A 63,888-nucleotide genomic window follows, 5' to 3' on the forward strand; every position below is an offset into this window, starting at 1 on the left:
CGGCAGTAACTATTTTTAACTCTAACATGTAATTTTAATTTTCATTTTTTATATTTCAATGGCGCTACTACAGGGCAAAAGATTCCCGATTTTATACATTTGTATTTTATTGGCTTAATGAATTATTATTATTATCATTATTATTATTATTATTATTAAGGAGGTTATGTTTTTGGTTCCGTTAGTTTGTCTGTCTGTCTATCTGCCTGTCTGTCTGTCTGCCTGCTAGCAACATTTCAGAAAAAGTTATGGACCGATTTTGATGAAATTTTCAGGAACTGTCAGAAGTGGGCCAAGGAACAGATTGTTAGTTTTTGGTGGTGATCAGGATCGATAATCAATCAATAATCAAAAATAAAAGAACTAAGTTTTTGACCGATTTTAGATGAAATTTATTGGAACTGTCAGAATTTTGCCAAGCAACAAATGATTGGTTTTTGGTGGTGATCCGGATCATTAATCGATCAATTATCAATAATCAAAAAACTAAATCATTATAGAATGAAATTTTAGAGGCGAAACGGCATTGAGTGGAGACTTTGCTGCCTTGGCGGAGGTCTGCGCTCTCGTAGTGCTTTTCTAGTTCATTAATAAAGTCAGGTTATAATACGCTTGGGACTTGGTACATTCCCTCGGTACAAAGCTAGAGATATAAGCCTACGGTGAGAGCGCCACGTTTAATTGCCCCGTACCATGCAGCCGATATTGAGCTATACATTGCATGGAATTTTCAAGAAATCCGAACTAACGACAAAAATAGAGATACGGAATTTTAAAACATTATTTCGACTACGTCTCGTCCAGTCGATTTAAAGGTACCAGTGTATTTTTAATAGACGTTCTTCGTAATATATCATTTTACCAATTCAACAGTTTGTGTCCAGTTTTATTCATTTTTCAATATATAAAAGCATTTTATTTGTGAGGGTGTGCCGTAGGACCTTACGGTTCGGGTAATCGTCAAAATGGATACCAGCTCTTTACACAGAATTCCCTCGAAAAATGCACAAATTGTCGCGTAAATGCTGTCATTACTTCAACTCAATGTAGTGTGTCTCCTTTGAAGGTTACATACCCTTTTGATCCATGTCAGGCTAGATGGACATTGTATATAACTATTTGTTTATTTTTTATTATATGATGTCCATTCACATTTGCTTTTAAAATGTACGATATTTTCAATGATGACAACACGAAAGTGCTCTGCATGTGCATTAAAGTCATGATATGAAATTTGAGTACAAAAAAGCAAATATCAAGTAAGTATATATACATGTACTAAGCTGTAAGTGGATTTCTACTTTAAATCTTTATCTAAACACTAACGTGTACCGTTCAGAATTTTTTCATTAGTAAAGACCATTATTCTGTTATAGCTAAAATTTAAATAAATTTAATATATTCTGCATCAATACTACATGTATGTGCGTTTAAAATTAGTCACGAATACGGATTTGCAGTAACTGTAACCCTATGTTTACTATATATATAGTCATATATACGGATTTTTAGTAACTGTAACCATTGGTTACTATATCCAGACACAATAAATGACTTTCAGCGTTGACGCTGAATATAAAATACACCTGCAGGGTGTATATGTCCACGTACATCTTATGGAGAGTATTCAGACAGGCCTTGGTGTTAAAAACATCTGGCTTGATACATGTAATATATATAGAACAGTATTTATGGTAAAAAACGTTTCGATCAAATCTAACATAAGATTTGAAAATATGCTCTTCTGAAGACCTTATTTGCCCTGGTAGAAAAAGTTAAGTTCACTTAGTACATTTTTTGTACACATGCACTCAAAGCTAGAAAGCCTCCCCCACCCCCCTCGCAAAAACTCTCCACCGGTCACGATTGTGATCATTCTGTCTGCTTAAAGCATGGACCCACAGACCTCCGTCAGACCGCCTCTGTATGTTGTTCCCATAATAAGACCACGCCAATAGCACCATAATTCAAAATGTCTTATTTCTTCATGTCTGAGTTTTTCACAAACCAACATTCCGCGCCATGTGAAGCAATAGAAAAATCTGAAAGCTGAGCATTCTCTTCTTTGTGTTAAGAGATATGTTTTCCAGAGTGTCATCGTAATGGTCAGTGAATATTGCACCAAGATAGATTAATTGTTTCACATTTTCTGCTTTTTCAGTATTGATCAGGATATGGCTGCTCCCATCGTTTTCCTCAGTCTCTCTGTATTTTCATCACTTTTTGATTTTTTTCTAAAGCGTTTAGAAAAAGATCAACTTTCTCGCTTTCTGTTCTCATCCTGTCGACCGATTCTTGTGGTTTAAACACAAAGCGTGCAAAAAGGACTACATTATTGGCGTATCTCAGGTTCGACACATTTTTCCCTCAACATTGACATTTCCTTCATAATCTTCAAAATTAAGGTACCATTTCCATTAATAAGACGGCGATTGTACGAACGTAGACAGAACGTACTCTGCAGGGTGCTCTTGGGTGTCAACACCATATTTCCTGCATACAGCCAACAGCTGCTTTTTTGCCTCACTTACGGATTTCTCCTTTACAGATATCGCACAAAAGCCGCACTCATTGTCCGTGTTCTCTTCCTTCAGGGGTTCCATTTCATAGTAAATTATCTCGCCTCGCTCGTGTGCCTCTGCGAGGATCTCCGGTGTGGCAATTCCCGGTCGCGACAACGCCTTAGAGTGGGCTGCAGGAGAGCATAAAATCGCCATGAACTGACAAGTTGGTTCAAATGGCTGGATGTTTGGTTGGATCCCACAAACGATCAGAAAATTAAGGAAAAGGATGTCCGTTTCGTACACGGTGCGCACCCAGTTCCTGTAAAACCAGGCACACATTCGTCCGTTGATCTCGATCAGTTTGGGACCCGTGGGTGTCATTTTAAACTCGACGTTGAATACTCCGTCCGTGTGACCCACGCCGCTAATACATTGTAAGGCTGCTGTTATCAGGTGCCTCTGCCTCTCAGGGTTTAAACACGACGGCATACAAGTTGAGGTCTCAAAAAACTGCGGGATGCGGGTTGGACCACAATCTGAGACGAACGCGGCTAAAAGTTTCCCTCTGTACACGACGATCTCAACTCCGTGTTTTGTTCCCTGTGCATATTCGGTTAAGTGCATTGCGCTCCCGTGGTTCTTCCCAAAAGGTGGGTCGTTTGTCATTTTTTCGCTGTTCTTGGTGTTAACTAAATATTTCATGCATTCTGCCTCATCTTTGACTAAGTTGACTCCATAGGAACATGCCCCGAACTCGGGCTTCAATAGGGCTGGATACTGGATATGGTTTGACGATCCAGTCACATCTTCTGGTTGACTAATTCCGTGCGTCTTGACAGCAAACAGAGACGGATTGGGCAAAAAAGGCACATTAACTCTTGATTGTTCTAAAGATTTTTGACTGAGACTTTTCTTCTTGGACTTTCTTGCAGCTTCGGGTGTACTTCCGATCATGCGCAGTGCCTTGCACACCAATGACGTCAAAGGAACGTAATCGTCCACCACGGTCATGCAGCCGTCTATGGCTAGATCATGTGTGCGTACTAACTGGACAATTTTCTCTGCATTGATATCCTCGTTGTTGCGATCTCCTATTACGCACTGAATGAACTTGTGGACGCATTTATCTGCCTTATTGTTGGGATCCCCATCAACCAAGGTTATCTGAAATATGATATCATAGCTTTTTATGATGTTAATGATGTACAAGCGCCGTTGTACATGTAAGCGCTATGGCTAAAAATGCTTAAAATCTGATTCAATATCTGGTCATGTATACATTGCTAATATTAATTTTTTTAAAAATGACACCAAAACATTGACCATGATAGTTTTTATCAAAATAGAGACAATAATATTCTTGACAGATCAACAAAATGAGGGGTACCCGTTAAACAATAAAAAAAAAAAACAAAAAAACAGTCGTACAAAGAATGAAAGAAATTAATGAAAAATTAAAACAATGTTGGTATTTTAGTGGTACATATATATTTTTAATTTGCGCGTGTGTAAACTTTGATTTTTTCCTGTTTCGTTCAACACTTACTTTGACATTGTATTCCCTCACAGCTTCCCAAACAAATTCTTCTCCCGCGCCTATAAGTAGAATATGCTTTCCTTGAAGAAGGAACCGCTGACTGCAGTTGACCATGGTTGCCACCAGGGGTCGCACGCTGCTTCCAAGCTTTGAGAGGTTTTGAAACTCGTGGATCTGCGAGTTCGCGATGGTTTTCCTGCTGTTACTGATACTTACAGCCACGGCGTCATAACTGCCGTCTTCTTGATGGGTCAGGACAAAATTGACACCTGTAAATATCATGCGTCAGCAAACTAACTGGCGTAAGTAGACTACATTGTACGTTATGATAGTAATAGTGGCCCATTCTGTGTTCACAATTAAAGATGATGCGAAACATGTAAGGTGTTTTGTTCAACCCGAATTTATACAAAATATGGAATCATTATGTTTGATTGATATTTATAAGAACTTTTGGATACGTTCCATACCTGGGAGCAATCAACGGTTACTTTGGATGGGGATTTTTACCGAAGACCATTTTGTTCACCTTCACTCAGACTATCGAAAGTGTACCGTTGAATTATGGTATAGAACCCAACTTTTTCACTGCTTACCTAGTACGTTTGTTCTCATCAACGATCCCCCGATTTCTTCCTTCTTCAATTTGCTTTCGTACCTCATCCAGTTTTCTAATATTACTTCCGCCTTTGCCTTGATCATGGAGCGTATCTGTTGAATAACGTAAAAAGTAATATGCCAAATAGTGGGTTAACTCCACTGACTAATAATAAATACCTTCTACAGTAAAACAGTGTTGGGCAAATACTTTCGGTTGATTAATTAATATCTGCAATAACAATAAAAATAAATAAAATATGAAGGAAATAAACCCAAATATTTAAAGGTGGGATTGATCTAAGTGTGCTTTCTAGACGGATAAAATACTTAAAAACGCTATATCTTACAAGCATAATCACCAGACGATGAACTGTATTTCACTTTCACAAATTTAATTGGCCTATTTTTACTTTACGTGGCAAATGAAATGCACCAGAAGTTGCGAGTTTTGCAACGTTTTAAAAGTTGAGTGCTGTCGGGCGGATGTATTAGGCAGATATACATACGCGTGGCACTGGGGTAGGCACGGCATTGGGTCGGGTGCTTGTACAGGGTGTATACTTAATGTGAGACTTAATACATGATGATGATCAGGCAGTACCGTGACAAAATTTTTCTACAAAAAAAAACCGTGAAGGGAAGTTTCCCATTTTTGAATAAAACAATGAAATAATCCTCACCTGCACGCACCAATCGCACCGCTAAATTTTCAAAGGTATAATTTGGGGGGACAGAAACCCGTTTCACAATCAGAGCGAAAGAGAGGAAGGGAGCGAGCGAACTTTAAACTGCTAAACTGGTAAAGTCAGCTATGCAAAGATTCAGTCCCTAGGTTATTTCCCACTCCAAACCGATAGAATGAGTTACACTGTAAGCGGCCAGTTATACCTCTAGCAAATGGCAACTTGGCCGGTTCTCTGATTCATAGCATTCTCGGCTAAGAACGAGAAGTATTTAGTGAATCTGGGCTCTGGCGTACACTTTACGATGTGCTTACACTCACCTTTTCAATTTCGGATCTTTCTTGAAACCCCCATTGGCTGAGAAAGCCCTCTAGTGACAGTGGTAGCGTATTGCCTCCGTCTAGCGGTTTGTCCGCGTGACCAACGCCGCAGACGATGTCCGAAACCAGTTGATTCCCGTTGGGAGTGCAGCAGACGACAGCTCGGATTGTGCAAGACAATGCTTGGGTCTTCATGCCAACTAAAATATAATATGTATACAAGCGAAATTGAAAAACGCAATAAAATAAAATGACTTGGCAAACGTTCAGAAATGAAACAAAATTATTGTAAGCTGAATCCAAGTAGTAAGAGTATTGTAAACCTAAAAACCCGAAACACGTACCTGCCTGTTCCTCGTAGTCAAGATGAGGGACAGGTAGTAGTTTAAGGGTCTCACAAAATGCCTCCACAATGATGCTCTCCCCCTCTTCTAGGACATCTAGACCTTGACACATGGCGCTGTAGACGCCAGCTTGGTCATGGGCAGAATGGTAGGACACACCTGGTGATGCAGAGCCAGGCACCTTGACGACTACCTTCAACGATATTATAAAACTCCGCTGCAAAACGATATTTTAAAGATTGCAACGTTTAACAGTTTTATATGACATGTCAATTTACACGAAACTGAAACGATATGTATCTCTCTCTCAATCACGCACGCACGCACGCACACACACACACACACACACACACACACACAAACGACGACCAAAATTACATATACCTTCTCAATGCCCTTCTTCAACAGACGCTTAAGAAACACGCCCAGCTGACTCCTGATATTCTCTTTTCCGTCCTCCTTATTTCTTACAGGGACCACCGAAATATCATGGTCTCCCAAGTTGTAGGAAATCTTTGGTCTGAACGGGAATGCGAGCGTGTCGGGATAGGCAACGCCAGCGTCCGCCACCAGAATACGCGTGAGAATTCGATCATCCAAACGTTTCACCATCTCTTCTGTGACTCCAACTGGACATTCTAAATCCCTCTCGAAGTTTAAAAAGTTATTACTGGGCGAGCGTGCATCCGCTTTCTCGTTCCCTGTTAAAGTACGTTTAACTGTTATCATCATCATCATGTCCATTTTATAAAAAAAATGAATTATAAGTTAATAAATAATGGATTTAAATTGTTTGCAAACAATGAACCCTACATGCGTGTACTGATGTAAATCATAACGCTAAAAGCATGAATCAAAAGCAATAACAATTTGAATGATATATGAAAATATATAAATATAGGTGTGTAAATATATATAAGAGTTATTTGACATCTTATCACTGTTAATTGACAGGCATTACCTGTGACAAGGTTCATAAAGTAATTGACACGACGAGGCGGGGTGAAGATGTCCAAAAATGTTCGACCACAAGAGTCAAATGTGACAGCCTTGCGTACTCGTAAGGTTTGCAGATCTCTTTCATTGGTTGGTTCTTTCTGAAGCCATGTTAAAGAGGGTACCAGTAACATACCACCAGGACACTGCTTCCCACCCTCTAAACACAGGTTCAGACAGGTGAGAGGTTCCCCCAGTACCACCATCGTGATCTCTTCAACTGTGGGATTAGGTCGCGGATTCTGTAAATTAAATTGGACAGTTTTCCTGGAAGCATCATCGTTCCACGGTTTCACTAGAGGATTACACATACAGATTAATTACGCAAATCGCTCGTCCTGCAGCTTGTTCATTTAACACACGGCATGGAACAAGAGGCTTGTTAGGGTTTCATGTAATATTTATTCGCAACAGCTCATTTGCTGCTAAATCGCTTGCATACAAGTTACATTTGAAGTATACCAGTATGTATTTTCGAAATACTGCCTTACCTGAGTTCTATCTTCAGTTTCCGGCAAATTGCAAAAACTCAGTCCCTGCTGCAAATCATGCCAGAACCGGCTTGTCTCGATTTCTTGGTCCACACAAAAGGATTCCATTCTTATTTCCTGACGGTTGAGATTTGTCTGTATCAGTAATGAATATTAGTAAATTATATTCAGATATATGGTGCATGAAATAATACAGATTTTGTTATGTGTATGATGTCAATTATACTTATATATTAATTTGCCGATTTAAATATTTTATCCATTTTCATTGAGCTAAAGACAAGGCGGGTTCTTAAGCAACGCTCACACTGCAAAAGAGGATCAGATCTATTCTGCTGTCCAATTTGAAATGGTATTTCGTCTTAATTATAATAATAATAAAATAATAAACAGTCTTTGCACTTTGAAAGACATGCACTTAACAGGCTAGACATGTCATGAGAAAGTGTCACAACAACAGTATAGTACAACAAATATATTCATTGTAGGTACAAAGATACGAGTTACTTGATTTTAGGTGAACTGTTCAGTATGGACAGAGTACTAGTGTGTTTTCCCCACGTGATCGGTCAGAGCAGTTGTTACAAATAGAAGGTGATACAGCATGTTTTAGTGTGGGTCGTTCGAAGGCTCTTTCGTGAACTCGTAACATGCTAACAGGAGATGTACATGTAGATCCCTTCCAGCCTCCCTATTTCTAAGAATTGTAGGTGATTATCGGAAGACACCTTTGGTAAAAGTTATGCAAGTTTGCCTGATGAAAAGATAAGTTTTTTATATTAAATGCGTTCTATGTACACGTGTGAAATAAATTTGTAGGCTTGGGAGAAACCACCAAAATATTTCCCATTGACGACCATACTAAGAAATGCCTGCAAAACTGCATAAATAAAATAATAAATCTGGGAAACATTTCCCATCTCCATGGACAGCAGACACACTGACATAACTCCAAATGGCAAAAAAATATACTGTCATGAACTCCGCTGTCTTACCGGCATCACTTGAACATGTGCACCCCTCTGTTTGTAAACAAACCACTGCACCACTCACAGTCAGTAGACCCTTCCGCCAGAGGTCTCACGACTGCACTGCACCTGTGCCTGGTCCTGAAAAAAAAACTGGCAGTAGTTAACACCCTACTCTGCTAGTTGATACCAAAATTAACCCTAGCAACACACAAGAAATGCCAGGAAAAAAATGGAAAAAAGCACTCATTTTTTCTCACTGAACTATATTCGTCTATAACAGGTGCTGATTGGTTGATTTGGAGGTTTCTGCCCTGAAAATGGCAATAACATGAAACAGCCCTAACGTAATAGCTTAATAGGCAGGCCATAAGTTGTCAGTCTCCTGAGTTCCCACTTACGGGTGAGAATGCAGATCGCTGTGCGTAACAGTTATGTAAATTGTCTTCTCTGTTGCCGTGCACGTCTGCACGGTAATTGATTGATGATAACTCACCTGGATCAGGCGGGGAAATTGGTCTCTCCACCTGATATGCGCAGTACTTACCGTAATTGCGCGCTCTCCGCGCAGGGAGAGCACACCGGGTGAAGGTACCTGTAGGAAAGTGCACGATCACAGCCTATACAGATGTATCGTTTATACAAGCCCGCTGGACGTGAAAAGGCCTGTAGAGATTATCCACTTCTCTCCCTACCGTGCGATCGCGTCCAACCCCTTTTTCGAGCACTCCTCTCGATTATTGTAAAACCTGCTAACCAAGCTAATTAGCCTGGAAAGTAGCACATCGCAACCGTAAGTGGGGCACCTGCGTTGAATATGATATATAGCACATACAGGAATCACATGGTGGCGCCTCTGAACGAAATTCAATGCACATGTGTCCTGTGTGCATGCTCGGCATACCGAAGGCTGGTCACAGAAAGGCCAAGCAGTGGTCAGTATGGTCAGTTTGGGCCGTCAGCACCGCACGACTGACTGAATATCAGGGGCAGCCGATGTTGTAATCATAAATTTCGTTAATGGGACGAATGTCACCTGTGAAAAGTAATGGGGAACTGACTGCGGTTCTTAGGCGACTAACATTTCTGTTACACCGGCTATGTGAAGCGTGTCTTTGTTACACTCTATTTACAATTTGCTCTAAACAATGGCCCATCTTGTTGTTCGCTTTTGACCCAGATGAGAGATTCAGAGTACCTTTTTCTGTTTTAACTGCACTTGTGACTTATGGCATTTATTATTTTAGTCTACTACTTTGTGAAAGTCGGTATTCGAATCGCTGGAAACTGCTCAATGTACAGTTTCCCTTAAAGGCTGAAAATATTGTTATTTATAGTTATATGCCATGAAGTCCAGCTTGAGAAATATCGTCCTATTCTCAGGCTATACATGGCTGTAGCCATGCACATAAACTCTTTGTAAATACTACCTATTCACTATCTTGCATCTCTCCTTCAACCCATCCCAGCAACCCCTTTCATCCGTTTGTACCAACTATAACAGCCAACTAACACATTCTTGGGTTGTAACATACCCTGTATTTATGTGGGTATTTGCAAATGTTTTTTCTTATTGGAAACCAAGAAATATGAATAAAAGATATATTACCGTTAAAATGATATTTGACAGAAAGGCTCGAAATATTAGATTCAGAGGGTAGAGAAATGCAGATACGATACTTCCTATACCTTTATTTCATTAATTTTTGGAAGATTACCGATTAATCTTGCTTAGAAAGTACCCATAAGTGGTGCCGTGGCCTAGAGACAATTGACTGTGTAGCTGAAAAATTCGATTTTTTTTTCGAATCTAAAACTCGCTGTCGGGTTATGCTTACTTTACCGCAACGACAAACACTCTCCGCAAGTTTTGAGTGATATTCTTTAAACGACGACTTGCTTAAACACTGTATAAATTATTTTACAAGAAATGAGATTCTTTTAAAAACGCCGCATTAAAACACTACATAAATTACTTTAATGTATGTCCATTCAAAATGGATAACATTCACATAAACTCAAGTCATTTTCTTGAGGGCTCTTATAAAATGAGATCTGTTCCTTCTCACACGATAGCATGCAAGTTTAATTCATAGATGATATGGGATGATGTATTTCTATATGCAGTTTTTTTTTCAAAGCATCACCACTCACACCGCCCCATGTCGACTGCACTGCAATGCGCTAGTCTGAAAGATGTTTTGACTCTTTACAATGTGATTCTAGTAGAGCTATTCCTTCCTCTTCGTTTTTACGGAATTTTTTCAACCATTCATGAACAAGAAGGTTGTGATATCTGAAAAACAACAAATTCTTCAGTGAGAAATATAACCAGAAAAACTTTACTGAAGGATTTAAAATCAAATGCTGATAATCATCAAACATACTGATGTTCCTTTATCGGTCTGTTTGAATGAGGCATGCTGCGTTAGTTATGTGTGACGTCATACTTGACAAAAGACATTTCCATTGCTGCAAACCACTTGAGAAATTAACATATACAGTATAAATGATAAATTCACTACACACGAAATAATCGTATTCTAATCCTCGATGACCTTAAGCCCCTACGTTACCTCGGCCTCTCAAAGAACTGGAAATATTTGTCTGTGTCTAATCTTGGATAGATCCTGTCGAATCCTCCCCGCCTGCTGTTCTCGTCTATTGTGTCAACGAGGACCCGGATGTCATCCGGTGTCAGATTGTCCAGGATAGTAGATACGATATTCTGAGGGATAAAACAAGTTTGAATAATTATATAAATTGAAGTATATAATCAAAGACTACCTTTCAACAGAAGGGGTCGACAGTGGGGTGCCGGTGTTACGAAACTAAGGGTGGTTATAATAGTAAGGGTTAGCCTGACTGCAACCTAAGTGGTTCAACATGTAGGGCGAGGCTCACCTGTACAAATGAATGGGAAGCGGACTCCCTCTCTATCGGACTCTCTGTCACGTAACAGTAAGTAAATCTCGGTTTTTAGTTTAAGATTTTTAATCAAGACTTTGTCTTTGAAGCGTTGTTATTGCCATCCCTATCTAGACTGCCAGAGCAATAATTTGGTTTCGTACCGTTGGATGGCGCTAGTGGTGTAAAATACAAACCTCGTCCTTGTGGTTATCACAATAATATTTCTGTTTTGCTTGTTCTACGGTAGAGAGCGTATTTGACCACCACCGTTCGCCCAGCAGTAAGTGGTCAGGAACGTCAGACCCACTGGAATAGAAACATTTGAATATCTTTACTATGTCCGATTTACGTTCGCCGGTGTAAAAAGGGAAAACTGTTGGAAAAGTAACAAACAAGGGCATAGGAATATTGTAACATATAGATTTCAGAAGTCAATGCACAAAACCATAGAAAACCACATTTTATCAAATCTGCCGTCGGTACACGTCAGTGAAGACATGCCGTACCTTTCTTCGTCGCTTTCATTGACTGCACCACCAGGAATTCTGAATCCGGCTATATTCAACAGGTCCCTGGCCATGGGGTCATTGACCGGGTGAAAGTGACCAGGATGTGCCAAAATACTGAAAGAGAAATATTTAGAATGTACTGTGTAGAGACGATATGTATTTAAACAATGGTAAACACAATCGACCAGGCAAAGGTACTCGCACGCACACATACACAGAGAGAGAGAGAGAGAGAGAGAAAAATCGTGTTGTCTAAAAATATATCAATCACTTACCCAGGTGCTATGTTGACCTCCAGAATCCAAGGATCCATATTCTCGTCCAGAAGTATATCAAAGCCAAGCAGTTCATGTCCGCTGTATTTGCTTTTTAAGTATTTCCGTACTCCGTCATACATCTCAGGCTCTCCACTATAAGAGGAGTTTTAAAAAAGATTTAATTTGGATAAGACATTCGGCCTTTTGCAGAGCGCTGAAAAGTCGAATTACTACTGTTACATCTACAAATCCTAATTCCATTATTTATTTCCTGATTCAGTTTTGAGCTTAAATAAACTTCTTGCTTTGTACAATTTTACTTTATTATTATTATTATAATTATTATTTTTTTTTTTTTGCTAAGTATTTGAAAAGGCGATGAGACAAAGAGAAAAGACAGGAATAAGTTGGAAGAAAGAGAAAGGGCAATAATAACAACGAGGAAGAGGAAGGCGCATTACGTGATAATTGTCTTAATTACGATGTCTTTGATTTTCTCCCATATTGGCTCGTGGTCGATTCCGTCCGTCTTCTTCAGATACTCCCAGAGAGTAGAGATCGACCTGGTAATAAGATGAAAACTGGGGTTTAATAGTCATGGAGCGGGGCTAATAGCTTGGGCTTAGTTTAGTCGACCTGGGTCTATGAGACGGTAAAGAATGATTGGTCCACAATAAATGTATTTGACTATTGTCTACACTGAGAGTAAAATAAATCAGTCAAGGCAATCGCAATATGCTCTAAAAATTAAGAAACCAAGAAACGAGAAAAATTGCCTTTTAGATTCTATGCAAAATGTAACTAAGTCGTCTAAGGCTTACATTAGTAGACTAAGATTTTAGTAAAAAAACTTTCTTTATAGACCTTTTGTGAATCAAGTCCCTGATTCAACTTACAAGATGCACGTTTTTATACATTCTGACCACATGGTCCACTATTAGTCTGTTACAAATTATTATATAGCGTGTATTCTGAGAATATAAAGCAAATACTGAAGAAGCACAAAAAGTAGACTTCATAACTACCATTTATGTCCCGTTTTCAGAGAGTGATCCAGTGTGTATTCCGGGTTCTTTGTGTTGATTTCATTATTGGTCAGATGGATCATACCGTCCAGGTCCCCTGTGGTAAATCTGGGTTTTATATAAAGTTATAATTAAGTCATACTGTGCGCGCTAGACCTTTATTTAGTTTAGCAATAAGATAAAATAATTTTTGGACATCCAGTTTTTTTCCACAATAGCAAGGGTATATGCCAATCCAAAACTGTCGAAAAATTGCGTTTTAAACCCATTTCTAGTTCTGTACTTCTATTTTCTATTACCTTCAGGACAATAATTCACCAGTCTTCATTTACATTATAAAAGTGACTCAAAAAGTCAGGGTTTGGTGTACCTGTATAGCACACATTGGTGATTAAGACCAATTGTTATGATAAACAGTTAAATAATTGGTTTGCTTTTCAAAGGTAAAACGCACACTGTTTGTCAGTCAACACAACATTACCCTCCAGCAATATCAGGCTGCTTTATAAATACTGTAGCGTGAACGTTCAACGTCCATAAATGTCAAGTCTCAACATATTATCAATTTATAAATGATTTATTCATGATAAAAATCCTGTTTTTTTTTTTTTTTTTTTTTTGTTTTGTTTTTTTTATGAGTAACGTACTTTTTGGTAGCAAACTTGACTATTCCATCGGGGTAAATGTACACTCTTAGCGGGTCTATACTGGCAATATGGACATAGATCCTCAAGTCAAATTTATACCCGTCTATGAGATATGGGTTGGTGATATATCTGAAAGAGAAGCAGAAAAGGGGTATGCTGTTGTTACCTTTTAATTATTAAAATACTGTGCGGCTATAATGCGTTTTCATCAATTTACTAAATGCACTGTTTAAAGATGATTTTTGAAATATTTATCTATATGGAAATACACATGCAAAGTATGTATTATCAACCTAAAAAGAATTCTTAATATGAGATAATTGTATCATTCATTCCTATGGGGTTGTCTGAATTACTCTGCATGATAAAATTATTGACCCTTTGAATAATTAACATTAGAGTCATTAGTGTGGCATACCTTTGTATGACATTTCTTTGATCCCTCGGAATCTGTTCATATCGCTGTATCACTTCAATGCCTCTGCCTCCATGGAAACATGGCTAGCAATAAGAAAGATTATACACCATGTAAATATATCATTACGAAGAAACACATGAACGTTTTTGGGACAACAGTAAGGGACCATTCCCAGACCCTACCGTACTAACTGTCGATCGATCTACCTCCAAGGGGATTCTCGCTAAATTGCAATAAACTTAAGCTGCTTAGATGGCTGTCAGTAGAACTGTCAGACAACTAAGCCGCTTAAGTTAGAAGACATTTAGCGAGATAACCCTCGGAGATGGATCGATCATGTTAGGTATGGGAACCAAATCTAAAAGTCAATGGTAAAAGCAACCAGACGACTGAGAGAGACGATACAGGACAGCCGCGGAGAATGGTCACGCCTAGAACAACCAACGGTTTCCTGATTTTGACTGAGGATAACCTATAAATTTAGGATCAAAACTGTTTATACACCACGTATAATGGCGCTTGTCGTTGGAGATTATTACATGATACCTGGGCTTACTCTATTGCTTTATACAAAATTATTTTAAAATGTACTTAGAAAAGTTTATTTTAATGCTTTCAATACTTCACTACGATAAAAAGCTGTTTGGACAATTCTGGAAATAGTGACTGTTAAAAAACATTTCCTCTCAAAGGATGAAACAAGTGAATTGTTCTCTTGATTGCCATTGGTGTTGATTTTGTATTAAATAGCACTGCGATGTCTTGTTTCTTCACCAATAATAGTCTTAAGGCTGCTTTCAAAAGCTCTTACAGGGTTAACAGATAAAACCCTACACATTTTTGCACTGTTTTTCACATATATGTTCAGTACCGGCTTTAAAATCCACAGTTGCCCCTTTGTGGCGAGATCCAATTCCACCCTCAGTGCGTCCATCTCATCAGGGATGATGTAGGTCGATGGATGGAAATTAAAGTTCTTCTTGCCGTGCTTTAGTTTCATTTTCCGCATCCTGTGTGCAAGACGGTCCTTGCAGCCTATGGCCCAGTTGTTGGGAAGGTGGTTATACTGGAAAGAAAATGCTGTTAATTCAAATTCATTCCATTATTGACGGATATATTAATTAATTGTTATAACCTTGAATATTATAATATGCAATGTGCAAAAATATATTTTCCTATAACTATGGTAGCTATTGGATGGATAACAAGTTAAAGAAGTGTAAAAATCAATAATAATAATAATAATAATAAGTACCTTTTGACTGGGTTGAATGGATGCATACATGTGTGTTTGGTGGGGTTGATAACACCCAGTGTAACAACCTGACCACAGCCCGCCATCTGCAAAGTACAATCACATTCATGGTAAATATATTAACGTTATTTAATGTTAATTATTTCTCTTCCTTAAACTTATTTTAAAGACAACGGGGGAAAACTTCAATCTGTTGGTGTATACATACAGCTCGTTAATTAAATGATTGACTAATTCAGTAATGATGACTTCACAAAATTAAAGTAAACATATTTATGAGTGTAGTTATCTTTAAAGTACGCATAGTCACTGCATCTGAAATACAGATTCACAGGTTGTTCAGAAGATAGAAATGGCCAATATAAATGTCGCGACTTGTTGGAATATGTATGGTATGGTTATCTTCACAGTCTGACAGACATAGATGGTGTTCCAGATGTGAACAGACATAGTTCAGATCAATACCTTTGGTCAGTGCGTACCCAGACCGGTTTGCCGTGGCCGAGATGATTGGGGAACCCGGCTCGTACCAGAACAGACGGCGCCGGATGTTCTCCGGAAGTGGCTCTTCTGCAATGAAACCCATAAAAATGTCTCTTTGCAAAAAATGGTCACAGAAACAAATGTTAATATGAACATGGAGGAGGCAATTTGGAGCATGTTTTCAAAAGAACACAACTTTTGTGCAAGATAACTGAAACCTTGGGAATTGTTCATACACACACGAAAGTTTACTTTCAGCAAATTTCTCGAGATTTAATGATATTTCATGGGTTCTGCTTACTGCATAATAAAAGAAAGAATGCTTGAGAGTAAGCTCTTCAATGAACAAAAGAATTCAATATCTAGCCATCTAGCTGCTCTAGTGATGTAGGCCCTGTAATATTAATAATGTACTTCATCGTGATATGTGTATCAAACAGGCCCTACAGCACGAAGTTGATTAAGTTTTACAGTCAATACTGAAGGTGTGGCATATGTGTGTGTGCGTGTGTGTGTGTGTGTGTGCGTGCGTGCGTGCGTGCGTGCGTGCGTGTGTGTGTGTAAGCCTTACTCTGTTGTCCAGGCATTATAAAGTTGATGTAGGGTGGGACATTGGAGAACAGGCTGGGTGTGAGTGCCGGCAGTAACGGCTCCGATACCTTGTCTGGAATCACAATATATTTATGTATAAACAACTGATCAGATTATTAATTGAATCATCCTCAACAGAATTAAAATTATATCATTTACCTTTTATAAATTTATAAATTTTACCTATTCAATAAAACGTAAATGATATGATAATATTCGAAACTAATTATTAAGTCTTAAAATATTGATGAATCAAATAACTTAAGACAAACCTGTGTGTATATAATAAATGTGTGAGTAATGACTTTACCGGTTGACGATGTCCATGTGATATCTTCCTTAGATGTATGAAGACAGTCCTCCAGATCTCCGTTAGCTGACGTCGGTTTTGAGCAGTGTTCATTGTCTGTGCAGCGTACTATAGGGAATAGATACAGAGTAGATTCTGAATTCAATTTTAAGACTGAATTCAATTTCAGTGTCAAAAAAGCATGAAGGAAATATATGTCCTGTTTTCAGAAAAATAAGAATATAAAACCGGCACCGTTTCTGTAGACCATTATATCATAAGTACATGTATTGACAGCACATCAATTACGGATTAAATATTTAACCGCACGCAATGGTAACCATAAACCATGGTACTTTTGTATATAGGAACGTAAAGTGAACTGCACACAAATCACAACATAGGCGGGGAATCTTTTCAGTGTCTATTAGCGGATTAGATGGCAAGCTTTTTAGTGGGTCGCCATGTTTGACTCGCGGACTAGTTAGTCCCCTGCTCTGAATGCGGCCTAAGAAGTCATTAGTCAACGAGCCATGCAATTTTGTCGGGACCTCCTTTTATTTCCCACATGGTTGTACATGGATGTTATTTAATGAGACCTGGACGCAAACTCGCAGGCCTGGTATCCTCTACCGCCGGGGCGGCAGATTAATAATGGGCATTTTTCTATAACACAGTTGAGAAAAGTGACACGTACATAATAATGTAGATACAGTATAGTGTAAACCTTTGGCCAATTTACATTTTGATTTTTTCACACTGACCAATCAATAGATTCGATTTTAAGATCTTGAAGTTCGTCTTGTGGCAGACGCAGTATCCAGAAGTCACAGAGCAACGGTGGGTGAGGTAGAGGCATGTGTGAGATGTCTTTCGCTCTTGTAAGATTAGATCCACTGTCCGATTCAAAACCCCGGTCTCGTAACATGACGTTAAGGTGTGCTGTCTTCTTACAAGCATGCAGTACCATGTTCTGATTGAAATTTTCCCATTTTTTTCTGTGATGATGAAATTCAAATTAAATATAATATTTATTTAGAATAATTACAGAGAATAAACACACGGTATTCATGTATACAAATGATTATATCGGAGAAGTAATAAGCCGTGTAGGGGTCTGGTATCCCCTGAAACGGTAAGGCTTTTTTTTATGAATTCAAGTCACTTGTAAAATCACGTAATTACCAATCAAATATTGGCAGCAAGACTAAAATGTCCATTTTTCGCACATTTCGCTGACTTAAGCGCCCCCTATCAATATCACGGCCCATAGGTTTTATAGGACGACCCCCCTAAAATAAATTGTCATATATACATTTGTCTATCATAACCCGGTGTCAAACCGAGTATAGATTGCCGAGGAAATAAAAGTTACTTTAGAAGCCTCTTTTTAGGATAGGCGTCTAGTCTAATTGAAAATCAATCTATGACCCTGTTAGAGTGTATTATACAGGCCAGGGCCCGTAACTCGAAAGCATCGCGGATTGCGACCGAGTGCATTGCGTAGGCTACTAGCAGCTCAATAATTGTCCAAACGTCTTTCCTCCATTTTCATGTCACAGATTTACGTACTCAGATCAAGTCGGCGACCTACATTTTATATAACCTGGTATACATTATAATAAGGACACAAGTTTTTACTCTCTCTTGTGTCTCATAGGTGGGGAATTAAAACACAATTAGACTGTATGAAAACTGTTAACTTTTTACTCTCAGATTATGTTCACTAGTTATGTACAGATACATTGCAGCTCTCTGAATATTTATCATCTGTGTACTGAAGTACATTTCCGTGCTGCCTAGCGAACAAACAAAAATTATGTCATCACTCAGCCTGAATCTGGTAGAAAGTACATGAAAGTGAGGATGCAGTATATTTAGTAGGACCCAATTAAGGGTTATCCATTTTTATTGTCACTTTTACCAGCCTTCAACACGTACACTTTATCCAGCCGCCCCCCCCCCCCCCCGCCATCAGAGCGCACAAGAAGAAAAGCTAAATATGATGACCTTTGACAGCAATTTGAACCATAATTTTATTATTATTTTTATCAAGGGCATTATCCCCCTCCCAAGCGTACGGTTTGTAGACCTGTGAAAATGATGATAAAATTCATACATGTACAGAAAGCTACATGTATCAACATCATGCATCTACGTAAAAATGTTATCTTCACTCTTGATATAGACGGGGCCCACATTATATTCTTGATTTCTAAGCTAAGTGTAGGTACTAGTATGCATATATATATATACTGGCGGTGAATGTTCAAGATGGCTTGGGTGATTGTTCCCTGTGATGCGGAAAAGTCTTGAATAAAGATGTACGTTTAGATATGATGATACGCTTGGTACGATTGAATTGCGTAATCTATTATGTTACCGGTGTGACGTGGGAGAGCGTCCCCGTTGATAGAGTCCTGTTCCCATTAATTTGCATAGGTAAGATTTTGACCCAATTACGACAGGCAAACCTTAACATTATGTTGAGTGTGGACTCTCTCTATTATACAGACCCTTTGTTTCGTCACACTGGTCGTTTCCGTGCACGTTAGATAGAGATCTTGCCCATCGTTATCTATCCCTCACTCATGGTTTGCATATACTGGAAGGCATTACATTGCACTGTACAAGAATCATGCCCTCTACCAGGACGACAGTTTGATTTTTCACAGATATTCACATATCGATATGTCGCCAGGTATCTAGACAGCCATTTGGCTCTCTGCCTTTTTTTCCAATTTTTCCCAAAATAATCTGCCACCTTGGTAGAGGGTACAAGAATAACACGTACCATATATGTTGACTGGCTACTCTTTAATTAGTTAGTGGACCAGATAAAATGTGGAAGTATGATCACAAAAGGATACTAGGCAACAACTATGCATCTTGATAACAGAAGGCGTCCTTTTAAACCTACACCACAAATTACTTAACTAAGTTAATTAAGACATGAATGAATTCCCCGTCTGTCAACATTTTAGTCATGGATGGCTGACCCCGTAAAGGTGAGTTATCGCATTGGACCACAGGTCCGCTGCCTGTGCTACTAGCGTGAAGACATAGGGGAAGCTGTTTAAGCTGAACTACACAGCAGTAATGTATTATGATCCGTTTGTCTATCCTACTATACAGCGACCTGCATCTGTTCAATCATATTTTTTCTCTAACTTAGACAATGATTTAGATCTACCGTAGGGCAAAACTTACAGGTTTTGTCACAGGATTGAAGTAAATTATAGGCCTACAATGCAAAATGTATTTCTATCTCACACAGATAGTAGTTTTGATCACCGACTAAAAATCGCAAGACCGATTTGATAGCTGCTCCCGAAGGCAGTCCTAACATGCACAGGGTCCATTAAATCATACATACACATGTATATTTCGTGCTGCATAAATGATGGGCCTAAGGTACCGGAATACAGTGTATCATTTCAACTCGCCTTATATGCTCTGAAATGTTTAGCTTGGTCATCTTCCCTCGCCTTTTTCCAGTTTCACGTTTTCAATTAACTTATGGCTGTTAGGTCTTACGCTTAAACCATATGTTGCACTGAATACAATTCTATAATTAAAATATTTTATGCGTCTGTTCCGCGTAATAAAATCTTCCTCACATCCAACCTGCGTGTACTACGATTTCCCCATCACCATCAAGCCTACACGGACCAGGGAGTTGGACAATAACTGCGTTTAAACGGGACTCGTCAAGAAGCCTACGTACCTGTAGAATAAGTGGAAGCACCTAGCAATAAAACTGCCCACGTAGTCCAGTTATTTGCCAGGGTCATGTTGGGGGTATTTACTCCAGGGCGCACTGACAGGTACCTTGTGCTTCTTCGTCGTCACTTTATTAACTAGTGGTAAATCTACTCCTGCATGTTTAAACCTCTAGGCACAAGTGGAGCGTGACCAGACGCGATGGTATTAGACCTATCAGGTTCGCGTATGTAGCCTTTATAGATCTACATCTCTCATTATCGAAGATAGGTCTCTTTTGAAATAATGTTTTATCAATAATTTTGCTTAATTCATTTCTGATATTTTTGTCTTTATAAAAAAAGATGAAGGCATTTCCTTAAAATCAATTAAGTGGCTGATATTCAAAGTAAGCTTCATTTTTTAAAATCGTTTTTGGACGTCGATGAGGGCATTAGGGAACCTTTATGACCTTGATCATGAGGGCCAGGTAAATAGATAAATTCAAGGCCAAAAATTTGAATAAGGCGCAGTTTTAAAGCTACATGTATTTTTGACTGAATGAGAGATTAATTTGGTTGATGACTTGGCATGTCGACTTAATTTTAGTTGTATGAGAAATAACCAGAAGTGATATATACCGGTGCGTGACTGGAAATCCAACGTTTATATATGTTATTTGTAGGTAGGAGCAACCCTTCTGTTGACGTTGTATACATTTACGTTGAGGACTAATTACCTCTGGTAACTGCCTGTTATTACAAAATTGTATCTCTCTGTATGGAGTATTTATTTATTTACGGGGTACGTGAAAGGTATATCAATCACACGGCCTCATGGGTCTGCAAGTCCCCGTATTTTGCACATTTATCAAAACCATGTGATTGAGCTAGATAGGTTACAAGTTATAACAAGAGGAAACACAATAAGATATGTACGAAAACAGCAGTTGCAGAAGTGCAGTAGTGATTTATGGTACAATTTATGAGTGCATTCGGAACAGATGATCCGCCGGCTAAATAAGGCCGATCTCACTAAAGAGCAAGCCGCCCTAGTCCCCTGACGCTATCCCCGCCGCCATTAAACGGATTAAATCTCGGCTCCGATATTTAATTGCTAGGCCCCTGAAGTAACGGCGCGTGTGGAGGCGAGGAGCTTTTAGGTAGATCGGCAATATTTAGTCAGCGAATCTGTTAGTCTGCGGATCAACTTGTGCTGAATGCGCTCTATGTCTGTATTCCCAGAGCTTTTAGATCGATCTATCCCCGCGGGGAGTCTCACTAGATTACCGTCAGATAATCCGGCTTAAATGTCCGTCCCGCCTACTACAAGCTGTAAGGGGGTAATTAACTTTCATGTCCGCCCGGCTGACAGCTTTTGAGCGTGAACCCCCAGGGAGTTAGGTCGATCTAAAGTAGATCGATCTAATCTCTGGAAATGGGGTCTATGTGTATGAATAAAACCGATTGTTTCAAACTAAAACTACTCTCTGTATTTGGTTGGGGGTCAAGCATACTTTCTTACCCTGTCTCTTATTTGCTTCAGGTGTGGAAAATGTTTTTCGTTTTCAATGTCCTTTTGACTCACATTTTTTTTCTTCCGCGGTTGAGAGTGCAAGGGGGAAAGGGTGGCGATCTCCTCTTCTAATTCACCACATCATAGTCACTTAGTTACTTTTCAAGTTCAGTGGACATTTTGTATGTACTCAATTTTGGCTTGCTCAACTCTTTCCAAAAGGGAAGTTAATTTTTTCCCCAAATTTTGTGTAAATGTCGCCATCGCTCTGGACCAATATTTTTTTTTAATTTTCTTTTTTTTTTCTGTTGGTCAAGATACCTTTGTCTTGAATTGTCGAGTGTCTGCCTGAAGTTTCTGCATTCATGTACTGTGTACATGCTATGGTATACCTCAAAGCGTGGCTTAGGGCGTGGCTTAGGGCGTGACTTAGGGCGTGGTCGGGATTCTGTGTGGCCTACTGATTGTACACACACACACACACACACACATACACACACATTTTTTTAAGTTTGCATATATCTATATAAGTTACCTATACACATGTAGGTGCTAATTGAGAGAGAGAGAGAGTGAGGGTGAGTGAAAGAGAGACAGATTGTTTTTAACCTTGATAAGATGCAAAATAATATTTTAAGTTTGTCAGATGAAGTATAATGAGAGAGAATGGGGTTATCTGAGTCTTAACGAGTTGCCTATGCGGTTTACTACGTGGCTTCTTAATGTAATATTGACATGCATATGAAAGGGCTACACCTACTGGTTACCTGTTAACATGACAGGCGCACAAAAGAAGATAAAATGGACTTTGTCTTGCTAATTTCACATCAGATTGTAAACAATCCGTAATGTATCACTAAGGCCACATTCAGAACAGCGGACTAACTAGTCCACGGGTCAATATGGCCGACCCACTTGAATACTTCCCCACAGGAAATCTATTCAATGTCTATTAGCGGTTTAGACGACAAGCTTTTTAGTCGGTCGCCATATTTGGTCCGCGGACTAGTTAGTCCGCTGTTCTGAATGCAGACTTACCGTTGATTTTACAGTCGAGTGCATTTAACTGCTGCCCTCATTTTGACCTGACCACAAATTTCTGAAATAGGTTGTTTGCACATGAAATATATATCTCCATTTTTTTATATTAGCTTGTCATAAAGTTTGCTATTAGTTATGCATGTACCTTCATAGAAGACACGACCTCGGCAGAAATGCTTTCGTAAAACTTATCTGTTGACCTACATATAAATGAGTAAATATAAAAGTGTTTTCTATAGTTTTAACTATTACAACGTAAACTAGATGGTGTCGATCGGTAGACCCGCACTTCCCAGCATACCTAGTAACTCACGCTTTGAAACTCCATTGCTTTACGTCTATGGCACACTGCCTGAGACCTACATATATGATATTGAAAATTCAATCCATAATAATAGCAGGACTATTTAAGGCTTCGTTCACATGGAAAGTCTATTTTCTAGAAATCTATTTTCTATTCGCCGTATATCTTGTGATCACGGTCTGTGCCCTGAATGTCCCGCAGCGTAATTACTGGCAGCGCGAGCCAGTTACTATAAGTTACTATAAAAATACTATCATCAATCCCAGGAGTAGCCCCACCTTCCCTAACTGCATCTGAAGTGCCCATGCACATCTCTGATGATAGAGCTTCAATCCTTTAATCCCCAAAGTTTTAGACAGTGTTAAATATTATAAAGGTCCCAACGACAGTCCGATCCCAGTTCCATTAAATCTATGGCCCCGTTCTCAAAGACACCGTCGGTCCACGTAAATCGATCCAACTCTGCAGGGACTATCACTGAATGCAATCAGCTTAATTTAACAACAAGCCCATTGTTTCCAACGTACTCGTATAATCACCATTTTTTTCCGTATTCTCCTAAACGCCAGGAGGTGGCGTGTCATTCAGCTAAGCAGATTGCACTCAGCAAGAGCCCCATATATTGATACAAATCCAGGCCGACTGGAGTTTTGACTGAATATAGGCCGTATCTCGTCTTATGAACACCAACCAGTTCAAAGACACTGTTGCTATAGCCTTTTATTACAGCAGAAATTCAAGGTAAATATCCAATATCCAAAAGGTCACTAGAGCTGGGTCGATAAGACGATCTTCGAAGAAGCAAAGGCAATTGTGTCAGTTTTGGTCTGTAAGGTGCTTTAGCTCTTTACAATGAGCTTCCACTAGAGATACACCTTCTGTTTCGTTTTTATGGAATCGTTTCAACCACTGGTGAATTAAAATATTGTGGTACCTGAAAAGCAAACATTTGTAACGATACAATTAACCAAACGACGGTATGTTGTCAATCAAACTAATCTAAGTCAACTGAGTAGAAAATAAAAACATACTTCACTATACACTTGCTGTTAAAGGTTTGATACATGCTGCCAACTTACACCACTCTCAAACAAGAAATTGGATATTTTTCCTCAGCTTCGAACACTATTGCTAAACATCACTGCTCAAATGGACGCCGTTGCAAACAACTCGATACCTTACCTCGGCTTTTGGAAGAACTGGAAATATTTGTCTGTGTCTAATCTTGGGAAGATCCTGTCGAAGCCTCCCCGCCTGCTGTTCTCGTCTATCGTGTCAACGAGGATCCGGATGTCATCCGGTGTCAGATTGTCCAGGATAGTGGACAGAATCGTCTGGAAAATCCCAAAAAAGCGATGTTTGCCCATAGACTCGAGATTAAGTGCAGCATTTCGATTAACATTTTATTTACTTTCCTGACCACTGTGTACGTGGCCTTATGTCCCACACGGGTCGAAGAGGAATGATGATGATGATGAACATTGTGTACATAAAATAAAAATAAATAGGGAAAAGTGTACAATATTTATTTGAAAAACTAAAATTTAATATAATATTTACGGTATATAATATTTAATTTAAATATCTGTGCACGCATGCATTTAATCGCTAGTGTCAGTCATCGGCACGGCATTGTTTGCCCCTCCCAAATGAAGCACTCAAGCCACATTGCAAATAAAACAAAAATAAAAATTCTAGTTGTATATGTCAAAACCATTTCAATCTGTGTTGTCTAAATATGATTTCGACAAAATACAAACCTCGTTCTTGTAGTTATCACAATAATATTTCTGTTTTGCTTTCTCTTCGCCAGACAATGTTTGTGACCACCAGCGTTTGTCCAGCAGTAAGTGGTCAGGAACGTCAGACCCACTGGAATAGAAATATTTGACTTAATTATTAATTAAGATAAAAAAAGCAAATGGTCTCAAAATAAACTTGGCCTATTTTCCCCTTTGAGACACGGCATTTTGCCTCTAACATAAGGCAGCCTTGGCCAAGTTGAACGGTCGAAACATCATGCCTCATAAATATTTTATATTTAGTCATTTTAGACATGACTTTCTACCATCATTATACCTGAGGAAAGAAAACTCTTCACCGTACATAAATGGTCTCCGATATCTGCGGGGGTAAAGACGGGAAATGCACCCGAAGTCAATGACAACAAACAGATACATTGAGGTTACTCTCGTTGATGCATTATGTCGTTGAGTGTTAAAATGTGTCATCAATTGCTATCACCACTTCGAATGAAGTTCGTCATTTACGCAAAATTCACAAATACCGAAAGCTGCACCAACAATTGTAAAACAATTTATGACAAGTTCAAGTTAAAATATCCCAAAATCATGAGAAGCCTATTTACGAATTTGTCCAGAGCGAAATGCCCTACCTTGTAATTTCATTCCCGTGGTCTGTTTCTTCATTACCAGGAATTCTGAACCCGGCCAAATTCAGCATATCCTTGGCCATGGGGTCATTTACTGGGCGGAAGTGACCGGAGTGTGGGTATAGGCTGTAAATATTACAGTGATGAGTTAAATAACAGAAGATAACTAATTACGTTATCAAAATGAGCTCTTAAGCAGGTTTTATAAACGGGTTAGGCGAAAACGCACACTAAGCGCAGATCTTTTAACACTAACGCCCATATTAAACACAATACCCACAAAATAACCAACACAAAGTGTAGTAAACTGTAAATATGCTTCAAAACTTTTGCAACTTATTTTATTTCATTTATTTTTCAAAATTATTATTATTATCATTATTATTATTGCTTTCTGGTATTGCTTTTTAGTAGTCAAAATGGCAGCTATCCTCAGGATATCTGTCTAAAGGATAACATTGACAATGTAATCCATGGAATCTATCCATCCCAGTTTCGGTTAAACAGGGCCTAGACCTATATCTAACACTTACCCAGGTGCTATGTTGACCTCTGGGACCCAAGGCTTCATGTTATTGTCATAAAGGAAACCAAAAAACTTACCCAGGTGATTTGTTGACCTCCAAGACCCAAGGCTTCATGTTATTGTCCAGAAGTATATCAAAGCCGAACAGTTCATGCCCGCTGTATTTGCTCTGAAGGTATTTCCGCACTCCCTCCCATATCTCAGGCTCCCCGCTGTTTTGGAGAAAGACACACAACGGTTACTTTACTCATACCGCTGTTTGGGGGGGGGGGGGGACGCAGTGATTACTTAACGCATATGAACTAATACTGCTAACTTATAGAAGAGAGAGCTAATTTCCCATACATAATTTAATAGTATCTGTAAATAACGAACTTAAGTAAAGATCACATTCACTGTTTAATTGTGTGTGTCCATTGAGACAATGTATATAAAAATCCCTTAAGATATGACATAAAACTAACATCCTTCTTGAATTGTAAATATTACTTACTGCGGGAGTACTACAGAACTTACAATTTCAAACACCAAACAAGGAAAACCTATCCGTTTTTGATATCATGTATTGCATTGTCTGAGTTTTAAGATTGCGTGGATTAATTTACCGATATTTGTAATAATTCATTTTTACATTATGACAAACACGTTACCTTTACGTTTGTTCGAATATATATATTTTTTGCTTTCTCATACAAAGCAACGCGTTTATATATAATTATGAATGATATGGTGCTATCAAGGGATTGATGTGAAGTTACCTGATAATCGTCTTAAGTACGATATTTTTGATATTCGCCCATATTGGCATCCAGTCAGTCCCGTTGTTTGTTCTAAGGTATTCTTTCAATACATTAAGCGACCTAAAGTAAAGAACGCTATTGGTAAGCAAGCACAGTAAAAATGTACAGCCGTTGTTTCTAAGCGGATAACACCATTAGATATTTGATCAAAACATAATAAGATACTGTGGTATTTGAGCCAAAACAAAGCTACAGCAATTCCAATGTGCTCATCAGTTCACAGACGCTGCTGGTGGTACGTGTACTAATCCCAAAAAGGATTCAAAACCTTCCCAAACCTTCAGTTGGACAATTAATCAAACAATGACCAACAGCAGCGAAAAGGGTAAACTTACCATTTGTGCCCTGTTTTCAGTGAATAATCCAAGGTATATGCCGGATTCTTGGCGTTTACCTCGATATTGGTGAGGTGGACCATACTGTCAAGGTCGTCCGTTGTAAACCTAGATAAGAAGTGATATATAATATTTAATTAAATCATCATAAATACTTGCACTGTTATTTGTTTTGACTGTGCTGTACAGTGAAACATTCCCCCGCAGGCACACAGAAGCAAAATAAGTGTCAAAGGACCCGACTCCGTCTGAAATTTATGTTGCAAAGGAGAACTTGGGATTTAAAATGACACGAGGTTCAGACAGTGTTGGTTCTCGCACGGGGGAAGTGAGACCATTTCATCCAAGCTCAATGATAAAGAATCTTACTGTATCGTAATAATGATATCCATATAATTATCTGGCTAATATGTTGTCCACATCGACAACATAATACGGAAAACCTTATCCAGGTATTTCCTGAAAGACTACCATGAACTTTGATTTAGGCCCCACCCCTTTTTTTATTTATTTATTTATTTTATTTTATTTTTATTTTTTTTGGTTCCCATGGAAGTGACACCAAAACCATTAGTTTATCAACTCTACATCACAATACATCGCATAGAATCAAATAATTACAACAACAACATCATCACATTAGTAACATACTTTTTGGTAGCAAACTTGACCACACCATCAGGGTACAGGTAAACTCTTAGCGGGTTTATACTGGGAACGTAGGCGTAGATCCTCATGTCAAACTTATAACCATCTATGAGGTAAGGGTTGGTTATATATCTGGAAGTGAATAGAACCAAGCTCTAATAAAACATATTTTTGGTGTATGTGTGTGTGTGTATGGGGGGGGGGGGGTACTATTTAAATAAATATACGTGCGCTTCGTGAAAATTATGTGTTTTTTTCTTATAATACAATACATTAAAAACATACCAATGAATTGACATACACACAAACACAAGCATGGAGGGCTCATTTACGTTTTCAATCTGTCCTATTAACAATATTTTTCTTTTTTAGAGAAAAATGTTCTTAAACTGTTCTAAGACATTCTGAAGGACTTTCCAAAAACAGTTCTTGAACTGTTACATTCATCACAGAACAACGTTAAAATGGTAAAAAAAAAAATACACCAAATGATCTAGAATAGATTGAGAACCGTAAGTAAAATTAAATGAGACCCATTTTTACACGGGCGGAAAGATACATTTTAAATTTACCATGTTTTTACTCTTAATAAATAAAGCTTGATAAATAACTAATAAATAAACTCACACAAACAAACAAACAAACACGATACACACACACACACACACACACACACACACACACACAAACATAGAGGGCCAAGGGAAAAATAAATTTTATGCTAAATAATTAAATAAATAAATAAATATACAAATAAACTCACACACACCTCTGTACCATAAGCCTAGCGTTGGCAGGAATCTGTTCCTGTCGCCGTATCACTTCAACGCCTCTTCCTCCGTGAAAACATGGCTGGTCATAGACATAGAAAATTTTATTATTTGGCGTTGATAACATATGTTCTATTATTTTCTACGTACATCCTACATTAAATAACCTAGAGTCATTTCGTCTTGTCAAAAGCCTTGCTCCCAGCCGCATATGCATACTTAGTAGATACTAGGGCATATATCAATATCAATATCAGCCGTTTACAAAACCTCCCCCCCCTGCATGGACGAGGGTACATGTATCAAACAGACATGGCAAGAGTTATAAAACGTAATTAATAAATAGATGGTGCCACTACTCAGCTGCTCACAGTGTTTTACTGCTCATAGTGTTTTACTTAAACTGACTTTTGATAAACTCAGTTTAAGTTTTTTGTTTTTAGGATTTTATAACTTGCATCTTTCACTTATCTTAGATGACATGTTTTAGATCTTGTTTTATTCTTTATATTATTGTTCAAAGTGCTGAGACAGACACGTACGAGGGTTGCAGTTATTTATAATATCTTGCAGGAACTGACATCAAGGTAATGAATTATCTAATAAAGCCAATGTAGACTTATCTTACTGGTTTAAGAATCCACAGATTCCCCTTCGGCTTGCTACCCCATGCTTTCTTGAGTAGGTTGGTTTCCTCTGGAAGGATAAAGGTCGGTGGAAGAAAATCAAACTTCTTTCTGCCATGTGCTTTCTTCATTTTGCGCACAGCGAGCTCCAGTCTGTCCTTGCAGCCAATACTCCAACTGCCTGGGAAGTGATTATACTGGAACATAACGTTATTTTATCTATTTCAGTAAAAATATTTTTTACAACGAATGTGATTTTTAAAACACTTTTTAAAACTACAGAGTTGTGAATACAAAACCAATCATGAACTGCGTTTATATATAACATATATAAAAGCTGGACAAATGCCCACCTTTTGACTGGGTCTGAAGTCCTGAAACTTGTATACTTCACTGGGCTGAAAACATCCTACGTAATATCCAACCGCCATTGCAAAATCTGGAAATTGGTGGATATTTGCATAAACACTCAATATATACTTCCGTGAATAAAAATGGGAAGCAAAAATTGGAAATACCGTCTGTTTTAATATTTTACCAAGAGTCAAATACAAGATTATGCAATAGCATTATGAATTACCTTTGTCAAAATATCTGTTCTCCGGCCTAGTTAAATTGGTCATTCCCAATAATTGTATATGTATGGGCATTATATTTTCGTAAATTACATTGCAAGGCCCCCAGCCCATATTTTATTTAACGTGTCAAGGGCTATTCCAAGTCTATATATATGTAATAAAGGTATGTGTTTTCCCCCAATATAACGCCTCATTTAATTAAGACGCAAAAAGAAAAAATAATCAAATAATAATAATAATAATAATAATAATAATAATAATAATAATAATAATGAAAACTATAATAAAATAATTGGCACCTTTAGTCAGGGTATAGCCGGATCTGATGGCTGTTGCAGCGACCAGAGGAGAACCCCCGTCATACCAAAGTAGACGGCGACTTATATTATCCGGCAATGGTTCTTCTAAAACGGAAAAAGTCTCACAATCATGAAGCACATACACAAAACATGTAAGATACCTGAAAAAAGAGCATTTCGTTTCTAAAGAGACAACGTTTTTTTTTATTTAGGATGCACGACGTTTCACTTTTTCACCATCATACAAGCTACATCACCAATAACGATACAGTTTACTCAAATTGACTGTACACTCAGATTCAAATGTACAATATTTCAATATTATGTCGAACGATTGCTCGTTATTTTTCTTATATAAAGGGTAAAAAAATTCTTACAATCCCCACACTGTTCAACAGTCTTAATGAAGAATAGAGAATAATGAAGGGAAAATAGGAAAGAATCCAAAAGCGTTACATTGATCTCATTGCTCATAATAGGATTAACTGTAAAATGAAACTTTAGAACTTTAAGAAGTATTCATTTAAAGTTTTCGTGTACGTGTACAATTAAAAATTTCCCCCATTATTCGTAATTTATTTTTTATTAAAGTTAAACTGAGGATGGTTGCACAACTGCCCCACCTGTCAACTGATAAACTTTGTCCAAATTGTTTTTGTGTGGCTCCTAGCTAGTTTGCGTTAAGTTTGATACACGTTACAACTGAAACAGCAGTTATTAAATAGCTTCTATTCCATTGACTTTAATATAACTCACTCCGTTGTCCAGGCATTATAAAGTTGAGGTAGGGTGGGACATTGGAGAACAGACTGGGTGTGAGTGCCGGCAGTAACGGCTCCGATACCTTGTCTGGAATCAGAATATATTTAAATATAGACAACTGATCAGATTATTAATTGACGCAAATATATCATTACTAAAATGCTCAGTTCATCACTATAATGAGGTGATTCTTATACTTGTTTTGGGACAAAAATATTTTTATAGTGTATGTCAACAGTCTAAGAATGATAAACCGAATATGCTGACCAAATTCAAATAAGACTCCTTCGTGTTCAGTTAACCTATTTCGGAACTTTACCTTTCACTGACGTCAAACTGACTTCTTCACAGACACCTCCATTAGTTGCTGTGACACAGTCAATGAAAGTTTGGGCACTGTCACTTAAACCGTATGTTGCTCTTTTAGGACAATGCGCAGCAATGTGGGTCGAGCCTGAGCATTTGACTGCAAGAGAAACTGTTTAAAATAATTATATTTAATAAAAAAAAAGATAAATTACTTAACTGTGCAAATGCTGTCCCTAATTGATAAATACACGCGGCATGGAACCGAGGTGGGTTGTTATATTTCACAAACGATTTTTATGAATAACCTTGTAAGTGTTTTGTTTTTAATTCTGCCCGCATAATTTACATATAATCATTTTAGCCGTGGATGACTGACCGCAGTAAAGTGAATACTCGAGATAGACCATGGCCCATATGCTACTTGCGTGAAGATATACATGTAGGTGATTATGTTTTAGATTGACTAATATTGTATAAATACATGCTTTTGCTATACTACCGTACAGTATATAAATTAATTATCTACCAGCATCCCTTCAACCATATTAACGTAGTAAATGATTAAGATCGGGTCCGAGTTATAGGTATTTCAGTTTAATCGGCTTTATACCAGAGCTAAAATGTTAACCTTAGCCATCTTCCCTACCTTTTTTTCAGTTTTTAGTTTTCAATTTACTTATCGAAATGCATTTAATCCATGTTACACAAAACAAAGTTTTATAACTAAAACACACGACGTGACACCTGGTAATAAAAATATTAACTACTGGCCTTGATTTACAAGTGCTTGCCCGTCTTTTCAAATAGCTTTCACAACCAGAAAACTTACACAGGTCAGGGAATAATAAAAGTTAAAAATACTTATGAAAGGAATTTATCAAACGGTCTACGTACCTGTTATGGAGATGGAAGATACCACCATCCAAATAGCCCACGTAGTCCAATTATTCAATAGAATCATGTCGTTCATATTTACTTCAAGGATACACTAACTGGTAGCTTGTCCCCGCGCGCTCTCATTTCACCTAATTGTGGTAAATCTACGCCATCTATAAATCATGAGGCACCAGTGGAGCTCGGCTAGGGACTCATTCCCAATGAAAATATCGTTCCACGCAGATCGATCCAAGACTTTCGCTGATTGCGATTAGATAAGCGGATTAACACTAAACCACTTGTTTCCATCGCTTTCGTACAATCACCACCTTTTCTGTGGTCTAATCAATACCAGGAGATAGCGCATTTATATGGTAATCTGCTTGCATTTAGCGAGAGTCCCCTCGATGCTGGGTCGATCTACATGTAACCATAAATTCATTGGGAATGAGACCCTAGGATGTGACCTTATAAGGCTTTCGTATGCGTATTCAGCCTTTTCTTTCATTTATGAAGAATTATCTATTTTAAACCATGTTTTATCACTAATTTTGATTTATTTAATCTTATAGTTTGCTTTTTTTAAAAACGATGATGAAGGAATTAAATACCGGTAGCTGTTGTTCAAAAGTAAGCTTCATTTGTAGCAATTTTGCTGTGTAAGTTTTATGACACGTTACTCGACCTGCCTCCAGGCGTGGCCCAAGACGTGCCTCAGGGCGTGGCTCAGGGCAGGGCTTAAGGCGTGGTCTGGGCTCTTTGTGGACCACTGATTGTCAACACATTACTTTGAGTATGTACATTTATGTACGTTTCGAGAGAGAGAGAGAGAGAGAGAGAAACTACCGGTCTCTGTAGATCGATGCAACTATCGATGGATGCAATCAGATAAACAGATTAACAAAAGTGTCTATGCATAACCCTGATGACAAGTATATCAACATAATTTCAACATCACTTTAATAGTCTTCGAGGAGATATTGGAATTTATTACCGGACAGACGAATGAACAAATGGGCGCATGCGCACGGATGGGCATGATAACATGATCCCCGACATCTGTCACAGAAATGCGGGAATAAAGTATAAGTTTCAGTGCCATTTATTTACACATTACATACTGTTCCCTTTTTTGCTTCATAATACCTTTCAAGTCACGTTTAGTTATGATTATTAGCGCCATGTAGCTATTTATTTGTTATGCACTTTAGTTCTTCATGTTGTTTACTTCCACAGTTTCAAACCACATGTTCAGTCAAGATTACCAACCAACAGTGCAAGATCCACTAGAGCTGCGGCAATAAGATAATCCCCAAAGAAGCTAAAGCATTGATGTTGAACATCCGTTGTTTCATCTTTAGTCTGCAAGGTGCTTTAGATCTTTACAATGAGCTTCCACTAGAGATATGCCCTCAGTTTCGTTTTTATGGAATCGTTTTAACCACTGGTGAATTAGAATATTGTGGTACCTGTAAAATAAATATTTCTTACGGTCCCTAAAATAAAAAATTGTGTTTTCAAGCAAAACAGCGTTACTGAATAGTTTCGTTCAATTAAATCCCACAATAAATGTAATATACATTTGCCTATAGCCCAGAAAACGAACGAAATTTCCCCTTTTCAGTTAAAAAATGTTTAAAAAAAAAAGCTTCTCAACTGAACCAGGTCCAGTAATGGACGAATGCATCCCAGATAATTTACGCCACAACCAAACGGTAGGGTAGATATTTTCTTCTGCTTCGACAAATATTGCTAAAATCACCGCCAGATTGGACCTCTTCGAAAACAACTCGATACCTTACCTCGGCTTTTGGAAAAACTGGAAATATTTGTCTGTGTCTAATCTTGGGAAGATCCTGTCGAATCCTCCCCGCCTGCTGTTCTCGTCTATGGTGTCAACGAGGACCCGGATGTCATCCGGTGTTAAATTGTCCAGGATAGTAGACAGAATCGTCTGGAAAATCAAAAAAAATATTGGGACAATGCAAGTGATCAGATCTACACTGGAACACGTTTGTTCAGTTTCGCACCCGGGACTTAGAAAACAACAAAGTAACAAGATTGAAACGACCCAGAAAAAGAGCACATAAAATCACATATCCAGATATTCAATATGATGAAAACCTTACAATTTGTAACACTGTAACTCTTGGCAGCAAAATGGATGACACGGAATTATTTTATGTCAGATATACAGTAAAATCCTAAACGTGATGCGAAGGCCTTCTTTCACATTTTTTAAAATGGCGTTCTGTTTGTCAAAAAAACCTTGAACCCCACTTCAATCTGTGCTGCATAGACATGAGTTCGATAAAATACAAACCTCGTTCTTGTAGTTATCACAATAATATTTCTGTTTTGCTTTCTCTTCGCCAGACAACGTTTGTGACCACCACCGTTTGTCCAGCAGTAAGTGGTCAGGAACGTCAGACCCACTGGAATAGAAGTATTCGGCTTTCTTCACCATGATACAAATGCAAATTCCCTCTTTATAATCTAGGCGTATTTTCCCTTTCGAGTCATGACATTTTTGCCCCTGACAATAGAGAGCCTTCCCCAAGATGAACGATCGAAACGTGATGCTTCATACACTGTAAAAACAGTGTTTAGCTCTGAGACACATTTCTAAGCGCCTGTTTTGTCTCATTTTTTCCACGCGTGTAGCACCTAAGCACGTTTAGCCTATTAACATGTTACACGCTTTGACGTGCTTGACGCCTAATAAATGTAGGGTGTATTTGTTTAACTTTAAGGTTGTAACGTTTTCAACTGTTTCAGTCAATCTCTCACACACACACGCGCGCGCGCGAAGTCACGGTCACCTTTAACTGCTATAGCTATCTCTATCTATAACAGGGTACCGTGAACTGTCAACATAGTTGATTCACACCATCATCTTTACAGCGGGACTTATTCATCTTTGTGTTAGCTGACCTTGCGAGGAAATTAATTGGAATATATTTCTGAAAAACAAGTTAGGAAAATACACTAGTTTACTAAAGACTAAAAACAACTATCACTTTTACTTTAAAACATTTTTTTCATATTTTGATAAAATGCGTTAAGGTATTGATGTTCATTTATTTTTTCCGGAAGTAATGAACAATAGAACATCAGGATGATGGTGGGGTATTCATTATAATGGTTTTATTTAAGCTTTCATCACATGCTGGTTATTTTGGTAACGATAGTCCGAATATTTTTCAAATCGCACCGCTCTAGTCGCCGACTAACCCAAGCCCATTTTGGAATTAACCGCTAACTGTAGTTCATACAGCATAAGACGTGTTTTGGTGATTAATAAAAAAAGGTTCAAAACATTAAATTATGTTTTTCCAGAATGTTATAAAACGCTTATAAAACTGCAAGGACATCATTTTGCATGGAGTTAAAAACACCCATAACGTTACCATGACGTTATTCTATACCATCACCATCATGTAACCAGCTGATAACGTCGTGAAAACGTTATTTGTTATTTGGATTATTACTTTATAGGCCTATTTTAAATAAGCACACGTTACTGCAAGGAAGGACACAACGCATTCGAGCAGGCTGCTTCTCGCCTCCAACTGCCCCATATGTTTACAAAGGGAAGTGTTAAGCAAAATTTTTGAGTCTTGTAATAAACTTGTTATGGGATCGTATATATGGGATTGTGAAGCATTTTTTTCTGTGACGAGCTTGAAAAGCTAAACATGTTGTTTAGCAGCTCCACGCGTTAAGGAATTCCACACCTATAGCAGCTCCATATGTTTAGCAGCCTCACGCGCTTAGCAGAGGAAGTGCTTAGCCAATGTGCTTAGCTTGTGATAGACTTGTTATAGAATCATATGCCGGTGAAGCTAAACACATAGCTAAACGTGTAACAATGCCAACGTGTCTAGCTTTTTCTTCTGTGAAACGTTTGAAAAGCTATACGCGTTTAGCATTTACACAGATTTCTAAATGCGTATAGGTGCCTAACGTGTGTTGTATGTATTTAAATGCTAAACACTGTTTTTACAATGTAGGTATTATATATTTAGTCATTTTTAGAAACCACTTTTACCATCATTACGCTTGAGACAGCGAATTGTTTGTATTGTAGCAATGAGGATATTAAGAACAGATCAATATGCAATGTGATAAATGTTTACATTTTTTTCTATTACTACTAGATAACTTGTAAGTCGTTTTCAATAGAGGCTGTCATTTAAACACAATTCATAAATATAGTAAGCTTTACCAACAAATGAAGAACAGTTTGTAGCTAGTTCAAGTTAAAATATCCCAGTATTATGAGAAGATGATTTACACAGTTGTCCAGAGCGGAATGTCTTACCTAGTGTTACTATTCTCTTTGTCTGTACTCTGATCACCAGGAATTCTGAACCCGGCCAAATTCAGCATGTCCTTGGCCATAGGGTCATTGACCGGGCGGAAGTGACCGGAGTGTGGGTATAACCTGTATAATGTAAAGGAGTAGATTCATTCAGTAAGTCTGATATCAAAAGATACATCGTAGCCGATGAAAGTCTCAAAATAAGCTTCTTAATACCCTGTGTGCCGAGGTTGCGACCACGTGGAATACTAATTTTTGTCGACTTTCACATCCTTAAAAGTTAAGTTGGGGCTTTGACAATAATTGAAAGCCAACATCAAATTCATTCATCAGAGTTAAATAACTTTAAATATTACAGCCCTTTTCTTTTATTACATATTTTGAAAAACTCTTACCCAGGTGCTATGTTGACCTCTAGGACCCAAGGCTTCAAGTTCTGGTCCAGAAGTATATCAAAACCGAACAGCTCATGCCCGCTGTATTTGCTCTGCAGGTAAATTTGTACTCCCTCATTTATCTCGGACTCTCCGCTGTTTTGAGGGAAAAACAACAGTTACTTTATGCATACGAACAATGGGATTTTATGGAAGAGAGAGCATGACCTTTTTCGAAACATACTTCTTGTTAGCAGCTGTTAATGAAAGAACTGGCCACTAAAACTGTAAATGCGTGTGGGGCTATTGAAACAAAGTAAATATAAATCCTGGAAGATATGGGAAAAAACTTACCTACTTTTGGGCATGGCTAATTTTCATTTACTGCGAATATAGCAGACTTTACAATTTCAAACGCCAAACAAGGATACCCTATTTGTTTTCCATCGCATATAGGTCATTGTCATAGCTCCAAAATAGTTCATTGTCTAAGTTTCAAAATTACGTAGCTTAATTCACCGTTAGTATTATATAAAGATTCATCTCTTACTCATACTTATGTAAGATACATGTTACATTCTTTTAGGTTTGTTCGATTCCAATTCACTTCCTCATACACAGCAATGTTTTCGTATGAGATGGTGCCAGAGAGGTAAACGGGTGAATTTACCTGATAATCGTTTTAAGGACGATATCTTTGATTTCCTCCCATATTGGCATCCAGTAGGTCCCGTTGTTTGTTTTAAGATATTCCTTTAATGCACTTAGTGACCTGAAGAAGAGAACACTATTCGTAGGCAAGCACAGGGAAATACAAATTCTTTTTTTACAAGGTTGCATCATTAAATGTTTGATAAAAAAGAAAATAATGATAATAATAAAGAGACACTTATGTTTGACCAAAAAAAGCAATAACGAATTAGTTCAAAATATGCAGCCTCATCAATTTATGATGCTGGTGACCCCATAGTTAAAGTCCAAAAGGATGCCAAACCTGTGTAAACGTACTATTTCTTTATGTTGAACATGCTACCAAACATTGACTTACAGCAGTGAAATGGATAAATCGTTACCTTTTGTGTCCTGTTTTCAGTGAATAATCCAATGTATATTCCGGATTCTTGGCGTTTACCTCAATATTGGTGAGGTGGACCATAGTGTCAAGGTCGTCCGTTGAAAACCTAGATAAGAAATGATATAATATTGAATTAAGTCATGATACATGTAAATGCGTACACTTTCATTCGCTTAGACTTTCCATTAATTTAATAAGTCTACATCACAGTGCATCGCATACAGTCTATTTTTTACAAGAACAACAACAACAGTTACATACTTCTTTGTAGCAAACTTGACCACACCATCAGGGTACAGGTACACTCTTAGTGGGTTTATACTGGGGACGTAGGCGTAGATCCTCATGTCAAACTTATAACCATCTATGAGGTAAGGATTGGATATATATCTGGAAGTGAATAAAACCAAGGTGTTATAAGACAGAAATCGACGATGTATCACGATGAGGTAGGTAGAAGCAATGATTATTGTTTTAACAAGTTTTTTAATTTTAAATAGAAAAGTAAATATACTGTACGTGACGTGCACCTCTTGAATTTTCAAAGTGTTTTTCTCATAAAACAATTCATTAAAATTACTTATACCAACTATTTTACACACACAAAAACATAGGCACACAAGCACACACACACCAACGCACGAACGAACACACACACCAGCCAAAAGTTTTACTGTTGACAAGATAACATTCTACCTTTGTACCACAATCCTGGTGTAAGCAGGGATCTCTTCCTGTCGTCGTATCACTTCAATGCCCCTTCCTCCATGAAAACATGGCTTCCCATAGACAAAAACATTATTTGGTGTAGATAAGTGTGATATTTATGATATAACTCCCACCCCACCACATTCGACATTAAATATTACATTACATTGCATTGCACTGCACTGCACTGCACTGCACTGCACTGCACTGCATTACATTACATTACATTACATTACATTACATTAAATACAGTTATATCCTCTCGTCAAAACCTTGCCTACGATTGCATATGCATGGATACGGTAAATTTTATCTTACAGGTTTAAGAATCCACAGATTGCCCTTCTGCTTGCTACCCCATGCTTTCTTGAGTAAGTCGGTTTCCTCTGGAAGGAGAAAGGTCGGTGGGAGAAAATCAAAGTTCTTTCTGCCATGTGCTTTCTTCATTTTGCGCACAGCGAGCTCCAGTCTGTCCTTGCAGCCAATACTCCAACTGCCTGGGAAGTGATTATACTGAAACATAACGTTATTTTATCTATTCCCTTAAAATATGCTTTTACATTGAATGTGCATTTTGCAATGCGTTTTAAAACTATAGTGACGATTGTCAAATATGTCCACAATAAGATTAATGTTCGTTTACAATTGCAATCAAGGTACTTAATTGTATTGGGAGACTATGTGAAAGTCGGTTTAGAGGCTGCAACTTTGTGTTTTTCAGTGTTTCTATCGGTTTGTCCAATCTTTTATATCTTATGAACTTTTCAATATTTTAAATCCTTTAGTACGTTTAAAACATACGATATGGTGTGTGCACAATTAGGGACAGTGGTACAGGTGACATGCTTGGAAGAGAAAGATGTATGAGATAGGTAAGAATAGGCCTACTAGTATTGTTTTTATCAGAACAGAGTGGTAGGCCTCCCTACAGGATAATCTTAAATTTTCTCAAGATTTTATCCCTTATTCCTTAAATCACCGAGTTATACCAGACCAAAGATATACAGAATCTATACAGGATCACAGTCTATACACTCGATTTTGAGTCTCAAAATTCTAGCTTTGAGTCATGCTAGAAATGGTGAAATGGTGAATTGCATTCGTGATGATAAATAATAGAGATTTGGAGCTAAAAAAAACTGGATAAATTATATAAAGAAAATTTTCTCATCATACCTTAGTTGGTAAAGGTAGTTAATTAGCAGTAATTTCCAGTAGACTGACATATTCTATTTAGACATCTACATATACATACCTAGGGATGTTATATGACCGTGGCGATATGATGATCACTGAAGCTTGTCCATTTAGCCAAGCTTCAGTGAAGATCGAGGGCAACCTCGAGCCGCTACCCAAAAAATGTCTCGCTTCACTCGACATTCCTGCGTAGCGTTTCTCGGAAAACTCGGATTTAACCTCGATGTAGTCTAGAATTTCACGACCACATCTTGGTTAAATCAGTCGAGGTATCTTAAATGCTGAAAGCCAAAGACAGAGTGATCATGTGACCTTCTTGGCATCAAGAGAATAGTGACGTTGCTTACGTTATATGGGGTCAAACGGCTGAAAGGTCATACTGGGTGAAAGTTGGGGGACAATTCAACACCCAGCTAGAGACAGAGAGGAGTGGAGGACCTTTGTTGACGCCCTAGACGCCCAACGGCGTAATAGGAGATAGTAGTAGTAGTAGTTACGTTATATACCTACCAGTAGACAAATTTAAAATCTCTCACACTCTTAAATAAATTAGCATAAACTTTTCACGTTTAACAATTATTATTTATCATTTTATTACAATAAGTCATATCATATGGGTATGGTTTGAAAACGGGAATTAGTTTACATTTAAGCCTCACGTGTATACAAATTATTTGTAAATCTATAACTTTTTAACGAGGGTTGTGTTATTTACCTTTTGTTTTTAAGCTGTTCATTCCTCCTCTTTATCAGATATATCGGTAAAAATCAAATGTATTCCCCCTTTGAACTTGTAATTACATGTAGCACATGAATGCTATGAAAACCAGCACATGTATATTCCGAAACCGTCTCGTAGCAAAAAATGTCACCAAAACGTAGAATTATTACTCCTGTGGACTTGAAATAAACATCCGTTTGATTTTGACTATATTCCCTAACCGCTTCGTCGTCAGAAATAACAATAAAAAAACTAGAATTATTACTCCCGTGAACTTGTAATAAACATCCGTCGATTTTGACTATATTCCGAAACTGCCTCGTTGTCAGAAATATCACCAAAAAGTAAATTTCTTTCTCCTTTGCACTTGTGAAAAATAAGTTTGACTATATTCCGGTCCGACGCTCCTTTCTTATCAGAAATGTCACTAAAAAGGAGAGGTTTTGCCTTGGGACCTTTTTTCCGCAGCAGTCCCAGCTAGGTGTGGCTCAGCTGAGACGCGCATGGTCAGTGTCGACGGTTGATTAAATACCTTTCAAGCCAGATGAACGTCCACGACAAGTATTTAGCAAAAATTGACCAAATTGGTCAGACATTACGTAAGAATTTGGCGGGAGGTGACTAAGCGCACGTGGACGAGTTTACTCCGTATAACATCTCTAGAGCGTGATATAGGGTCACTTTATTCGGTTTTAGGGGTGTTTTAGGATGAAATGACTTCTTTTTTCTCGGTATGTATGTCAAATAATACACTGTCACCCTCTTGCGATATATGCCATGAAGTTATGGCATATATCGCTCGGGTGACAGTGTATTGTCTCACACGTAGCTCGGACCACATGCTTTTAAAATTGTAAGATATTATATACAAAAGTTTGGGCAAATGTTCACCTTTTGACTGGGTCTCAAATTCTGGAACTTGTAGGTTTCACTGGGTTGTAAACATCCTACGTAATATCCAACTGCCAGAGAGAAATCTGGAAATAAATAGTAATAATAATTATATATTTAAGTATGGATTCAAAATTACGTGCACATACATGTATGCGCATTGGTTAAATATGAAGAGTAAAAATGCTGTCCATTTTAAACTTTGACCAAGAATCCAATGCACTATTATTGAATAGCGTTTTGAATTACGACCGCGAGACATGTTCTCCGGCCTATTACCGATTCATGTTAAATTGCCCATTTCCAATAATGGTATATAGTTTCCCAAATACAATATTATGACTTATTTTATGAAGATGCTAAAAAGAAGAAACCAGCTAGACAGAAAATACAATGGAAGAAAAATCTCAGCGAAAATTTTAAAAACTTATTCATAAGATAAAATAATACTCTATGAAGACTATGGGTACTTTTAGTCAGGGAGTAGCCGGATCTGATGGCTGTTGCAGAGACGAGAGGGGAACCCCCGTCATACCAAAGTAGACGACGACCTATATTCTCCGGAAATGGTTCTTCTAAAACGGAAAGAAGTCTTACTATCATAAGAAGAATACATTAAAGAGAAAAGATACCAGTAAAGGATCCTCAGCATTTTGATTCTAATGAGACCTAACGTATTTTTTATCAAGATGAATGACGTCTTCACTATTATACAAAAAAAAATCACAAAAAAAAACGATATATACGATTCACTCAAATTGAATATTCATCCCAATTCATATATACAATATTTCAGTATTATGACACGTGATTCCCGATTTTTCGTAATTTACTTATTAAAGCTACACTGAAGATGGTTGCACATCTGCCCTGCCTGCCTACTGTTAAAAATCCTATTTGCTTTGTTTTCGTGTTGCTCCTAGTTTGTGTCATGTAACAACTGAAATAGCTTCTTTGATATAACTCACTCTGTTGTCCAGGCATTATAAAGTTGATGTAGGGTGGGACATTGGAGAACAGGCTGGGTGTGAGTGCCGGCAGTAACGGCCCCGATACCTTGTCTGGAATCAGAATATATAAAATATTTATACAACTGATGAGATTATTAATTGAAGCATACGCAACATGACTAAAATGCTCAGTTTACTAATGCCAGTTAACTGGCAAAAAATATTATTTGAAGGGTATTGGATATACTACACGTATACTACATGATTGAAACCAAATATGTTGACAAAATCCAAAAAGGATCTCTTTGAATTTAGTTAAACGTTTTCAGGAGTTAACCTTTAACAGACTTCAATCTGACTTCTGCACAGATACCTCCATTAGTTGATGACAGTGTGACACAGTCAATGAAAGTTTGTGAACTGTCACTTAATCCATATGGCCCTTTTGGAGTTTGTTTTAGACAATGTACATCTGCTTGGGTCGAGTCTGAGCAATTGACTGCAAACGAAATTGTTTAAAATTATTTTCAATAAAAAAGAAAAAAATGACATAATTGTACAAATGCTGTCCCTATCAGAGAAATACATGCTGTATGGAATCGACATGGGTGGTTAAATTTCACACACGGTTGTTATAACTTACCATTTTTAGCGTTTTGTCAAAATACAGTAACAAAAACGTCCTTATTTCAAGAGGTATATTTCAAAATAGAAATACAGAGATGAGATACCTGTATTATAGCTGTGGTCGCAGAAAATCATAAATATCAGCACAGCCGATGTTGTCCACCCCTTCTTCCCAGCCATGCTTTTTGCTGTCGGTGCATTGGCCTAATTTATCTGACCTGAGGCTTAATATTGTACGATCGTTGGTGCTATATACAGGTGTGAACATTATTAACGACATTCCAAGCACTGTAGGTCTCTTGGGTAGTCAATACTATGTGGACAACAATCCGCTCGATGTGTATTTAAGTGGTCTTGTGTAACCGCAGAATGGTGGGAAGAGTTAGAGCCCATTCCAGATGAAACTTTCGTTCTACGTAGATCAATCCAATGCAATCACTATTAACACGCCTCCTCCTGGCGTTGATTAGAACACCAAAAAGTTGGTGATTATAAACGAGTACGTTGGAAATAAAAGGAGGCGTGTTGATCTTCTAATCTGATTGTATTCAGCGAGGGTCTCCGCGGACTTGGATCGATATACATGACGTGGAGTGATACTTTCATTGGGAATGAAACCTGACGGAATGTGGTAAGTAGTTTTCCTTGGTTTGTTTTACAGCCAGGCACCCGTGCAGTTTGGGTCAGCATCTTCTTGTTGTTCGTATAATTCTATTCGGTTGAGTGAAGTGAATTAGATTGGAATTATTTTCTTCTAGGTAGAGGCACTGTATATATTGTGCTAGTTGTTTTATTTGGAAGAGTAGTGGGTAAGTTACGACAGGTGTTCATTCGACCAGTTAGTGTAGTCCAGTCGACACGTAATTTTTTTTTTTTTTTTTTTTTTTTTTTTTGTCTTTCGTTTTTGTTTTTTGGTTATTTTTGTTTAAATTTGTTAAGTATATATGATTGTTTTTATATTATAATAACATTTGTTTTTTGGTGCGGTGATTGTTTATATTTTTCAATTTTGGTTAGAACGCAAGTGTGTGTGTGTGTGTGTGTGTGTGTTAGTGCGTGTAAGCCAACAGTGTACCATAGAAGTGCTACTACTTCTATGAGTGTACATGCATATGTATGTTCTGTTTTATGTTAGTATGTTTACGTTTATGTATTTATGTATGAATACCTGCGTGAATATTGATATTTCTATGTTGTTTCACTTTCAGCATTTGCTAGTGCAAGTTGGGGTACATTAATGTTCATAAATATATTAAATATATTAATAAATATAGTTTTGCTCAGTAAGAGTTGGTTTCCCCGTGTTTCCCATTCACAATAAGCAGAAATCCAGATAAAACACCTTTAATAAATTTTAATTATGCAATAAAAGTGACTTGTTTTTATTCCCAAGAACACTGTCAAAGTAGCACTTATGGCAGTTAGTTGAAATCATGCTTCAACATGTTTGAACTGGCGGCACAGCGACTCCAGAATGTCCCTCCCTGCTTCTCGGTTGTCATGGTAACGACTGATCCACTTGTGAAGAAGTAGGTTGTAGTACCTAGGAGACATGGTTTTACGACATTAACGAGAGTCGAAAATAAATAAATAAATAGATAAATAAATATAAAAAGCAATCCGTTGTTGGAAGGCCTGTAGCCAGCAATTTAAGGTTGAGGGAGGAGATCTTTTACTGAAAAAGTGGACCTTTTACCAACAACCTACGTGTACCTAGATAAGTGTTTACCCAGAGGGGACCTAAACCCTAGAAAAGGGGCGGTTCATTCGACCCCCCCTCCCCCCGAACACCCCTGGCTACGGGTCTGGTATTCCTACAATGATATTTCATTGAATACTTGTGTCTCTCAACTTTTTACGGAATTAATGCATTACTTTTAGTATTATTTTGATGTAAGATTATATATAAAGTAAATCCGTTTGAGAAAATCGTTTTAATAAAAAAAAATACATATTATTAACGTTGAAGACTAATCTATTTTTAAAATTCTGATTTAAAAAGTCGTAGAGTAAAACTTTCTTGACCTTGGTTGTTCAAAGAATCGTAGGTATTTCCCGGTATCTGGACCAGGAAATATTCTTTCAAACTGTCCTTTTCTGTTGTCTTCGTCTATTGTCTCTATCAGCATCCGCACGTCATCTGCTGCCAGGTTGTCTAATATGGTTTGTTGTTGGGTCTTGTTAATATAAAGAAAAACCTTTCTTTCAATAGTTTAAAAAGCACAGATGAGTGCATAGTTTTTTTTACCCAAATTGTCGATCAACTTTTGAGACATACTGATATAAAGGTGTCCCTTTTCAGGGTACGGCGAGAATTTGGGAAGGTGGACAAGAGCAACCGTATTAGGAGTTCAAAAGGGTTACAGTGAGGTATGTCAATTATGTCCATTATAATTACAATAATAATAGTTGTTATAGTTTATAACACTTTTTTATAAACGAGTATCATCGCCGAATTAAAATCTCAATTTCTTCACTCCCCCCCCAACTCTACCCACCTCACTAAGATTTTGCGTGTAGTATTCATGCTTCTCCTGGGCCTCGGCGGACAGTGTCTGCACCCACAGCCTGTGGTCCATAGTAAGGTGTTTAGGAACGCTTGACTTTCTGAAATATAACCACTTACATGTGCTTCAAATGTGCGTTTGTGCAAATATCGACGGGTAAAGTGCAATTGTTTCTTGTAGATGTAACATGAATAGGCAAAGGAAACGATTGACTGTTAGAGGGTAGAACTTTACAAATTAAACATGACTGTTTAGATTTTAAATCGGGTGTTTACAAAGATTTATGTACGAGCTAGAGCGACAAGTCTACCTTTCCGGTCCCAACTGCGATCGAAACTCCCTGTTCCCCAGAAAGGGAACCTGTATACCAACAAGGTTCAGCACATCCTTTAACAACGGTACGTGTACCTTGGTGAAGTTACGACCCAAGCTGAAAGTTCATATGAAAGCAATTGGCTGCCGTCTGAGGCCTAGCAGAGAATGAACAATGCCAACATCAAGCACTGGAATTGTTTAATGGTTATTTCATAATACCAGGCGCTACAAAATTTATCAATAAAAACATTAAACTTCCAGTGGCGCCCCCTTTAATTGACAAGCCAGTCACTTCGCCAATAGTAAAAAAAATCCCTGTCAGCATCTGATTAATTGAAGTATCGCATTGCGTCATCACACTTACTCATGCGTATGATAAATCTAATCTAACGAAAAACATGCTTAAAATATGCTAAATATTATGATCAATAGGTGAAAGATATTCTTTAGGAGATGCTTATTCTGTAAAAAGAAGAAAAGAGATAATATTGAAACAGAAATCGTTAATGAATTTTCTCTCTTTTTTTTTTTTTTTTTTTTTTTTTTTTTTTTTTTTTTGCCCAAAAATGTCCAAAGATAAAAATCATAACACGTGGATACATTTTTAGAATGTTCACTTACTTAGGATAAACGTTGACCTCTAGCACCCACGGTTTAAGGTTAGCGTCCAGAAGAACGTCGAAGCCAAAGAGTTCATGGACGCTGTATCTGCTCTTTAGGTAGGACTTGACTGCTTTGCGCATGTCAGCCTCCCCGCTACAATATGTGATCAAACCATATCAATTATATACAGATATCTGACATTAAGTCTATACCAGTGCAATAGCCAAAGGCAATCACAAGTTCGAAATTCAGGCTTAATAGAACATTGACTTGCGGTGGGAACCATATCGGTTTGCAAAATGTTTGTATATACAAACCATCCATGGCTGCGCCACAGTGAAAAAACGCTTAAAATACCTCTCCAATTCCAAAACTGCATCTGGCATACAGTGTATATACCTTCTTGATGTACCCGTTTCGACTAGCTGAAAAGGTCAACATTTTAGACCAGATGCTTACCTTATGATTGTCTTAATAATTATATCTTTTATGTCCTCCCAAACTGGATTTCGATCTATTCCGTGGTGCCGTTTTAAATAAGCCCAAAACGTAGAATGGGACCTACAATGGAATTCATGGAGATTATGCTATGTCATGCTATGTCATGTCATACTACGTCATGTTGCGGCAAGTCATGCTGCGTCATGTTGTGATGCCATGCTATGCTATTCCATGTTATGCTATGTCATGCTTTGCTATGTTATGCTATGTCATGTTATGTTATATGTCATGTTATGCTATGGCATGTATGTCATGTTAAGCTATGCCATTTTATGTGATGTTATGATATGTGATTTCATATCATTTCATGTGATGTGAGATGTTGGTATAATAGCCACCCTTCGACTATAAAGGGGGCCCTTTTCGAATTATGTAAATTTTAAACATGTATTTAGAATAACATTTAAGTTCATTTTACCACTAACCGATGCAACATGGCCCGTTTATTTGAACATTGTCACGAAACTACTAGTAATTATAATGGAGGCATTGCTATTTCATTTGGAGTTATTCTTACCAAGTGTGTCCTTCTTGCATCTCACGATCGATGCGGAAACCCTTCTTCTCACTATTGACAAGAAAGTTTGTTAAATGTGCGAATTTATTGTTGACGTTCTTCATCGAAAACCTGAAATTGAAAAAGATTAACGTGATTGTGGAGATAATCTTTGCCAAAACTTCAATGTACAATACTGAAGATGATGATCGAAAACGCAACCGCCTTTAGACACCACGAGTTTTATGAGATGCTATAGATTCGGTAAAATGCTGATTATCGAGAACTGTTTTCAGCGAACTAAGAAAATCGGGTTAACACATGATCGACACGCTGGTTAATTAATTTTCATTTATTTCCAATGTGTGTGTGTGTGTGCTACCATTGGTTTCTTGGACATTATGTTGTAAAATATGGTGTGCGAAAATGGCTCTCCTTTTGTTGACAATCTCTCTTAGCTGCAGTTTCGACTACTAAAGAATTAAATTTTGTCGACAGTCGCTATTAGCTGTAGTTTCAACTACGAAACAATTAATTTGTGCAAAATTGACTCACTTTTCGGAGGCAAATCTAACTAGACCTTCTGGATATATGTATATCCGTAATGGGTCCACCGAAGTCACTTCCACGTAAATCCGCAAATCGAACTTGTACCCTTTGATGAGGAAAGGGTTGGGGACATACCTTGTGAAATTTAAAAAAAAAGTGCAATGCAACAAATTATTATCATAGTTTCACTAAACTTCAATACAGGGCACGAGCGTATTTGGGAACGAAGGAAAAACGTACTCGAGCAACAGCGATGACATAGATTTTAAAACGGATTACAGTTTACATTTGATGTTATATTTGGTCTGGACTGATAGTGAGAATAAGAATAATAAATAAATGATATCTTCAGATACCCATTCGTCATTAAAAACAGTAATCAATGCAGTTCAACAACACGCATGCAGGCACCATTGCCTAAATTGATCTACTGTTTATAGCAAACTACTTGCCTTTGTACGACAGCATTTCTGTACTTGTTGGCGTCTTGCCACTTTTGTGTCATATATATTCCCCTTGCTTTACTGTAACAATACTTAGAGCAAGGGGTGAAAATAAACATTGCGTTACATAATGGCTGATCAGCATGTTTCAGGCAAGAAAACAATGAATCAATATTTACTGATTCAAATTCCTCTTTTACAAAGGTCATGGCTTAAAAATTGCATCGTCGAACAATTTCATGTGCTAATTAATAATGAACATAGATTTATACGAAAGATATCCTGAAACTATAATTTCAAAATCCATACAACGTTTGTTAAAATTAAAAAGAAAGAAACATTATTCAAGGAAGATGACTGAAATGATACTGATTTCAATTGCATACTTAGCAGGTAACCTTCTCGTGGTCAGTTGATTTTGAAAAAAGGTTACAGTAAATCACTGTTAATGGATAAAAACAGGCACCGATTTCATCATTTACCGGTTTGACAATCCAGACATGGTCTTCAGTGCTGCTGTGTGAAAACTGTCGAAGCTGGTTGACGTCAGCAGGAAGAAGGAAGGTAGTTGGATAAAAGTCATATTCTTTTCCCCCGTGAATCAGCGCCATGGTTTGTAAATTCCGCGTCAGTCTGTCTTTGCATCCGATTGTCCAACTGTCCGGAATGAATCTGAACTGAAGGTAGATATACATCAATCGTAAAACATTCAATTCATTTACTTTATTCATTCAACCAAGAGTCAATATATCATGAAAATGAAATGGCTGTATTTGATCGGCAGTTACTGTCCACTTTTCCTGTCCTTATTCAAAGACGCTTGGGGGTTGTTATCAATCGAACTAAGCCTAAATCCCCTTTTTGCTGAAATCATACGTTTTTTTTTTCAGAGATATTTTGATTGCCAATTTCAATTGCAACAGGAAGATTGTATTCCCTAAATATTATTCATTTACCTTCTGTTGCGGAGAAACGTTTAGATATTTTTCCATTTCCTCAGATTTGATTGGTTCATGAAAATACAACGTCCATTTCTGAACATCTGGAACCATAAAACATACTTTATATACTACGAAGCACTTTCCTTACTTAATAATTACAGACAGATACAGAAACAATCACAGAAAATTATACAAGGTCAATTACGGACAGTTACAAGGGCAGTTACAGGGACAATTACAGAAAGTTACAGGAACAATGATAGTTACAGGAACAATAATAGACAGTTACAGCAACAATGATAGACAGTTACAGCAACAGTGATGGACGGCTATAGAACAAATACAGAAACAGGAACAGAATTCACATTCCGAAATCATTCATTTCTTAAATTTTCTTTAAAACAATACGAGAGATTTTGAAAGATGAGAATTTTAAATGTTATATGACATGGATGTTAATTCCATAAACGTGACTCACCTTTGGTAGGTGCGAAACCAACTGTGAGAGCCAGCTCTAAAGCAATATCGTTCCTCTTGCCATAAACCTTCAACAGGTCTCTTATCCGAGGATTCAACATATCAACTGAAGTCAAGGAATGTGATAGATAAAAAGAAGAAATGGAACGAACTTTGGTATGTTTTCCACAGGAGAAAAGACAGCAGCTACGGGTTTTATCTGTGAAATTTCTAATCTATTTTAATGTTGCCCTTTCTTTCCTTTCCCGATCACACAGAATCAACCCGTTTAACCCCCCCCCTCCCCCACAGCTACCAGAGAGCGCATTCAGAACAGCGGACTAACTGATCCGCGGATCAAATATGACCGACCCAATTGAATGCTTGTTGCAATAATCCCCGTAATCTATTCAGTGTCTAATTGGGAATTCAGCGCCAAGCTTTTTAGTGGTTCCCCATATTTGATCCGCAAAATAGTAAGTCCACTGTTGTGAATGTGCTCAAACTCTTTTCAATGGGAATTTTACGCATGTCAGTAAACAACCTCGACCAGCTTACCATCTTCATCCGGCAGCACGAAGTTGATGGTCGGTGGCACGTTTGAGAACAAGCTGGGAGTCAGGGCTGGATGCACGTAGTTTTTTTCTTCATCTGGATATTCCTCCGGGTGAAATGGAACCCTTCTCTTGGGACAACTCTCTGACGGTGTTTCCAGAGGTCCTGTGTCGCTTGAAGTAGGGTCAGTGATTGCTTGTTTCTGACAAACATCAATGTCCAGCCGATTTGGTTGGTGGCAATTGTCCGCTAGGAACAAATTATAAATTTAATGGTTAGTCTTAACAACATGAAGGCGCAGCTTCAAGCCTTGGGTCACATCTATTGCTTAGGTGCCATGTCACTTCCCAAGACGATAAAACTCTCCTTTTTTCAAAAAAATAACTCTCTGTTTAAAACTGAGTGCACTAGCATATCTTTTCTAAACAAAATGGGCGGGAATGCCCTGTGTCACAATTGTCAATTTTACGCATAAGCGCTTTTTTCCACAAAAACAATATTTTGTATTCATAATAATTACAGTGTTCACACTTCATTATTTTTCCGACATAAACAAAAATGTCTTGATATATGCAGCGAGGAGACATCATTATATCATCATCAATTATATTATTGAAAGTAAAGCAAGGTTTACTCACTTAACTCGATCTTATCTGCCGAAATCTGACGAAGAAATCCTATCGTACAAACAAGCAGAATCGTTCTGAAGGCCATCTTAAACTGATAAAGCAGTGTCTTGGTGTACATGTACATGTAGTAGTCTTTTTAATACTCTGCAACTGGGTGGATGTATGTTCATGGAAAAATATGCAGTGTTTTAAATGAATACCAGCAGTATACAAATTGGCCAAAGACGTTTATACAGATTTCATCATATGCAGCACCACATGCTTCTGTATATCGTGCAACAATGTATTCAGGTTTTAAGGCATTATTCATATCTTGTCATTTCAGGTGAAAGACAAGTCCTTCTTTAAATGCAAACATTCTGTTTCCTTCTATAATGCAAACTGTTTGTAGCTATAAGTTTGGGAACCCAGTTCAAACATGCTGAAGCATAGACTGGGTTCCCATACCTATATCGATCTAACAGGATCGCTCCATCTTCTAGCGGTTTCTCGCTATATTGCTTTCAGCTTCAGCTGCTTAGATGTCTGACACGCCTACTGAAGCTGCTAAACGATAATTAATTTTCCCCTAGCAGCTTCAGTAGGCGTGACAGACATCTAAGCCGCTTTAGTTGAAAGCAATTTTGCGAGAATCCCCTCAGTGATAGATCGATCTACATTTAGTACGATAGGGTCTGGGGATGGTCCAATATTTAACACTAACTGTAATAACTGCAACGATGACACTGCTCTTGGAAACAAAATAACAATTTAATCGCAAAATAATAATCTGAAGTCCCTCCCCCCCCCCCCCCCCCCCACCACCACCACCACCACCACCACCACTGTGAGCGGTATTGTATAATGATGTGACCTCCAAGTAACTGACGTTAGCCTTAATGTAGAAACTGTAAAGTTGTGGATTTAGAATTGTTTTGTTGCATTGACGTTAATAAAAGTAAGCTGTTGCTACACTGCTACATCAAAGGCACACCGTGGGCTGAGAAACTGATCCGTGTTCAAGCTTAGTATTAAAACTTTAAGTAACAATCATCACAATTTATTTTTACTGTAACACTAGCACTTTCTCGATACATGACTGCTTTGAGCTACGCCATAGAATCGTTCATTTTAGTCCTTAAATGAACGCCTGTAAGTGTTTGGTACTCCTTACCGGATATAATTATCAAAGCAACTTAAAGGCACTGACATAAGAAAAATATTTATTTTGCTTTATCAAAAGTAAAAAAAAAACGCATATACAACTGTGAAATATCAGGATGTTGAAACTATCACATTGCTTTACTTCAAATTAGCTGTCCCCGTTTTAACTCAAGCTCCCTCATAGCGTGGTACCATGGTTCTTATGTTGCTAGAACGATGCTGCAGTACCCTTTACCAAGGCGATTGATTTTCACAAGATATTCACAGGTACACACACTGGACAATAGAAGTGTCACCCCCTAACTCAGAGTAATAAAAGTAAGCAGATCTTGGGTACTTATAATGCCTGGTCTACTTATAATGTGACTATTGAGTATAAAACCACTATACCATGGAATTGTATTGTTGGTCTTGTACATGTACAGCAAATGTTATTCCTGTCTTCCTCCAATATGGCAAGATACAGGCAATTATCTAACGGTTATAGGTGCAAGTTATTAACCTGAAGAGGCGGAATATAAGCAATGTCAGAATATCGATACAATTGAATTGTTCAGTCAGAACCGTGCAGAGGGTCTGGTTTCGGTATAGAAACATTGGGTCAAGAGACAAATTGCCTCTGATGGGTCGTCCAAGAAAAACTACTGGCCGTGAAGACCGACAACTGATTTTGATGTCCAGCTTGTCAAAGTTCGACACTGTTTGTCAGTTGACAACACAGTGGAACTATTTCACACATAAGAATGTGTCTGTGAAAATTGCTAGGCGTCGGTTACATGCTCATAGAGTTTACAGCAGGGTAGCAAGACTGAAACCTCTTATATCGTTACAAAACAGGAAACGTAGAGTTAACTAGGGTCAACAGGATCTGGAACTGGACAGTCCATGACAATTGGACCTATATTTTTTTTTTCTGATGAGTGTCGCTTTGGTCTGACCTCTGATGACAGACGGGTACGATGCTGGCGAACTGCTGGTAAAGCATTTGAACCACATGCACTGAATTTTCGAACCCGGAGCAGCATATTCATCATGGTGTGGGGCTGCATCAGCATCCATGGTGTGGGCGAATTGATAGTGGTTGATGGAAACATGAATCACTAGAAATGTATCGATGTTTTGGAGTCAGGCTTGCTACCATCTATAACTAACATGTTTGGTGACAGGAATTATCCATTTGTTCACCAGGATGACAATGCCCCTTGTCACAAGCCCAGAGCATTTGATGATTGGTTTGACCAACAGGACATTCGCACGGTGATGTGGCCTGCCCAGAGTCCGGATGCAAACATAATAGAAAATGTGTGAAATGATATGTCAAAACTTTTGACAAATGCCCGTCTAACCAGCAGAGAAACTCTGTTGTTTTCAGTGTTTCATGCTTTGGCCAGCATAAGCCCTGAACGCATCAGACAATTATATGAATCCTTGCCTCGTAGACTGGCACCTATTATAAGGTCACGTGGCTATGCCACTAAGTACTAATTTTGGACTTGAACTGCATATTTTGGTAGAATGTATATTTTGTTCTCATTTTGTGATTTTTTTGTGAAAGTTGATGTTAATAAAATGATACCAGGAGCATATCATTCCATAATCATTTATCTCCCCCATAGTATTGGTCCAGTAGGGGTGACACTTCTATTGTCCAGCGTGTGTATATCTTTACATAAATAGACAGCCATTCTGGCTTTTTTAAATTTTGCCTGCAATATCTGCCAGAGGGTAATGCAGTAGTACAGTTGACTCGTTTTGCACTTTTGGAATGCTTAAAAATTGAAGCACGTACCTCCTTAAATAGTAGACCGTGTTTTAATAGATAACGAAAAAAAAGACTTATGTATGTTCGTGTTGGTGTGTGTAGGCCTATAATGTACCACACAAGTTCTACTAGTACTACTTCTATGAGTGTACATGCATCTGTTGCGCAGTTTTATGTTAGTATGTTTACGATTATATATGTATTTATGTATGAATACTTTTATGAATAATGATAATAATGATATGTTGTTTAATTATATATCATTGGTCGTATATTTGTAAAGGGGTACGTGGGATATAACACACTGTCACCCGGGGCGATGTTATTTGACATATACACACCGACAGCAAGTACTCGCATTTTACCGAGCCCCCCCCCCCCCCCCCCCCCCCTTAAGCCGACTACTTTAAGGAGCACCGGTATATCAGCAGGGTCAAATAACATCTCTCGCTCTGTATAAGTAACTTACAGTGTCTCACACGGTGGGTACAACATTCACAATAGGCATAAATCCCAATAAAACAACTTTAACAAAGTTTAATTTTGCAATAAAAGTGACTTGTTTTTTATTCCCAAGAACACTGTCAACGTAGCACTTCTGACATATAAGTTTAAATCATGCTTCAACATGTTTGAACTGGCGGCACAGCGACTCCAGAATGTCCCTCCCTGCCTTTTGGTTGTCATGGAAACGGCTGATCCATTGGTGAAGAAGTAGGTTGTAGTACCTAGGAGACATCATTTTACGACATTAACGAGAGTCGAAAATAAATAAATAAATAAATAAATAAATAAATAAATAAATATAAAAAGCAATCCGTTGTTGGAAGGCCTGTAGCCAGCAATTTAAGGTTGAGGGAGGAGATCTTTTACTGAAAAAGTGGACCTTTTACCAACAACCTACATGTACCTAGATAAGTGTTTACCCAGAGGGGACCTAAACCCTAGAAAAGGGGCGGTTCATTCGACCCCCCCTCCCCCCGAACACCCCTGGCTACGGGTCTGGTATTCCTACAATGATATTTCATTGAATACTTGTGTCTCTCAACTTTTTACGGAATTAATGCATTACTTTTAGTATTATTTTGATGTAAGATTATATATAAAGTAAATCCGTTTGAGAAAATCGTTTTAATAAAAAAGTACATATTATTGACGTTGAAGACTAATCTATTTTTAAAATTCTGATTTAAAAAGCCGTAGAGTAAAACTTTCTTGACCTTGGTTGTTCAAAGAATCGTAGGTATTTCCCGGTATCTGGACCAGGAAATATTCTTTCAAACTGTCCTTTTCTGTTGTCTTCGTCTATTGTCTCTATCAGCATCCGCACGTCATCTGCTGCCAGGTTGTCTAATATGGTTTGTTGTTGGGTCTTGTTAATATAAAGAAAAACCTTTCTTTCAATAGTTTAAAAAGCACAGATGAGTGCATAGTTTTTTTTTACCCAAATTGTCGATCAACTATCGAGACATACTGATATAAAGGTGTCCCTTTTCAGGGTACGGCGAGAATTTGGGAAGGTGGACAAGAGCAACCGTATTAGGAGTTCAAAAGGGTTACAGTGAGGTATGTCAATTATGTCCATTATAATTACAATAATAATAGTTGTTATAGTTTATAACACTTTTTTATAAACGAGTATCATCGCCGAATTAAAATCTCAATTTCTTCACTCCCCCCCCCCCAACTCTACCCACCTCACTAAGATTTTGCGTGTAGTATTCATGCTTCTCCTGGGCCTCGGCGGACAGTGTCTGCACCCACAGCCTGTGGTCCATAGTAAGGTGTTTAGGAACGCTTGACTTTCTGAAATATAACCACTTACATGTGCTTCAAATGTGCGTTTGTGCAAATATCGACGGGTAAAGTGCAATTGTTTCTTGTAGATGTAACATGAATAGGCAAAGGAAACGATTGACTGTTAGAGGGTAGAACTTTACAAATTAAACATGACTTTTTAGATTTTAAATCGGGTGTTTACAAAGATTTATGTACGAGCTAGAACGACAAGTCTACCTTTCCGGTCCCAACTGCGATCGAAACTCCCTGTTCCCAACAAAGGGAATCTGTATACCAGCAAGGTTCAGCACATCCTTTAACAACGGTACGTGCACCTTGGTAAAGTTACGGCCCATACTGAAAGTTGATATGATAGCAATTGACTGCCGTCTGAGGCCTATCAGAGAATGAACAATGCCAACATCAAGCACTGGAATTGTTTTAATGGTCATTTCACAATACTAGGCGCTAATAAATTGATCAATAAAAACATTAACCTTCCAGAGGAACCCCCTTAAATTGACAAGCCAGGCACTTCGCTAATAGAAGAAAAAAGATCGCAGTCAGCATCTGGTTAATTAAAGCATAGCATTGCATTATCACACTTACACATGATTAATCAAATGTAATTACTGAAGAACGTGCTCAAAATATGGTAAATATTATGATCAACAGTCATAGCTATAAGATATTCTATAGGAGATGCTTATTTTGTAAAAAAAAAAAAAAAAAAGAGAGAGATTATTGAAACAGAAATCGCCAACGTTTTTTCCTTGTTTTTTTGGCCCAAAGATGTCCCAAGATAGAAACCATAACATGTGGATTTATTTATAGAATTTAAACTTACAAAGGAGACACGTTGACCTCAAGCACCCACAGTTTGAGGTTAGCGTCCAAAAGAACGTCGAAGCCAAAGAGTTCATGAACGCTGTATCTGCTCTTTAGGTAGGACTTGGCTGCCTTGCGCATGTCAGCCTCTCCGCTACGATATGTGATCAAACCATATCAATCATATATAGATATGTGATATCAAGACTATACGTGCATGTATAAGATAACTAAGCGAACCGCTATGATAACCAAATACATAAACAAGCCACAGATTCAGGCTATACACAGAAAGTTAACCTGCTGCAAAAATCATATCAGTTTGCAAAATGTCAGAAGATTAAACTTACTGTCAGCAGGTCATGCATGGCTGCGCAACAGTTTAAAACGTGCCAAAGTGTTTCCGTCAAACCAATATATCAATTTTTTTTAGATATTTGAAATATCTTTCCAACCCCTCGGACTGCATCAAGCATACAGTATATATTCCTTCTTTGAGTACCCGTTTTGAAAGCAACGGTCAATGTTTTAGGCTAGATGTTTACCTTATGGTAGTCTTGATAATTATATCTTTTATGTCCTCCCAAACCGGTTTTCGATCTATTCCGTGGTGCCGTTTTAAATATGCCCAAAACGAAGAATGCGACCTGCAATGGAATTCATGGAGACCCAGCTTTGTCATATAATGTCATGGTGTGGCACGCCATGCTATGTCATGCTATGTCATGTTGTATCGTGCCATATTATATCGTACTTTGCTATGTCATGCTATGTCACGTTATGCTATGTGATGCCCTGTTATGTTATGTTACGCTTGTCATGATACGTTATTTCATGTTATGTCATTTTAGGATATGTTATCTTATTCTATGTTACGTTATGCTATGGCATGTTTTATCATGTTAAGGTATACCATGTTATGTGCTTTTATGTGATGGAAGATGTTTTATCATTTCATATGATGTAAGATGTTTTTATGATAGACATCCTTCGACCATAAAGGGCCCCCTTAATTATGTACATTTTAAACATGTATTGAGAACATGTATTGCAACATTGCCGTTTATTTAAACGTTGTCACAAAGCTACTTATAATGGAGGCATTGTCATTTCATTTGAAGTTATTCTTACCAAGTGTGTCCTTCTTGCATCTCATGATCGATACGGAAACCCTTCTTCTTACTATTGACAGCAAAGTTTGTTAAATGTGCGAATTTATTATAGACGTTTTTCATGGAAAACCTGAAATCGAAAAAGTTTAACGTGATTGTGGAGATACCCTATGCCAAAACTTCAGTGTAAATTAAGAAAGATTATTTATTACCAGAAAAGCAACCGCCTTCAGCCACCAAGAGTTTCATGAAATGTTATAGATTCGGTAAAGTGCTGATTATCGATGTTTGTTAACATCGAACTTAGAAAACCGGGTAAACACATGATTGACACCCTGGTGGGTTAATTAATTTTCATTTATTAACCAGTGTGTGTGTGTGTGTGTGTGTGTGTGTGTGTGTGTGTTTGCTACCATTTGTTTCTTGGACTTTATGTTGTAAAATATGGTGTGGGAAAATGGCTCTCCTTTTGTTGACAATCTCTCTTAGCTGCAGTTTCGACTACTAAAGAATTAAATTATACAAAATATACTCACTTTTCGGAGGCAAATCTAACTAGACCTTCTGGATATAGGTATATCCGTAATGGGTCCACCGAAGTCACTTCCACGTAAATCCGCAAATCGAACTTGTACCCTTTGATGAGGAAAGGGTTCGGGACATACCTTGTGAAATTTCGAAAAAGTGCAATGCAACAAATCATGTTAATAGATTCTCTTAACTCCAATACAGAACACGAGCGTATCTGGGAACCGGGAAAAACACTCGAGCAACAGCGATAACATAGAATTAAAAAACGGATTAAAGTGTACATTTGATGCTTTGATTTGATCTGGAATGATAGTGAGAATTAGAATAATAAAAAATTATCTCTTCAGATACTTATTTGTCATAAAAAGAGAAATCAATGCAGTTCGACAATACACAGGCACCATATATGTCTCAATAGTTTTAGTGCTTATAGCAAACTACTTGCCTTTGTACGACAGCATTTCGGAACCTGTTGGCGTCTTGCCACTTTCGTGTCATATATATTCCAACTGCTTTACTGTAACAGTACTTAGAGCAAGGAGTGAAATGTACGTTACAATACATGATGGCAGTGCAGCATGTTTCATTCAATTAAACAATGAATCAATCAATATTTATTATCGATTCAATTGCCTATTTTACAAAGTCCATTGCAGAAGAATTTCATCGTGGAACAATTGCATGTGCTAACTTATAATCCATTTATAGGAAAGATATGCTGTAATGATAATTTAGAAATCTACAGAAAATGTGTTAAAAGATAAAAGAAAGAAACATTACACAAAGATTAAGGCTCAAATGATACCAACTTCAATTAGCAGGCAGCCTTTCGGTGGTCAGTAGATTTTTAAAAAGTCGATAGAGATAATTTAAACAAATATTTATAGTGCATTTATAGTGCACTGGTTTAATCAGTATAATTGGATCAAATAACAGGCGCCGATTTCAACATTTACCGGTTTGACAATCCAGACATGGTCTTCAATGCTGCTGGGTAAAAACTGTCGAAGCTGGTTGACGTCAGTTGGAAGAAGGAAAGTAGATGGATAAAAGCCGTATTCCTTTTTTCCGTGAATCAGCGCCATGTTTTGCAAATTCCGCGTCAGTCTGTCTTTGCATCCAATTGTCCAGCTGTCCGGAATGAATGAGAACTGAAAGAAAACTTCCACTAATTGTAAAACATCCAATTCATTCACTTTATTCATTCTACAAAGAGTTAAATCGACAAAATGTATATCATGAAAATGAAATAAATTAATGGCTGTATTTGATCGGCTTTTACTGTCAACTTAGCCTGTCGATATTCAAGAATGATAAGGGGTTGGTGCCAATCGAACTAAACTCAATTCCCCTTTTTTTTCTGAAATCATATGGGCTTTTTTTCAGAGATATTTTGATGGTCCATTTCAATTGCAACAGGAAGATTGTATCCCCTAAATATCATTCATTTACCTTCTGCTGTGGTGAGATGTTCAGATAAGATTCCATTTCCCTAGGTTTGAATGATTTATGAAAATACAACGTCCATTTCTGAACATCTGGAACCATAAAACATACTTTATATACTACAAAACACTTTCCTTACTTAACCATTGCAGACAGATACAGAAACAGAATGCACGTTTCAATTTGATTTTTTTTCACAGTAAGATGCACTGCTAAGGTAATACGGAACATTTGTTTTTTTGAAATTGCTCAGATTGGAAAAGATGAGAATTTTCAATTTTGGTATGTTACCTGGATGCTAATTTCATAAAATTGACTCACCTTTTGTAGGTGCGAAACCAACTTTAAAAGCCAGCTCTAAAGCAATATCGCTCCCTTTGTGATAAATAGTCAATAGGCTTCTTATCCGAGGACTCAACATACCAACTGAAGGCAAGGAATGTGACATATAAAAAGAACATATAGAACGAAGTTCAGTTTGGTTCTTCTGTAATGCACTGTAGGTTTTTGTATATATTGTATTGTACGTTCTACAATATTACATTGATATTTCAGTGACTGTGCACCTGCGAGTGTGTATGCATTGTATTAAGTCACACAACTATACTGATGCAGTGTATCATATTGTTTTTGTAACGTAATGTGCTTTCTGATTCTGTGATGTCTTTGTATGTTTGTATATATTGTAATAGCATGTATTGTATTGTATTGCTTAATAAAAAAATGTATTGTATTGTATTGTATTGCTTAATAAAAAAAAGGTTTGGTATGTTTTGCGAGGAAGAAAAGACAACAAGTACGGATGCTGTCCATGAAATTTCTAATCTTTTTTAATGTTAACCTTGGTTTTCCTTCCTGACCACACAGAATCAACCCGTTTTACCCCCCCCCCCTCCCCCACAGTTACCAAAGAGCGCATTCAGCATAGCGGACTAACAGATCCGCGGATCAAATATGACCGACCCACTTGAATGTTTGTTGCATTAATCCCCGTGGTTAATCTATTCAATGTCTAATTGAGAATTACGTGCCAAGCTTTTTAATGGTTCCCCATATTTGATCCGCGGACAAGTAAATCCACTGTTGTGAATGTGCTCAAACTCTTTTCGATGGGAATTTTACGTATAGCAGTAAACAACCTCGACCAGCTCACCATCTTCATCCGGCAGCACGAAGTTGATGGTCGGTGGCACGTTTGAGAACAGGCTGGGAGTCAGGGCTGGATGCACGTGGTGTTTTTCTTTACCTTGAGACCCCTCAGGCTGTACTCGAACCGTGGTCCTGGGACAACTCTCTGATGGTGTTTCCCGGGTTCCTGTGCCGCCTGGAGTAGTTCCAGTGATTGCTTGTTTCTCACAAACATCATTATCCGGCCCATTTAGTTGGTGGAAATTGTATGCTATGATCAAATTATAAATTTAATGGTTAGTCTTAACAACATGAAGGTGCAGCTTTAAGCCCTTAGGTGGGGGGAAGGTGGGCGTCCGCTCTGGGTCGCTTCTATTGCTTTAGGCACTATGTCACTTCCCAAGACGATAAAAAACTCTCTTTTCAAGACTGAGTGCACTGTCTTAACTTTTCTAAATAAAGTGGGGAGGGAATACCCTGTATCACAATTGTCATTTTTAAGCATAAGATCTTTTTTTCCCCAAAACAATATTTTGTATTTCCGATATGGAAAACAAAATGTCTTAATATTGGCAGCGAAGAGACATCATATTATCATCATCAATTATATTATTGAAAATAAAGCGAGGTTTAATATACTCACTTAAATCGATCTTGTCTGCCGAAATCTGACGAAGAAATCCTATCGTACAAACAAGCAGAATCGTTCTGAAGGCCATCTTAAACTGATAAAGCAGCGTCTTGGCGTAGTAGCCTTTTTTAACACTCTGCAACTGGGTGGATGTATGTTCATGGAAAAATATGCAGTGATTTAGAAGAATACCAGCAGTATTCAAATTGATTATAGACGTTTATACAGAATTCATCATATGCAGAACCATATGCTTCTGTATATCATGCAATAATGTATTCAGGTTTTAAGGCATTATTCATATCTTTTCAGGTGAGAGACAGGTTAGGAGGAATCGACGGGGCTATCCCATTTGTCCTTCTTTTAATGCAAACATTCTGTTATCAAGTTTCTTTCAATAATGCAAACTGTTGGTAGCTATAAGTTTGGGAACCCAGTTCAAACATGCTGAAGCATAGACTGGGTTCCCATTCCTAGATCGATCTACAGCATCGCTCCATCTTCTAGCGGTTTCTCGCTAAATTGTTTTCAGCTTAAGCCGCTTAGATGTCTGGCACGCCTACTGAAGCTGGTAATCGATAATTAATTACCCCCTAGCAGCTTCAGTAGGCGTGACAGTCATCTAAGCCGCTTTAGTTGAAAGCAATTTAACGAGAATCTCCTCGGTGATAGATCGATCCACAGTTAGTACGATAGGGTCTGGGAATGGTCCTAAAATTTACGCTAACTGTAATAACTGCAACGATGACATTGCTCCTGGGAACAAAATAACAATGTAATCACAAAATAAAAATCTGAAGTTTTACCCCACTGTGTGAAGTATTGTATAATGATGTGACCTCCAAGTAACTGGTGTTAGCCTTGATGTAGAAACCATAAAGCTATGGAATTAGAATTGTATTGTTGCATTGGCGTTAATAAAAAGTAAGGGGTTGCTACACTGCTACATCTAAGGCACACCACGGGCTGAGAAACTGCTGCACTGCCATCATGTATCGTAACGTACATTTCACTCCTTGCTTAAAAAGTAAAAAAAAAAATAACGCATATACAACTGTAAAATATTAGGATGTAGAAACTGTCACATTGCCATACTTCAAATGAGCTGCCCCCGTTTTAACTCAAGCTCCCTCATAGCGTGGTACCATGGTTCTTATGTTGCTAGAACGATGCTGCAGTACCCTTTACCAAGGCGATAGATTGATTTTCACAAGATATTCACAGGTATATCTTTAGATAAATAGAAAGTCATTCTGGCTTTTTGAAATTTTGCCTGCAATATCTGCCACCCTGGTAGAGGGTAATGCAGAAGTACAGTTGACTCGTTTTGCACTTTTGGAATGCTTAAAAATTGAAGCACGTACCTCCTTAAAAAGTAGACCGTGTTTTAATAAATAACGAAAAAAAAGACTCATGTATGTTCGTGTTGGTGTGTTTAGGGCTATAGTGTACCACACAAGTACTACAACTTCTATGAGTGTACATGCATCTGTTGCGCAGTTTTATGTTAGTATGTTTTCGATTATGTCTTTATGTATGAATAATTTTGTAATATAATGATATGTTGTTTAATTACATATCATTGGTCGTATATTTGCAAAGGGGTACGTGGGATATAACACACTGTCACCCGGGGCGATGTTATTTGACATACTGACCGACAGCAAGTACTCGCATTTCACCGAGCTCCCCTCCCCCCCCCCCCCCTTAAGCCGACTACCGGTATATCACCAGGGCCAAATAACATCTCTCGCTATGAATAAGTAACTTACAGTGTCTCACACGGTTGGCACAACATTCACGATACGCATAAATCCCAATAAAGCAACTTTAACAAAGTTTAAGTTTGCAATAAAAGTGACTTGCTTTTATTCCCAAGAACACTGTCATAGTAGCACTTATGGCAGTTAGTTGAAATCATGCTTCAACATGTTTGAACTGGCGGCACAGCGACTCCAGAATGTCCCTCCCTGCCTCTTGGTTGTCATGGTAACGGCTGATCCACTGGTGAAGAAGTAGGTTGTAGTACCTAGGAGACATCATTTTACGACATTAACGAGAGTCGAAAATAAATAAATAAATAAATAAATATAAAAAGTATTCCGTTGTTGGTAGGCCTGTAGCCAGCAATTTAAAAGGTTGAGGGAGGAGATCTTTTACTGAAAAAGTGGACCTTTTACCAACAACCTACGTGTACCTGGATAAGTGTTTACCCAGAGGGGACCTAAACCCTAGAAAAGGGGTGGTTCATTCGACTCCCCCCCCCCCCCGCCCCCGAAAACCCCTGGCTACTGGTCTTGTATTCCTACAATGATATTTCATTGAATACTTGTGTCTCTCAACTTTTTACGGAATT

The 63,888-nt window shown here is 37.9% G+C and overlaps 8 protein-coding genes and 2 long non-coding RNA genes across 18 annotated transcripts; all 10 read right to left on the minus strand.

Moving 5' to 3' along the window:
- Positions 1–1,101: 1,101 nt before the first annotated feature.
- Positions 1,102–9,966, minus strand: LOC106176050 (carnosine synthase 1). 8 transcript variants are annotated; one of them, XM_087017515.1, is made up of 10 exons: positions 9,874–9,966; positions 8,471–8,584; positions 7,476–7,592; positions 6,950–7,226; positions 6,373–6,689; positions 5,989–6,181; positions 5,645–5,844; positions 4,638–4,752; positions 4,051–4,310; positions 1,102–3,668 (listed from the first exon to the last, which is right to left on the minus strand). In XM_087017515.1, exons 2-10 carry the CDS (start codon positions 8,474–8,476, stop codon positions 2,418–2,420), a joined length of 2,736 nt encoding a protein of 911 aa, XP_086873641.1. In that variant the 5' UTR covers positions 8,477–8,584; positions 9,874–9,966; the 3' UTR covers positions 1,102–2,417. The 8 variants fall into 8 exon arrangements, with proteins under 8 accessions (XP_086873641.1, XP_086873639.1, XP_086873640.1 ...); XM_087017513.1 differs by having other exon boundaries at positions 7,476–7,610; XM_087017514.1 differs by having other exon boundaries at positions 8,991–9,960.
- Positions 9,967–10,115: 149 nt separating this feature from the next.
- On the minus strand, positions 10,116–20,760 carry LOC106176051 (tubulin monoglutamylase TTLL4-like). Its single transcript, XM_013558266.2, has 15 exons — positions 20,555–20,760; positions 16,849–16,956; positions 16,519–16,611; positions 15,930–16,034; positions 15,465–15,550; positions 15,081–15,275; positions 14,210–14,292; positions 13,792–13,920; positions 13,145–13,252; positions 12,581–12,682; positions 12,138–12,272; positions 11,860–11,976; positions 11,548–11,659; positions 11,020–11,171; positions 10,116–10,739 (listed from the first exon to the last, which is right to left on the minus strand). The coding sequence occupies exons 1-15, from the start codon at positions 20,619–20,621 to the stop codon at positions 10,628–10,630; spliced, it is 1,704 nt and encodes a 567-aa protein (XP_013413720.2). The 5' UTR covers positions 20,622–20,760; the 3' UTR covers positions 10,116–10,627.
- Positions 20,761–23,942: 3,182 nt separating this feature from the next.
- Positions 23,943–25,287, minus strand: LOC147760633 (uncharacterized). Its single transcript, XR_015335448.1, has 3 exons — positions 25,150–25,287; positions 24,572–24,723; positions 23,943–24,323 (listed from the first exon to the last, which is right to left on the minus strand). It is a non-coding gene; the product is annotated as an uncharacterized LOC147760633 (long non-coding RNA).
- Positions 25,288–25,780: 493 nt separating this feature from the next.
- Positions 25,781–32,395, minus strand: LOC106176035 (tubulin monoglutamylase TTLL4). The gene is made up of 12 exons (XM_087017082.1): positions 32,329–32,395; positions 31,445–31,591; positions 31,120–31,212; positions 30,364–30,468; positions 29,840–29,925; positions 29,489–29,683; positions 28,860–28,942; positions 28,094–28,222; positions 27,443–27,550; positions 27,066–27,167; positions 26,385–26,519; positions 25,781–25,907 (listed from the first exon to the last, which is right to left on the minus strand). The coding sequence occupies exons 1-12, from the start codon at positions 32,393–32,395 to the stop codon at positions 25,781–25,783; spliced, it is 1,377 nt and encodes a 458-aa protein (XP_086873208.1).
- A 1,001-nt stretch (positions 32,396–33,396) lies between these two features.
- LOC106157142 (tubulin monoglutamylase TTLL4-like) lies at positions 33,397–43,459 on the minus strand. Of its 2 annotated transcripts, none has more exons than XM_087018595.1 (15): positions 43,282–43,459; positions 42,924–43,049; positions 42,569–42,661; positions 42,071–42,175; positions 41,601–41,686; positions 39,110–39,304; positions 38,780–38,862; positions 38,345–38,473; positions 38,082–38,189; positions 37,679–37,780; positions 37,030–37,164; positions 36,635–36,757; positions 34,634–34,745; positions 34,113–34,264; positions 33,397–33,779 (listed from the first exon to the last, which is right to left on the minus strand). In XM_087018595.1, exons 1-15 carry the CDS (start codon positions 43,355–43,357, stop codon positions 33,668–33,670), a joined length of 1,737 nt encoding a protein of 578 aa, XP_086874721.1. In that variant the 5' UTR covers positions 43,358–43,459; the 3' UTR covers positions 33,397–33,667. The 2 variants fall into 2 exon arrangements, with proteins under 2 accessions (XP_086874721.1, XP_086874720.1); XM_087018594.1 differs by having other exon boundaries at positions 42,888–43,049.
- A 1,149-nt stretch (positions 43,460–44,608) lies between these two features.
- On the minus strand, positions 44,609–48,653 carry LOC106157793 (tubulin monoglutamylase TTLL4-like). The gene is made up of 8 exons (XM_013533540.2): positions 48,601–48,653; positions 48,155–48,283; positions 47,621–47,731; positions 46,621–46,755; positions 45,995–46,114; positions 45,676–45,784; positions 45,203–45,354; positions 44,609–44,720 (listed from the first exon to the last, which is right to left on the minus strand). Exons 1-8 carry the CDS (start codon positions 48,651–48,653, stop codon positions 44,609–44,611), a joined length of 921 nt encoding a protein of 306 aa, XP_013388994.2.
- Positions 48,654–48,977: 324 nt separating this feature from the next.
- LOC147760634 (tubulin polyglutamylase ttll-4-like) lies at positions 48,978–50,270 on the minus strand. The gene is made up of 3 exons (XM_087017083.1): positions 50,011–50,270; positions 49,548–49,633; positions 48,978–49,268 (listed from the first exon to the last, which is right to left on the minus strand). The coding sequence occupies exons 1-3, from the start codon at positions 50,108–50,110 to the stop codon at positions 48,978–48,980; spliced, it is 477 nt and encodes a 158-aa protein (XP_086873209.1). The 5' UTR covers positions 50,111–50,270.
- A 250-nt stretch (positions 50,271–50,520) lies between these two features.
- LOC147760635 (uncharacterized) lies at positions 50,521–51,281 on the minus strand. The gene is made up of 2 exons (XM_087017084.1): positions 51,182–51,281; positions 50,521–50,792 (listed from the first exon to the last, which is right to left on the minus strand). The coding sequence occupies exons 1-2, from the start codon at positions 51,255–51,257 to the stop codon at positions 50,521–50,523; spliced, it is 348 nt and encodes a 115-aa protein (XP_086873210.1). The 5' UTR covers positions 51,258–51,281.
- A 3,247-nt stretch (positions 51,282–54,528) lies between these two features.
- LOC106176037 (tubulin monoglutamylase TTLL4-like) lies at positions 54,529–58,491 on the minus strand. The gene is made up of 8 exons (XM_087018537.1): positions 58,333–58,491; positions 57,816–57,926; positions 57,230–57,331; positions 56,704–56,838; positions 56,094–56,213; positions 55,775–55,883; positions 55,298–55,449; positions 54,529–54,805 (listed from the first exon to the last, which is right to left on the minus strand). Exons 2-8 carry the CDS (start codon positions 57,917–57,919, stop codon positions 54,694–54,696), a joined length of 834 nt encoding a protein of 277 aa, XP_086874663.1. The 5' UTR covers positions 57,920–57,926; positions 58,333–58,491; the 3' UTR covers positions 54,529–54,693.
- A 163-nt stretch (positions 58,492–58,654) lies between these two features.
- On the minus strand, positions 58,655–59,867 carry LOC106176038 (uncharacterized). The gene is made up of 3 exons (XR_015335409.1): positions 59,780–59,867; positions 59,284–59,478; positions 58,655–58,855 (listed from the first exon to the last, which is right to left on the minus strand). It is a non-coding gene; the product is annotated as an uncharacterized LOC106176038 (long non-coding RNA).
- Positions 59,868–63,888: the final 4,021 nt, after the last annotated feature.

The sequence above is a fragment of the Lingula anatina genome, chromosome 7 (genome assembly GCF_051362555.1).
Source record: "Lingula anatina isolate TDL-2025a chromosome 7, LinAna3.0, whole genome shotgun sequence".
Taxonomy (NCBI): Eukaryota; Metazoa; Brachiopoda; class Lingulata; order Lingulida; family Lingulidae; genus Lingula; species Lingula anatina.

Bases quoted from the DNA above. Each gene is read 5' to 3' on its own strand.
- LOC106176050 (XM_087017513.1), bottom strand. The intron at 5,845-5,988 runs GTACGTGTTTCG...ATTATATTTTAG, and splicing joins TGACTACGAGGAACAGGCAG to TTGGCATGAAGACCCAAGCA. The intron at 4,753-5,644 runs GTGAGTGTAAGC...GTTATTCAACAG, and splicing joins AAAGATCCGAAATTGAAAAG to ATACGCTCCATGATCAAGGC.
- LOC106176051 (XM_013558266.2), bottom strand. From the start codon at position 20,621: ATGACCCTGGCAAATAACTGGACTACGTGGGCAGTTTTATTGCTAGGT. The intron at 15,551-15,929 runs GTATTGATCTGA...TGTACTTTGCAG, and splicing joins TGGGTACGCACTGACCAAAG to ATGGCGGGCTGTGGTCAGGT. The intron at 14,293-15,080 runs GTACTGAACATA...TCTTATTGCTAG, and splicing joins AACTGTGGATTTTAAAGCCG to CCATGTTTCCATGGAGGCAG.
- LOC106176035 (XM_087017082.1), bottom strand. From the start codon at position 32,395: ATGATTCTATTGAATAATTGGACTACGTGGGCTATTTGGATGGTGGTA. The intron at 31,213-31,444 runs GTAAAGTTCCGA...TTCTGATTCCAG, and splicing joins CAGTTTGACGTCAGTGAAAG to ACAAGGTATCGGAGCCGTTA. The intron at 29,684-29,839 runs GTGGGCATTTGT...GTTATGTTCCAG, and splicing joins ACTTCAGACCCAGTCAAAAG to TATAATCACTTCCCAGGCAG.
- LOC106157142 (XM_087018594.1), bottom strand. From the start codon at position 43,357: ATGGCTGGGAAGAAGGGGTGGACAACATCGGCTGTGCTGATATTTATG. The intron at 42,662-42,887 runs GTTAACTCCTGA...TTCTGATTCCAG, and splicing joins CAGATTGAAGTCTGTTAAAG to ACAAGGTATCGGGGCCGTTA. The intron at 34,265-34,633 runs GTTTGTATTTTA...TTGATTTTCCAG, and splicing joins GTGATAACTACAAGAACGAG to ACGATTCTGTCTACTATCCT.
- LOC106157793 (XM_013533540.2), bottom strand. From the start codon at position 48,653: ATGACACAAAAGTGGCAAGACGCCAACAAGTACAGAAATGCTGTCGTA. The intron at 48,284-48,600 runs GCAAGTAGTTTG...AAATTTCACAAG, and splicing joins AGAAATGCTGTCGTACAAAG to GTATGTCCCCAACCCTTTCC. The intron at 47,732-48,154 runs GTGAGTCAATTT...TTTCAATTTCAG, and splicing joins GTTAGATTTGCCTCCGAAAA to GTTTTCGATGAAGAACGTCA.
- LOC147760634 (XM_087017083.1), bottom strand. From the start codon at position 50,110: ATGTTGAATCCTCGGATAAGAGACCTGTTGAAGGTTTATGGCAAGAGG. The intron at 49,634-50,010 runs GTGAGTCACGTT...TTATGGTTCCAG, and splicing joins TGGTTTCGCACCTACCAAAG to ATGTTCAGAAATGGACGTTG. The intron at 49,269-49,547 runs GTAAATGAATAA...ATCTACCTTCAG, and splicing joins ACGTTTCTCCGCAACAGAAG to TTCAGATTCATTCCGGACAG.
- LOC147760635 (XM_087017084.1), bottom strand. From the start codon at position 51,257: ATGGCCTTCAGAACGATTCTGCTTGTTTGTACGATAGGATTTCTTCGT. The intron at 50,793-51,181 runs GTGAGTAAACCT...ATTTGTTCCTAG, and splicing joins GGCAGATAAGATCGAGTTAA to CGGACAATTGCCACCAACCA.
- LOC106176037 (XM_087018537.1), bottom strand. From the start codon at position 57,919: ATGAAAAACGTCTATAATAAATTCGCACATTTAACAAACTTTGCTGTC. The intron at 55,884-56,093 runs GTAGACTTGTCG...GTTATATTTCAG, and splicing joins TCGCAGTTGGGACCGGAAAG to AAAGTCAAGCGTTCCTAAAC. The intron at 55,450-55,774 runs GTGGGTAGAGTT...TATATTAACAAG, and splicing joins ACACGCAAAATCTTAGTGAG to ACCCAACAACAAACCATATT.